At 46.8% G+C, this 71,639-nt stretch overlaps 2 protein-coding genes across 3 annotated transcripts; both read left to right on the top strand.

Moving 5' to 3' along the window:
* The first annotated feature begins 31,540 nt into the window (after nt 1–31,540).
* On the top strand, nt 31,541–38,983 carry LOC136528064 (NEDD8-conjugating enzyme Ubc12-like). Its single transcript, XM_066520960.1, has 6 exons — nt 31,541–31,846; nt 35,450–35,562; nt 37,371–37,479; nt 37,691–37,769; nt 37,875–37,991; nt 38,723–38,983. The coding sequence occupies exons 2-6, from the start codon at nt 35,454–35,456 to the stop codon at nt 38,858–38,860; spliced, it is 552 nt and encodes a 183-aa protein (XP_066377057.1). The 5' UTR covers nt 31,541–31,846; nt 35,450–35,453; the 3' UTR covers nt 38,861–38,983.
* Nucleotides 38,984–53,009: 14,026 nt separating this feature from the next.
* Nucleotides 53,010–60,670, top strand: LOC136527061 (NEDD8-conjugating enzyme Ubc12-like). 2 transcript variants are annotated; one of them, XM_066519682.1, is made up of 6 exons: nt 53,010–53,317; nt 56,918–57,030; nt 58,837–58,945; nt 59,157–59,235; nt 59,342–59,458; nt 60,169–60,670. In XM_066519682.1, the coding sequence occupies exons 2-6, from the start codon at nt 56,922–56,924 to the stop codon at nt 60,238–60,240; spliced, it is 486 nt and encodes a 161-aa protein (XP_066375779.1). In that variant the 5' UTR covers nt 53,010–53,317; nt 56,918–56,921; the 3' UTR covers nt 60,241–60,670. The 2 variants fall into 2 exon arrangements, with proteins under 2 accessions (XP_066375779.1, XP_066375778.1); XM_066519681.1 differs by having other exon boundaries at nt 53,015–53,317; nt 60,188–60,670.
* Nucleotides 60,671–71,639: the final 10,969 nt, after the last annotated feature.

Below are 71,639 nucleotides of genomic sequence, written 5' to 3'. Positions count from 1 at the left end.
CGTAGATAGTAACGAATGAAAGGTATATATCATGCAGCAGGCTGGGGATAATGTAAGTTAACAGTGGGGCGAAAAAGACAAACAAAGATTCTATTATTGTTGCATATCAAAACCTAAGATTCCAGCTTGGTAGGTTCCTGCTTCATTCTTCAACTAGGCTATGCATGATGCTTATTAATTTGAAGTATGGAAGAATTTGCGGCGCTATTCAAAAAGGCAAAGATGCATGGAGAGAGGCAACCGTGTGTGCTTCTAAAATCGCCTAAACGACTGGCAAGAGCACAGTGGAAATAAAATTTAGAACGAGGAATGAAATACATATGCATCTAAATTCGTCTAGACGATCAAGGACGTACTTTATTCACACCCTCACCTAATTAACTGATGATGCACGGTTAAGTTTGATTATGTTAGTAGAAACGGCGACCCCGTCTGTTGCGCCCGTCCCGCCTGTCATGCATGCCGCTAAGCCTGCCCTGCATGCAACTGCTATGCCTGGACATCCGCCCCATCATGCAACTGTTGCACCTGCACACCCACCCCTGCATGCTAGTGCGCCTCCGCATGCAGTTGTGCGTCTCGTGCCTACTGAGAATTTTTTTATTTTTAACACTTTTTGTAAACTAATTTTAAATCTAACACTGTTTTTTTCTTCTTCAAAACTAACACTTTTGGCCGCGCCAATTGCCATGGCGCGGCGAAACGTCTGTGTCGCGCCATGCATGGTGGCGCGGCAGGAGGATGACGTGGCGACGACCGAGGCTGCTAACCGGTGACGTGGCAGGGTCTGTCGCGCCACCGATCTTGGCGCGGCAGAACCAGATAAATATCGCGAGCGAGCCCGCCCGCCCGCCCGCATGCCCGCCAGCCTACCCGCCCGCACGCCGTGTAGTGCCCACCCGCCCGCCGCCACACAGCGCCCGGACGGCCTCCCGCCCGCGCCAGCCGCGTCCGCCCACTCCCGCCGCATAGCGCCCGCGCCGGCCACGGCACGAACGCTGACGCGTCACGGCCACCCGCTCATATCAAGGTACCTCCCTCTCGATTTCATGTTATTATGATTGTATTGATTTAGGATAGTTAGTAATTTAGGATAGTTAGGTTAGTGATTTAGGATAGTTAGGGTTTTATGATAGTTATTGATTTAGGATAGTTAGTGATTTAGTATAGTTAGTGATTTAGGATAGTTAGGTTAGTGAATTTGTTTGTGATTTAGGTAGGTAGTTTTTAGGTTTGAGGTTGTGTGTTGTAATATAGTTAAGGTTTGGTTAGGTAGTTAGGGTTTAGGTTACTGTTAGTTAGGATTTTGGGTTTAGGAATTGATTAGGTATTTATTATTTAGTTTATAGTTAGTTATTTAGTTAGGGATTTTGGGTATAGATACTAGTTTTCAAGTGTCGGTACTTAGTAGTGCGTGATACGTCGATTTGGATGACTTGATGAAGTTTCGTCAAATGCTTATTTTCCTAGTGACGTTGTTTAATATATTTGTTAATGTTACTTTGAATATATACATGTGCTTTCATATTGTGTTCGTATTGCATAACAAGTAGTTCAAATTTTGCAATGCTACATAATATTAATTTGAATATTGTTAATTTGAATACTATAACCCTTTGTTTATCAATTTGTAACAAGATGGCCCCTCCCACGCAGCACCCGTTGTATTCCATTCTTGAGGTGGAGTACGACGACTAGCACCGAGCACACATCTTAAGTGACACCGACGCAGAGGTGGCCTTGCCTCCTTTGAGGCCCCGCACACACACCAGGGCGCGCCAGTGGGACGACCGTTACGTGCCGTATATACGGCGTGCTAGCTTCCTCGAGCTTGTCCGTGTTGTCAACTACGGTCTTCCGCCCCTTGACCCAGCACTACTTACTAGTTACTGCAGCTATAGATAGGTGCGAGTGCCTTCTTTGTACGTAAATATTCTTATAACAAATTTGAGTCAACTAACAGTCGTTCTATTCTTATAATAGGTGGAGGCCTGAGACCCACATGTTCCACCTACCTTACGGCGAGATGACCTTGACCATGCAGGACGTGAAGGCTATCTTTGGCCTTCGGTTGGGAGGACTTCCAGTGACGGGTATAGTTGACAACGATCATAGGAGGGAGTTGGTGGCTCAGTTCACTGGCTTTCTTCCATCGGACGACGAGATTTCAAAGAAAAATAAGTGAGCAATTCAAGCCTATTTAATACTTGCATTACTTTCCTGCAGCCATCGGGTCCCATTTTCTTTGGTGAATTTCAGGAAAAGTTCCGGTGTTACGTCGTCCTGGATCACAGAGCGCTTTGATTACTTGGACCCACAAGCTGAGGAGCTCAGATCGACAGGTTCGCTAGAGTGTGGCTCTGGCACTTTCTTGGTGCTTTCCTCTTCCCAGACGCCTCGGGCAACACCATCAGCTAGATCTTCCTTGACATACTACGCCAGCCGTGGGAGAATATAGCGGCGTACAACTGGGGCAGCGCAGTCCTGGCATGGACGTATCGATAGCTATGCGTTGCCTGTCGTCGCACCTCAGGGTATGCAAACCTTGGGGGTTGCTCCTACCTACTCCAGGTTTGGTGTTGGGAACGATGGCCCATTGGGAGGCCTCTTAATACTGGTTTACCGGTAAGTACTTCGGTTCACTATATTCTTCGAGGCAATTACATATGATGAAATTATTAATGGCTAATTCATTATCGTGTTCAATGCAGCAATGGAACAGGCAGGATACACTCCCTATAGCTCTATATATCTAGACGGAAGCAGAGTTAGTTAGAGGGAATGCGAGGCACAAGTACAGGAAGTACACGGACGGTCTCGATGTCCTGACACAACACCAGGTTACGCTCTCTTTACTATCATACATGTGCCTTGTTCGATGTACACTATATCACAACCTAACTCAATTACAAAATGTTCAGGTGCACTGGTGTCCTTAGGATGCTCCGGAGCTCCAGTACTATCTCAGTCCTGTCACTAGGGATGAGTGAGATGAGTATCGCTGCAACGTCCCTCTTATTTTCTTCCACGTGGTCGAGATTCACTTGCCCATTAGGGTCTACAGGCAGTTTGGAAGAATGATAGGCTGCCCACCACCGCTTTACTCCACCAACCAAAAATTGCACGGGTGCGTTATCGATTAATAACAAAGCTACAATTCAGAGGTGTGTGTGGTACAACTAACATCGTTTTGTTGCAGGTATGACCACAGGAAAAGGTACAAGACCAAGGATTGGCGCGTGACACAATGCGTACATCCACTTGTGGCAAAACAGGGAACTATAGCCGATCCATGTGGGTCCCCCACACGACCAGCACACCTTCAACGAGTACCTGCGGTGACTTCATAGGTCTACGAGGACACATATCAAGCCTCCGTACACTGAGGAGGCGATTGATGAGGACTTAGAGGAAGATGTGATCAAAGATGTGTACGACGTTGCCACTAGGGAGGACACACAGCTACAAAAAGCCCCGCTTCAAAGATACGTGGTAAGATACTTGAATGGTACAATTTGTTATCCATTTGGTATTAAGTATGTGTACTAAAACTGTCCAACCGCGTTTCTGTACCCATGCGACACAATTGTCAAGGATGTCCAATGAAGTAGTGTTCCGGCTTCACGAGTCTAGAGGGCAGGGGCCAGGCATTCTCGAGGCTTTTGTGGAGGTAAATATAAACTTGTCCGTTCCAAAAATGTTTCTTTAGTGTATATGCGTTTGGGAAATGCACTAACTTTAATGTCTATTTATGCAGAAGGTGAAGAAGAGCTGCAGGAAGCTAGCTCAGAAGCTGAGCTGCTTGGACACTCCTTGGGTGAAACCACCACTCTAAAAGCTCTAGTTTGGTTTTGGTGAATTGATGAAACCCTAAGTGCTAACCTAGTTGATCAAGTGATCATGAGATAGGTAGCACACTCCAAGTGGTGAAGCAAATGAAGATCATAGCATGATGATAATGATGGCATGGTAAGGATCAAGTGCTTCGACTTGGAAAGAAGAAAGAGAAAAACAAAAAGCTCAAGGCAAAGGTATAATTTGTAGGAGCTATTTTGTTTTGGTGATCAAGACACTTAGAGAGTGTGATTACATTTAGGATTGATAGTCGTACTATTAAGAGGGGTGAAACTCGTATCGAAATGCGGTTATCAAAGTGCCACTAGATGCTCTAACTCATTGCATATGCATGTAGGATCTAGTGGAATGCTAACACCCTTGAAAATATTTGTGAAAATATGCTAACACATGTGCACAAGGTGATACACTTGGTGGTTGGCACATTTGAGCAAGGGTGAAAAAGTTAGAGGTGAAAAGGAGTTAGTCACGCTGGTCACAAAGTGACTGGACGCTGGTCTCAGAGGGACCAGCGCGTCCGGTCAAGTGTGGCAGCATAGACGCCAGCGTCGATCATCGACCGGACGCTGGGTCTTGGACTGACCGGACACTGAGGACCAGCGTCCGGTCGTGTTCACCAATAGTGCAGAATGAAGTCAACATGTGACCGGACGCTGGCTGTGTCCGGTCGAGCATGACTGGACATGTCCGGTCGTGAAATATCGTTTCTGGAACCTTACTAGAAACAACCAGACGCTGGAGGCTCAGTGTCCGGTCAGTTTGTGCGCAGCGTCCGATCAATAGATGACCGTTGAAATCTGACAAACAGTATTTGAAGCAGGGGACACATGGCGTGTATCACGTGACCGAACGCTGAGGGCCAGCGTCCGGTCGATCCGACCGGAGGGTCCGGTCACCCCGCGTTGTGCCCAGTGAAGGGGTACAACGGCTCTATTTCATGGGGGCTTCTATTTAAGCCCCATGGTCGGTTGAAACGCATACCCTTGGCCATTTGCATTGACATAGCAACCTTGTGAGCTTAGCCAAAGCCCTCCCACTCATCTCCATCATTGATTCATCATCTTTGTGAGATTGGGAGAGAATCCAAGTGCATTGCTTGAGTGTTTGCATCTAGAGGCACTTGGTGTTCGTGTTTCGCTGTGGGAATCGCTTGTTACTCTTGGTGGTTGCCGCCACCTAGACGGCTTGGAGAAGCAAGGATCGTTGAGCGGAGGGTGGTGATTGTCTCCGACTCCGATCGTGGTGATTGTGAGGGGTTCTTGACCTTTTCCCGGCGGAGAGCCAAAAGGTACTCTAGTAAATTACTCGTGGCTTGTGTGATCCTCATCTTGTGTTGGTTGTGCGGCACCCTATTGAGGGTTTGGCGTGTGATGCCAATTAGCACGTGAACCTCTAAGTGAGTGAATCGCCACAACGAGGACTAGCTTGTCGGCAAGCAAGTGAACCTCGGTAAAAAAATCATTGTGTTCATCATTAGATTCCGAGGTGATTGGTCTTCATTGTTATTCATATTTGTGATTGATTGGCTCATTCATCTACACGGCGGTATAACCTTCTTGCTTACTCTTTACATTACCGCAAACTAGTTGTCAAGCTCTTTAGTGTAGCTAGTTGTGAGAGCTTATTAGTTTGGTTAGTGTGGCTCTTTAGTTAGCTTTTGAGAGCACACCAACTTAGTGTAGTTGCATAGCAATTGTGTGGATAGACACTATCTAAACTAGAATTATGGTAGGTGGCTTGCACTTTTAGTAGGCTAGCGCAACATTCGCTTCGCCGTATAATTGTCTAACCCTTTTACTAAAGTGTTGTTGTAGAAAGTTTATTAGGCTATTCACCCCCCTCTAGCCATTAGGACCTTTCACACTTCCGACGTGGTCGGGTGGCACGTCTTCAGCCTCTTTGAGGACACCAACCGGCTCTTCTTAGCCGGTGACAGGTGCCAATTCCGTAGTGCGTACATCACCATATCATAGCGCTGGGAAGGACCCTGCAATCGAGGACGATGAGGACGACGATGACGACCCCCCGGGCTTCCGCAGACAACATGACCAGTGGGACGATTGGCCGCAGGACGAGATCATCATGTCTCAGCTAGGTGGTGCCCCACTTGGTACCCAAGGAGCCTCACAGGTACTAACAAAGGTAGTTTCTTTAAATACGTAGGCTCCATGAACTAACAATCATAAAGATTATAAGTAATCGTGCATATCATACACTTGCAGAGTACAAGCCGTACGCACCGGCAACATGACCACACCGACGTTGGCTACATTCCCAATGTGTTGCCAACAAATCCGAAGAGACAGAGACATCCGAGGGATCCTTACACAGTTACACTCCTGGGTCTTAGTTTGTTAGGTCGAACGAATATTGGCGTCCGAAACTTGCAGGCTTAGTTGGTTATGTTATGTCAAACTTATGTCAAATCAATGAAAATGTTATGTGGCAGCTTGTCAACTTGCGCACGGACTTCATTTATTTGCTTCATATTCGTTTCAATGCGTCGTGGCAGCACTGCCGACGAGATTAAGTAGCAACTAGTTCGAGAACCGGCAGTCCCGGCATATCTCGACGCCGGTGGCCGGCGTCTTGACCCCAATCCTCCCGAGCTTGGTCATCGCCGCCACGAAATCACCGAAGAAGGCACCCTGGTTAGACGCGCAGTAGTCGACCATGCCGCGCGACCTCATGTCGGACTAGAGCACCTGATCGGAGCCCATCGGCGAGGGGTCAAGGAAGCTGGGGTCCATGGTCGCGTCGCTGCCGATCCTCACCGACAACAGCCGATCTTCTATCTATGTCCAGGTACTGTCGCGCCATGCGTCGTGGCGCGTCAGTGTCGCGCCAAGATCGGTGGCGCGGCAGACCCTGCCACGTCACCGGTCAGCAGCCCCGGTCGTCGCCACGTCATCCTCCTGCCGCGCCATCATGCATGGCGCGGCATAGGCGTTTCGCCGCGCCATGGCAATAGGCGTGGCCAAAAGTGTTAGTTTTAAAAAAAACAGTGTTAGATTTAAAATTAGTTTACAAAAAGTATTAAAAATAAAAAAATCCCTACTAATGCCCGCCTCGTGCTTGCTAATGCGCATGCAAGTGGGGACCACACACGCTCGTTTCGTTTGCCATGCACGTGGGGGCCGCTACGCCCATGGGGACCGCCTCCGCATGCGCCCGCTTCCTGCTAATGTTGCAACATGAAGCACTTATGCAACATACGTCCAAAACAGGTGAACATTTGTAACATATGCTTGCAACATATGTATATAGCCACTGCAACATATACAACATCTAGATAAAAACTTGCAACATACGTCTGAAACAGATGAAATATTTGAAACATACACTTGCGACATACGTATATAGCCATTGTAACATATGCAACATCCAGATGAAACATATATCTAAACGTATGAAACATACGGAGCTCAATGCCATAGGGTATGTGGGCCCCGCGCTCCTCCTCTCTCTTGGTCCTTCTCTCTGGTCATAGCGCATGCACCACACACGAGCGAGGCCACATGCGCTCCCATGCACTGCCTCGAACTAGTCACCGTGCGAGCTCCCATGCCACTAGTAGAGAAACGATCTTTGATCCAGCTTGAAATTTGGCTTTAGTCCCGGTATATTTCGCGCCCGGGACTAGAGAGACCTTTAGTCCCGGTTTGTAGGTTCAACCGGAACTAAAGGTCATGCCCAACGGCTACTGCGGCAGACTTTTGCTGCAGGAGACCTTTAGTCCCGGTTGAAGCTACCAACCGGAACTAAATGTTAACTTTTACTCCCGGTTGATCTCTCCAACCGGGAGTAAAAGTCTACTCCCGGCTAGAGGCTACGACCGAGATTAGAAAGGAACCTTTAGTCCCGGTTGCTGTCTCCAACCGGGGACTAAAGCTTGTGTGCTTGGCCGAAGAGTGACGTACTTGTGTGCTTGGCCGGGACTAAAGCTTGTGTGCTTGGCCGGGAGTGACGTACAAGTAGCAATAAGAAATGAAGAGTGACGTACTTGTGTGCTTGGCCGGGAGTAAAGCTTCAGAGAGTCTTTTGAGCTTCAGAGAAACTTCAGAGATACCTACATATAAATATACATTATCTATGGATTTGAATGATTAGAAAGGCACCTTTAGTCCCCAACCGGGACTAAAGCTTGTGTAATAGGCAGTCTTTTGAGCGGACACTGATGCAACTGAACACGACCAAATCAATTAGTCACGGCTGGTATTACGAGCTAGGACTAAAGGTATACCTTTAGTCCCGGCTGATATTATCAGCCAGGACTAAAGGTCTTTTAGTCCCGGGCGTTTACAGGAGCCTCGATGGGCCGGCCCAGTACGCAATATGCTGGAATTGCTGGCCAGTCCCACCTATTAGCACCACCTCGCTTGCTCAGAAGAGTGAAAGCTAACTTAAAAGCTCAGCTCTCGAACCATGCAGCACGAACTTGAACAGGATTGTATCGCTGATCCTTGACTAAAGGTCCTTCGTACTATAGTTTATACAAAATGTTGAACATTATAAACGTACGTATATTCTAGCAGCGTAGAATGCGTATTCAAAAACCAAAACGAATCATCAATTAAAAATAGGAAAAAAAGGAAAATAGAAATAGAAACAAAAAAAAACCTGGTAGCAGCGTGAAAATAGAAAAAAGGAAAATAGAAATAGAAACAAAAAAACCTGGTAGCAGCGTGAAAAATAGAAAAAAAAGGAAAATAGAAATAGAAACAAAAAAAGAAAAAAAACTTTAGTCCCGGTTGGTATTATCAACCGGGACTAAAGGGCCGGTCTACGTGGTCAGGCCGGGAGGCCTCTTTAGCCCCGGTTGGTATTACCAACCGGGACTAAAAGTGGACTTTAGTCCCGGGCGCGAAACCGGGACTAAAGGAGAGGCCCTTTAGTCCCGGATTCGTGCTCCCGGTTCCAAAACCGGGACTGAAGGGGGTTGCGAACCGAGAGTATAGCTAGGTTCTGCAGTGGTGTGCGCTACCCCACGCCGCATGCACCCCATGCCGAATAAGTGGCCACACACGCTCCCATGCGCTACCCCGGAGAAAGACCGGTGCGGGCCCCTCCTGACTGCAACGCACTGCTTTTTTTTTCTTGGCTGTCGTGCGCACAGGGGTTGGGATGCCCTAAACTAAGCATTACCATTGTAGAAAATATTAGCAATTTTTGTATCTCCAAATAAGTTTATATTATGAAAGTATTACATCTAGTAATACTAATTTTTTTCTTATATATTCTCTTATATATATCTGGTCAAATGGTCTATTTTTTTCTCTCGCAAAATTTGTTGGAGTTTGTGTATAGGCTAGCTGTAAACTTATAGGCCCTTACCTTGGCATGATTACTTGTAGCCGGTTATTATACTTGCAGTCTCTTATTATACTTGTTCATTCTAACGTCGTCGTCACTGTCAGTTTCAACGTAGTAGAAGCAACTGATAATAATATACAGCTGCCAATGCAAATGGAAAACAAAGCGCATATAGCTAGTATTCAGAGCCGTTATTGCACCATCTTTGGTTTATACTTGTTCTAACGTCGTCGTCCCTGTCAGTTTCAACGTAGTAGAAGCAACTGAATACAGCTGCCAATGCAAATGGAAAACGAAGCGCATATTTGGTATATATAAATATATAAAAGATGTGAACGTACAGGTGGCGTGATGAGAAGAGAGCCCCGCCTGACATCATTTATATAAAAAAACTACTATCATTCATGTATATAAAATAATTAGCGTTAGATTAGTTATAGAATATATTTTTATAATAAATTTTGTTTGGAGACATAAATGCTAGTATTATTAACTATAAACTTGATCAAACTTAAGTTACTTTAACTTACACGGATCCATAATTACATTATTTCGCTGGACGGAGGAAGTAATACAATAACGTGTACGGACTACTGACTGCATGCTTCGTCTGGCGAGCGAGCTAGAGATTCATTCTCTGATCAACGTACTCTCTCGATCAGCAGTTCAAATGTTCAATTCCTTGTACGTTGATGATTAGCTCGATCATGACAGATTGGCGGTGGAGCTTGCTAGCTAGCTAGAGAGATTCCGTTCAGCGTCGTTTCAGCTTGTGTGTGTCTGCTCAAGTCAAGTCTCCTTTTGAAAATGAAGGCTCGATCGGATCCATATACACGATCGTCAGATCGAGGCTAGAAAGCAGAGGCAGCAGTGATGAGGAGGAGGAGGGGTCGATCAAGGGCGTCAGGCGGTGAATTGGGTAAAGCAGGTAAAGGAAAGCCAAAGATAAGACAAGGACTCAACGAGCTATAGCACTTTTTTTTTTTTTGACGGTGAGAGTATATGCCCCATTTGGTGGATCTTCCACCCGCTCCAACTCTTCCGACGTATTTACTGTTCATGCTTTGTCTCTCTTCCTCTTTCTGTAAGAGAAAGAGAGAAAAAAAGTTCCTATAAACAGTGCATGAACCATAAATGCATCAGAGAATCTAGAGCTCACGGAGCCCTACGCCATATCGTTAGCACCGCTGCTCACATCGGCCCTCAGCCTGTTCGTGATCGTATTTGGCTTATAAGCCATAGTTTATTAGGCAACAAACAATATTTTTTTCTCACACTAAATCAGTCAATAGTATTTTCAGCCATGACTTAAAAGCCAAACTAGCCCAAACGAACCGGGCGCCTGTTTCTCCATTCTCCAGGCCTGCGATCTGGTGTCCTTACCTCGAAAACAAGCACACCTCTTTAGAAAAAAAAAATCCTATGTGACACCATCGCACAGGACCTACGTGTTGACACCGCCTGTATACGTGACCTGCTTGTGGGGACGGACAGCCTGTTCGTTTGGATGTGGCTTGTTGTAAACGATCGTAAATTTCCAGCTGGAACAGTATTTTTTTCTCACATAAACCAGCCAGCAATACTTCTTCACGAACCAGCCAACGATACGAACCAGCCAACCGAACACTCTGGAGTCTAACTGCCCGGCTAGATCACCGACTAGTTATCTGCAGGTGGGACCTATGTCGAATTAGCAGAGAGGATGTCGCATGGAGGTTCTATGCGATAGTACTGTCCTATAGAATTTTTTCCCTGCCTCTCTAGTCTCTAGGAAGGAAAGACCCATACAAAGAGCAGAAGAAGCACCGCGCGTGTCTCATGGCCCAACAATGCCTGCTAGGCGCTGCTACAGGCCACCAGTGGATCCGCGGGCCCAGGTTTGTCACTCTCTTTTTTCTTCTTCCGTCGCTAATGATTACTGCTAGTCAATTTCCTCAGTGCCATCGAAAATTTTACTACTTCCTTCTTTGCCGTCGAAGTTTGCAAACTTCCCATACTGCCCATCAGAATAAATCCACACTTTACTCATTGCTATTTCTGTCATCATCTATTTCCCGCTAGTGGAGCTCATAGGTGTGACTCTCCGTCGATGGTTTCTCGGCCATAACCCACCCCTCTCATTGGGCATGGATTGGTGGGATATGAGCTCATCTTATCCCTATCCCACACCTAATTCTTATCCCATTCCATATACAAACGAGGGTTATGCTATCCACCTTCCATCATTTTCCATTCTCACGGTTCCTTTTCCACAATCTAAACGTCATCTAACATTTTCACTTAGCTAAAGCAAACAACTCATCACCATTTTTTCGGGTCTATTTGGGAGGGCTCCGGCTCCACCAAAAACAGCTTTGGCTTCTCTAAGGGCCTGTTTGGCATGGCTCCACTCATAACTCCAGCAACTCCATAAAAAATCCAGCCAAACACCCCAACTCTGAAACTCTATGGAGCTGCCGACTCCATGGAGCTGTAGTACAAATGGAGGTGGAGTTTTGGAGCACCTCTTTTGTAGCTCCAAAACCACTCAATATGAACCTCCTCGTGGAGTTGGTGGGAAATTACCCACCACTGCCACTGATTACACAGAAAAATAGGTTCAATTATATTTCTCCCGAGCCCCCCACGCACAGTGACTCCCTCCCTCCCGCGTCCGTCGTCTTCCTCCCCCGCCGCCATGGGTGGCCGCCGAGCTCCTCTGCGACCGAGCCCTCCCCCTCGCCTCGCCTTACAAAAGCACGCCTAGCTCCGCAGTAGCACGCCGCCGCCGCCTCTGCCCTCCCCGAGCCCTCTACCTCTCTCCAGCGCTCCAATCACCACCACGGTCGCCATGGCCGAGCGAAACGACCGAGCTCTCGATTCTCCTCACCAGAGCTCTCCCCCACCCCGATTTTTCTTCTCTGTGGGTTCTCAGAGACACCATGAGGTCTACTACTTCGAGCAGCTCCCGGAGGTGTCCTCCCGCACGACATCCACCGCCAGCGGCCGCGCCGGCGGCGCGGGTGATCGTCACCGAGGCCTGCGCCGTCGAGAAGGTGCGCGCCTTCGCCGCCGAGCGCGTCGTGCCCGTGGTCGCCGTCGATGCGAGTTCGAGGGCTGCCTCCGGCTTCGGGACCTCATGGACGCCGCCGATCCACTGACAGAGACGAAACGGAGAGGAAAAGAGTAGAGGAAAAAAAGAAAATAGATTAGGTCACTGCCAGTGGGACCCACATAAGCAGGGCAGAATGACAATCTACGCATCAAACTCCTCTCTTTTTTTTTGAGCTGGGATACCCTCCCAACCAAACACCTCCATCAGACAGTTCCAACTCTACAAGAGCTGGCTCTACCTGGAGTTCTGGAGTGGGCAGCTCCACCCAGAGTTTGAGCCATGCCAAACGGGGCCTAAAAAGTAGCTAAAAAAGTAGAGTCGTCGTGTTTTTGGTAAAACTTCTGATAAAAACAGCTTCTCTGGGAGTCCGGGTAGATAGAAGGCTGAAATATTTATAATACCTTTGTTTTTTTTCCTTTTCCTTTTCTTATTTCTTGTTTTACTTATTTTGCTCTTTCCCTTAGCCCGTCGCTGTGGGGAGACCGGGGATCCCGCGGCGCACCACGAACTCTTCTTTCTTCGCCGCCGCTCCACCGCTCCCGCTCGGACTACCACCACCGCCCCACACCTCCCGTCGCGCCACCGAGCGACGGCGCACATCCGCCTCCTCCGCTCCGCCCCTCCCGCGCCGTCTCGCCTCCGCCCCGCCTCCCTCCGTCTCCGTCGTCGGCTACGCGCGTGAGGAGGGAGGAGGAGCCGCAGCGCGTGGATCCAGGGGCAGCGGCGTCCATCCCGCGTGAGAAGGGAGAAGGAGCCGGTGAGATCTACTTTTTCCAGCTCCTCCATCTTTCGCAGCTCTCTCTCAGCGCTTTTTGCGGAGATTCGCCGGTAGCGACGGCGGGGCAGTCCCAGGCTCGGCGGCGGCGTCAGCGGGTCCCCCTCCCGCCTCTCGCCAATCGCCTCGCGCCCTCGCCAAGGCTTGAGCCAGCAGCCGCTGCTCCACCAAGGCGGTCGCCCCGCTTTGGGAGCACTTATGCCCCAAAGCGAAGCGTTACCTGTCCGCTTAGCGCTTTAGCGCGCTGAAGTGTGTGCTTAGTACCGCTTTTTGGAACCCTGGGAGGGAGGGTTAACTGTGAGTCTTTCTTAGCTACAGTACTGTTTTGGGATCTCTTGAATGTGTAGTAAATTCGCAGAGAGCAATAATTTAAATCTAGCATTACAAAGTACGAAAAGATTAAGCAATCACTGTCCACAAACGCAAAATCTGAAGGCACCTGAAGCAAAACTACATTAACTGAGATTGCCAGTGTATAACACAAATGTTTCCTGAATAAAATTAGTTGCAGTAAATTCTGCAAACTACAGACCACCTGTAAAATGCATTTTGTTTAGCTGAATTAGAAGAGCACAACGTTGCTCATCAGAAACCACAAACTATGACCACTCACCTACCAGAACTACATGACAAAACTCACAAATTTGTATAGAAAAGAAGTTGGTCTTGTTTTGCAAATATTAATTTATCTAAGGCCTAAAACAAACTTGAATCCAATAGATCTAAAAGCCAAGCATTCAGTCAATTTTGCGAACCCATCAGTGATTGACTTGCCTAGACACTTTATCATCCTTGCCTTTACTTAAAGATGCTAGCTTGCCTGTTTTGTATGTAACCATTTGTTCCTCTGTGTGTGTGTGTGCGCGGCTAGTGCTACATAATACTTTTAGAGTTATACTGCTATATTTGCTTTGAGGCTTTTGTTCCAGCTCAGATAATTGTCTTAGTGTTGCATTCACTTGCTAAACTAACCCAAATTGCTCACTACACTCAAAAGGGGGGAAAAGGAAATATGCATTGGAAAATGCCTAGATAACCAGGTGCCCAGGTCGCGCAGGTGTCATAGTTTGTCGGGCCACCTTGATAAGGGCGTACCTAGTGTAGAGAGCTCTTGCTCTGTGCGGGGTCTGGGGAAGGGTGTTAGTGGCAAGCCTTACCCTCGCCTGTGCAATGCGAGGAGACCGCGACTCGAACCCGGGACCTTCCGGTCACAGGCGGTAAGACTCTACCTGCACCAGGCCTGCCCTTGATAACTTTGGGTAAATTTAGGGCGTGTTCAGATCTGTTGCCGGCTGCTTGCCTTGCCCAGGTTTGGTAGTCACTCGCCTTGCCTGTTGCCTGTCAAGCTTGCCTGACCGCCTGGGCAAGCAAATCCTTGCCAATGTAGGCGAGCCAAATTTTCTCTCCTGCAGTGGGCAAGGTTTGCTCATGTGCTCTCATGGCCAGTCGAGCCGTCGCGGAAAGTGACCACTCCACTGCTGTTGCTAGATGGAGGTTTGCTGTCGCTGAATTGACCACCATCACTGGATCGAGGTTCGCCAGCACGGCAGCACCGAATCGATCTCTGCTGCCATCAGATTGAGGTTCCCAGGCACTGAATTGACCCACACCGCTGCTGAATTGAGCTCTGCCGTTGTTGGATCAAGCTACGGTTTGTGGCAAGGTGAGCGTTGGCAAGGGAAGAAAGAACACCTTTGGAAGATTGCCTGCTTTGCCTATCGAGGAGAGATGAGGCGAGCAGGCTAGGCTAAGCGAGCAGTAGCAAAGGATCCAAACACCTTTAGGGCCTGTTTGGAACGCAAGGAATAAAAAACACGGGAATAGGAAAAAACGCAGGAATGGGGTGAGTGTGTAGTGGTAAACAGAGGAAAGGAAAAACGCGGGGAAATAACTAGAAGGGGTGTTTGGAACCAGGAATCCATAACACAGGAAAAACGCGGGGAAATAACTAGGGAGTGTGCTGCGTGAGCGAGCAAGCGTCGTGGAAAATTTCCCTTAGCTCTGAGCACATTTTTTTCTTTCCTTCAAAAGTACAATCTCTATTGCCTTTCCTCTGGAAAGTTTTCCTCCGAATCCTTTGATCCAAACGTTGTCATCTCCATTCCTTTCCTATGGAACTAAATCCTCCATTTTTCTTACGTATTTCCTATGTTCCAAACAGGGCCTTAGTTGCTAGCTGAAATTCATCAACCTGTGAGTAAATACAGGGTTACTGTTTATATATGTAAATAATTAGCGGTGAATTTGTTCTGCTACTCAATGCTTCCTGTGATTCACTGTCATCCTTGTTTTTGTTCCCCATGATTCGTTCTTGGTTTACATGCTTCTAAGAGGCATTTCTAGGGGTGTTTGGATGGGACCACGGTTTGCCACGCTATACCTGCTGCAAGCCACACCACCATAGGCTGCCATTGTTTCATGCCAAACATTTGCATGCCAAAGAAAGTTTGTTAGCACCTGTATTCTTTACCAATCAATGATGAGCAATTCGTCGCCAAACCTCATGCGTGATGCACCATGTGCGAAAAGCCATAGCAATGCCCCGCGTTCACCGCTCACCGTTCTGAGTAAAAATGGGGTGTACTTATGGTGTGAAGGGAAGACAATTATTGTAGACACAAGCGCATCTGCAGGAACCAATGAATCACCATCGTTGACTTCACACTTGGTCTGCGGTGGACTGCGCTTCCACCTTCTGAAGCCACAACCTCTTCATGTCGCTCGAGTGAGCCACCACCTTGCCCTGGCCTCTGCAGCAAGCCAGCGCTCCCAAATTGGTTGCTTCATTCCCTCACCCATGTACCCATGTAGGATGCCATCTGGTAGAGATGGAAATAGTCTGGGCCTCCATGGGAGATAAGAATTGGAGTGGAGACTTGAAAATGGAGGCAGTGAGGCACTAGAAGTGACCAGCAATGACTAAACTGCATAAACCCGCGAAGGCAAGGAATTGAAGCAAGATGAGAAAAAATCGACGGTTGGAATTGTTAAAGTGGGAAAGTGAATGTTAAGATAAGGATGACTAAGCCTTATTGAGGATAATAATAGGAATTAAAATCAACAATTAAAGGAGCAGAAACGATTACAAATAAAGTACAAATTTATTATGCAATTGCCTCATCATAATATCAGTAATGGTTATTGAATGTGTATGAAAAATACAAGTTCCTGCTAACGTAAATAAGATGGATATGGTATGCTCACCAATTGATAAAGGGAGGTGGTTGTATTCAAGCTTGGCTTGAAACCAAACATTTGCCACGTGTTTTTGCTGAACTTTTGGCAAGTTTTGCGGCTTCAATTCAAACAATAGCCTTACTAAATTTGCCACAACTTAGGCTAGTCATGGCAACCAACCAAGCACCCTTAACTTGCCACACGCCTAAGCTTAACCTTAGTTGTTAAAACATCTGGCTGCCAGCCAAATAGGCACAGTTAGTCAATTAGCACAAAATAAACTACATAATAGAGATGCAAATGTGGAATCGCTTCGCCATCAGGGAATTTTTTTTCCATTCACTGAAAAATCTGGAAGTTCTGCATGCTGATCTTTGATATCTGATTGTGTTTTTTTTTTCCTTTTCGGTGCAGAAAGATGATAATCTTTTCAAACTGGGTAACATATGTCTTTGAAAAGCCAGTGAACTGACTCTTTATTCTATCGAGGTACTCGGTGACCGTGTCATACTCTGGGATTGAGTCCACAATTGCAGGCTCAATCGTGTTCTTTATCATAACTAAATATTTCTTGTTGGCAGTGACCCACTTCCTATGCTCAAGGTCATATGACATCTTTTGTGATTCAAAATCCTCTCTTTAGTTGTCCAAGCGGCATCAGCCTCGTTTGTCTCCCTCACCGGTGCCACAGGCTCAGTGGGACACGGTGAGATGACTACCCAGTCCACCTCAGCCAAGATGAAGGCCAGGTCAATCTTTTTCGGCGAAGGGGCCTGCGGCGGCGCCGCCATCTCCTTCGGCCGCCGCGGGCGGCTGCTACTCCGATACCATTGTTAGATACACAGTACCTCTGAAACATAGATTAGGGGGTAAACATCTTACTTAGATGGAGAAATTGGTTCCTCTACTTCGCCCTGGCGCAGTTGCGCCGCAGACGCGTGGACGTCGGTGGTCGTGGGGAGCTCGGCGCGGTGGAGTCCAGCGTAGTGGGTGCGATGCATAGGCGACGGTGACGCGAAGGTGCCGCGGTCCGGTGGTGACGGCAAAGTCAGTGGGTCTTCCCGTCGCTGGCAGCACTCTCGTTAGATCGGGTTAGGGTTTGTCGGTGGGGAGCGTGCGGCTCAGGGCGAACCTCGTACACAGAACCGCCGGTCCCCCACCTCTATTTATTGCGCAGTGGTAACATGGGTCCGCCAGCCATAGTGGGCTGGGCGCCCCCGATCAAGGACGCGGATCAAAGCCCAACTAGGCCGCTTGGGCCCAGTTTGGAATTAGAGTCAATCTAATAATTAGCACTTATCAAAATTAATCTTGCCATCATAAGTACTAAGCAATCACTATAACGTACTAATAATTCTTAATTATTTACTAATAACAAGATTAGAAAACGTGGATGAGCTCGTCAGGGCAATTTTTGGTGGCAGGGATATCCAGCATCTGGAGCGAATATTTACGTGTCAAGGGCATCCATATCTAACTTGCTCACGAACCAAACATTGTTTGTCCATAGACCACCATCTTCCTTGCGGGTATATCCATCAAACCAAACGCATAGTATGTTTACATTCTCCTCAAGCTTGCAATTCCGGGTCCCAGCCCTAAACTAGCGGTCCACTCAATGTTTGAATTGAAGTGGACGGCAACAAGTTTGGATCGTCCCTGATCTCGCCTACCTCCATTCTTGTGCTGGGACGGCAACAAGTTTGGGATCGTCCCTGATCTCGCCTACCTCAATTCTTGTGCTGGCAAGCTTTTCGCTGTAGGTGAGGCCAAATCAGCTCGCTCGGGCTAGCAAGCTAGCCTTTCCCTAGCTTACGTCGGCCAAGTAATGATGTGTCACTCGATCAAGTAGTGACATATCTATAGACCGACCACTTCACTTGTAAAGCAAAATTTTGAAAGATCAAAAGCCAGCCCGATAGGTTGTCCACTCAACATTACATAGGAATGCACACATGACGACGATAAGTCGGTCGGTGTAGCTTTTTTTCTTGGAACGAAAGATCGATAATGCTGCTAACCACTGCCACTTGTGAAAGCAGGTGACGTCGTTTCCTGATTTATTTCATGCGCGATTTCAGCACTTTTTGGACAAGATCAGATCAACTGATCATTGTACTACTAAAATAAACTTCGGACATGCATTGCCCCGTTTCGCTTGGCTGATAAGCCATGGCTGAAAGTACTATTTGCTAATTTGTTGCGAGAGAAAAATACTATTCGTTGGCTGAAAAAGTACGGATTATAAGCCAAGCGAACAGGGCGTAAGACAACGATGGTTGAGTGTTACAGAAATTTCCCTGTAGGAGAACAGGAGGTTGACAGGTTGTTATAAGAAAGGTGTCCTGCATATATTTTATGTGGGGATAATAACATTGTTAAAAGAAGGAAGAAAAGGACTGGACGGTGATTCCCTAGTTGTATATCGATCAAACACCACCACCGCACGCTAGCTTGTACGTTTGGCTTCCTATCCTATAGATAAATATATAAAAAAAAGCCATGCATATTTGGCATGAACACGAGGACACGGATTTTACACAAAATTTCTATGCGTTTCATATGGTTTCATACGTACAGGGCCACATCATGGATCATGGATATTGTAAACACGTAGATAGTAACGAATGAAAGGTATATATCATGCAGCAGGCTGGGATAATGTAAGTTAACAGTGGGGCGAAAAAGACAAAACAAAGATTCTATTATTGTTGCATATCAAAACCTAGATTCCAGCTTGGTAGGTTCCTGCTTCATTCTTCAACTAGGCTATGCATGATGCTTATTAATTTGAAGTATGGAAGAATTTGCGGCGCTATTCAAAAAGGCAAAGATGCATGGAGAGAGGCAACCGTGTGTGCTTCTAAAATCGCCTAAACGACTGGCAAGAGCACAGTGGAAATAAATTTAGAACGAGGAATGAAATACATATGCATCTAAATTCGTCTAGACGATCAAGGGACGTACTTTATTCACACCCTCACCATATTAACTGATGATGCACGGTTAAGTTTGATTATGTTAGTAGAAAACGGCGACCCCGTCTGTTGCGCCCGTCCCGCCTGTCATGCATGCCGCTAAGCCTGCCCTGCATGCAACTGCTATGCCTGGACATCCGCCCCATCATGCAACTGTTGCACCTGCACACCCACCCCTGCATGCTAGTGCGCCTCCGCATGCAGTTGTGCGTCTCGTGCCTACTGAGAATTTTTTTATTTTAACACTTTTTGTAAACTAATTTTAAATCTAACACTGTTTTTTTCTTCTTCAAAACTAACACTTTTGGCCGCGCCAATTGCCATGGCGCGGCGAAACGTCTGTGTCGCGCCATGCATGGTGGCGCGGCAGGAGGATGACGTGGCGACGACCGAGGCTGCTAACCGGTGACGTGGCAGGGTCTGTCGCGCCACCGATCTTGGCGCGGCAGAACCAGATAAATATCGCGAGCGAGCCCGCCCGCCCGCCCGCATGCCCGCCAGCCTACCCGCCCGCACGCCGTGTAGTGCCCACCCGCCCGCCGCCACACACAGCCCCGGACGGCCTCCCGCCCGCGCCAGCCGCGTCCGCCCACTCCCGCCGCATAGCGCCCGCGCCGGCCACGGCACGAACGCTGACGCGTCACGGCCACCCTCATATCAAGGTACCTCCCTCTCGATTTCATGTTATTATGATTGTATTGATTTAGGATAGTTAGTAATTTAGGATAGTTAGGTTAGTGATTTAGGATAGTTAGGGTTTTATGATGTTATTGATTTAGGATAGTTAGTGATTTAGTATAGTTAGTGATTTAGGATAGTTGGTTAGTGAATTTGTTTGTGTTTAGGTAGGTAGTTTTTAGGTTTGAGGTTGTGTGTTGTAATATAGTTAAGGTTTGGTTAGGTAGTTAGGGTTTAGGTTACTGTTAGTTAGGATTTTGGGTTTAGGAATTGATTAGGTATTTATTATTTAGTTTATAGTTAGTTATTTAGTTAGGGATTTTGGGTATAGATACTAGTTTTCAAGTGTCGGTACTTAGTAGGCGTGATACGTCGATTTGGCATGACTTGATGACGTTTCGTCAAATGCTATTTTCCTAGTGACGTTGTTTAATATATTTGTTAATGTTACTTTGAATATATACATGTGCTTTCATATGTGTTTCGTATTGCATAACAAGTAGTCAAATTTTGCAATGCTACATAATATTAATTTGAATATTGTTTAATTTGAATACTATAACCCTTTGTTATCAATTTGTAACAAGATGGCCCCTCCCACCAGCACGTCTACCCGTTGTTTCCCCCATTCTTGAGGTGGAGTACGACGACTAGCACAGAGCACACATCTTAAGTGACACCGACAGCAGAGGTGGCCTTGCCTCCTTTTGAGGCCCCGCACACACCCACAGGGCGCGCCAGTGGGACGACCGTACCGTGCAGTATATACGGCGTGCTAGCTTCCTCGAGCTTGTCCGTTGTTGTCAACTACGGTCTTCCGCCCCTTGACCCAGCACTACTTACTAGTTACTGCAGCTATAGATAGGTGCGAGTGCCTTCTTTGTACGTAAATATTCTTATAACAAATTTGAGTCAACTAACAGTCGTTCTATTCTTATAATAGGTGGAGGCCTGAGACCCACATGTTCCACCTACCTTACGGCGAGATGACCTTGACCATGCAGGACGTGAAGGCTATCTTTGGCCTTCGGTTGGGAGGACTTCCAGTGACGGGTATAGTTGACAACGATCATAGGAGGGAGTTGGTGGCTCAGTTCACTGGCTTTCTTCCATCGGACGACGAGATTTCAAAGAAAAATAAGTGAGCAATTCAAGCCTATTTAATACTTGCATTACTTTCCTGCAGCCATCGGGTCCCATTTTCTTTGGTGAATTTCAGGAAAAGTTCCGGTGTTACGTCGTCCTGGATCACAGAGCGCTTTGATTACTTGGACCCACAAGCTGAGGAGCTCAGATCGACAGGTTCGCTAGAGTGTGGCTCTGGCACTTTCTTGGTGCTTTCCTCTTCCCAGACGCCTCGGGCAACACCATCAGCTAGATCTTCCTTGACATACTACGCCAGCCGTGGGAGAATATAGCGGCGTACAACTGGGGCAGCGCAGTCCTGGCATGGACGTATCGATAGCTATGCGTTGCCTGTCGTCGCACCTCAGGGTATGCAAACCTTGGGGGTTGCTCCTACCTACTCCAGGTTTGGTGTTGGGAACGATGGCCCATTGGGAGGCCTCTTAATACTGGTTTACCGGTAAGTACTTCGGTTCACTATATTCTTCGAGGCAATTACATATGATGAAATTATTAATGGCTAATTCATTATCGTGTTCAATGCAGCAATGGAACAGGCAGGATACACTCCCTATAGCTCTATATATCTAGACGGAAGCAGAGTTAGTTAGAGGGAATGCGAGGCACAAGTACAGGAAGTACACGGACGGTCTCGATGTCCTGACACAACACCAGGTTACGCTCTCTTTACTATCATACATGTGCCTTGTTCGATGTACACTATATCACAACCTAACTCAATTACAAAATGTTCAGGTGCACTGGTGTCCTTAGGATGCTCCGGAGCTCCAGTACTATCTCAGTCCTGTCACTAGGGATGAGTGAGATGAGTATCGCTGCAACGTCCCTCTTATTTTCTTCCACGTGGTCGAGATTCACTTGCCCATTAGGGTCTACAGGCAGTTTGGAAGAATGATAGGCTGCCCACCACCGCTTTACTCCACCAACCAAAAATTGCACGGGTGCGTTATCGATTAATAACAAAGCTACAATTCAGAGGTGTGTGTGGTACAACTAACATCGTTTTGTTGCAGGTATGACCACAGGAAAAGGTACAAGACCAAGGATTGGCGCGTGACACAATGCGTACATCCACTTGTGGCAAAACAGGGAACTATAGCCGATCCATGTGGGTCCCCCACACGACCAGCACACCTTCAACGAGTACCTGCGGTGACTTCATAGGTCTACGAGGACACATATCAAGCCTCCGTACACTGAGGAGGCGATTGATGAGGACTTAGAGGAAGATGTGATCAAAGATGTGTACGACGTTGCCACTAGGGAGGACACACAGCTACAAAAAGCCCCGCTTCAAAGATACGTGGTAAGATACTTGAATGGTACAATTTGTTATCCATTTGGTATTAAGTATGTGTACTAAAACTGTCCAACCGCGTTTCTGTACCCATGCGACACAATTGTCAAGGATGTCCAATGAAGTAGTGTTCCGGCTTCACGAGTCTAGAGGGCAGGGGCCAGGCATTCTCGAGGCTTTTGTGGAGGTAAATATAAACTTGTCCGTTCCAAAAATGTTTCTTTAGTGTATATGCGTTTGGGAAATGCACTAACTTTAATGTCTATTTATGCAGAAGGTGAAGAAGAGCTGCAGGAAGCTAGCTCAGAAGCTGAGCTGCTTGGACACTCCTTGGGTGAAACCACCACTCTAAAAGCTCTAGTTTGGTTTTGGTGAATTGATGAAACCCTAAGTGCTAACCTAGTTGATCAAGTGATCATGAGATAGGTAGCACACTCCAAGTGGTGAAGCAAATGAAGATCATAGCATGATGATAATGATGGCATGGTAAGGATCAAGTGCTTCGACTTGGAAAGAAGAAAGAGAAAAACAAAAAGCTCAAGGCAAAGGTATAATTTGTAGGAGCTATTTTGTTTTGGTGATCAAGACACTTAGAGAGTGTGATTACATTTAGGATTGATAGTCGTACTATTAAGAGGGGTGAAACTCGTATCGAAATGCGGTTATCAAAGTGCCACTAGATGCTCTAACTCATTGCATATGCATGTAGGATCTAGTGGAATGCTAACACCCTTGAAAATATTTGTGAAAATATGCTAACACATGTGCACAAGGTGATACACTTGGTGGTTGGCACATTTGAGCAAGGGTGAAAAAGTTAGAGGTGAAAAGGAGTTAGTCACGCTGGTCACAAAGTGACTGGACGCTGGTCTCAGAGGGACCAGCGCGTCCGGTCAAGTGTGGCAGCATAGACGCCAGCGTCGATCATCGACCGGACGCTGGGTCTTGGACTGACCGGACACTGAGGACCAGCGTCCGGTCGTGTTCACCAATAGTGCAGAATGAAGTCAACATGTGACCGGACGCTGGCTGTGTCCGGTCGAGCATGACTGGACATGTCCGGTCGTGAAATATCGTTTCTGGAACCTTACTAGAAACAACCAGACGCTGGAGGCTCAGTGTCCGGTCAGTTTGTGCGCAGCGTCCGATCAATAGATGACCGTTGAAATCTGACAAACAGTATTTGAAGCAGGGGACACATGGCGTGTATCACGTGACCGAACGCTGAGGGCCAGCGTCCGGTCGATCCGACCGGAGGGTCCGGTCACCCCGCGTTGTGCCCAGTGAAGGGGTACAACGGCTCTATTTCATGGGGGCTTCTATTTAAGCCCCATGGTCGGTTGAAACGCATACCCTTGGCCATTTGCATTGACATAGCAACCTTGTGAGCTTAGCCAAAGCCCTCCCACTCATCTCCATCATTGATTCATCATCTTTGTGAGATTGGGAGAGAATCCAAGTGCATTGCTTGAGTGTTTGCATCTAGAGGCACTTGGTGTTCGTGTTTCGCTGTGGGAATCGCTTGTTACTCTTGGTGGTTGCCGCCACCTAGACGGCTTGGAGAAGCAAGGATCGTTGAGCGGAGGGTGGTGATTGTCTCCGACTCCGATCGTGGTGATTGTGAGGGGTTCTTGACCTTTTCCCGGCGGAGAGCCAAAAGGTACTCTAGTAAATTACTCGTGGCTTGTGTGATCCTCATCTTGTGTTGGTTGTGCGGCACCCTATTGAGGGTTTGGCGTGTGATGCCAATTAGCACGTGAACCTCTAAGTGAGTGAATCGCCACAACGAGGACTAGCTTGTCGGCAAGCAAGTGAACCTCGGTAAAAAAATCATTGTGTTCATCATTAGATTCCGAGGTGATTGGTCTTCATTGTTATTCATATTTGTGATTGATTGGCTCATTCATCTACACGGCGGTATAACCTTCTTGCTTACTCTTTACATTACCGCAAACTAGTTGTCAAGCTCTTTAGTGTAGCTAGTTGTGAGAGCTTATTAGTTTGGTTAGTGTGGCTCTTTAGTTAGCTTTTGAGAGCACACCAACTTAGTGTAGTTGCATAGCAATTGTGTGGATAGACACTATCTAAACTAGAATTATGGTAGGTGGCTTGCACTTTTAGTAGGCTAGCGCAACATTCGCTTCGCCGTATAATTGTCTAACCCTTTTACTAAAGTGTTGTTGTAGAAAGTTTATTAGGCTATTCACCCCCCTCTAGCCATTAGGACCTTTCACACTTCCGACGTGGTCGGGTGGCACGTCTTCAGCCTCTTTGAGGACACCAACCGGCTCTTCTTAGCCGGTGACAGGTGCCAATTCCGTAGTGCGTACATCACCATATCATAGCGCTGGGAAGGACCCTGCAATCGAGGACGATGAGGACGACGATGACGACCCCCCGGGCTTCCGCAGACAACATGACCAGTGGGACGATTGGCCGCAGGACGAGATCATCATGTCTCAGCTAGGTGGTGCCCCACTTGGTACCCAAGGAGCCTCACAGGTACTAACAAAGGTAGTTTCTTTAAATACGTAGGCTCCATGAACTAACAATCATAAAGATTATAAGTAATCGTGCATATCATACACTTGCAGAGTACAAGCCGTACGCACCGGCAACATGACCACACCGACGTTGGCTACATTCCCAATGTGTTGCCAACAAATCCGAAGAGACAGAGACATCCGAGGGATCCTTACACAGTTACACTCCTGGGTCTTAGTTTGTTAGGTCGAACGAATATTGGCGTCCGAAACTTGCAGGCTTAGTTGGTTATGTTATGTCAAACTTATGTCAAATCAATGAAAATGTTATGTGGCAGCTTGTCAACTTGCGCACGGACTTCATTTATTTGCTTCATATTCGTTTCAATGCGTCGTGGCAGCACTGCCGACGAGATTAAGTAGCAACTAGTTCGAGAACCGGCAGTCCCGGCATATCTCGACGCCGGTGGCCGGCGTCTTGACCCCAATCCTCCCGAGCTTGGTCATCGCCGCCACGAAATCACCGAAGAAGGCACCCTGGTTAGACGCGCAGTAGTCGACCATGCCGCGCGACCTCATGTCGGACTAGAGCACCTGATCGGAGCCCATCGGCGAGGGGTCAAGGAAGCTGGGGTCCATGGTCGCGTCGCTGCCGATCCTCACCGACAACAGCCGATCTTCTATCTATGTCCAGGTACTGTCGCGCCATGCGTCGTGGCGCGTCAGTGTCGCGCCAAGATCGGTGGCGCGGCAGACCCTGCCACGTCACCGGTCAGCAGCCCCGGTCGTCGCCACGTCATCCTCCTGCCGCGCCATCATGCATGGCGCGGCATAGGCGTTTCGCCGCGCCATGGCAATAGGCGTGGCCAAAAGTGTTAGTTTTAAAAAAAACAGTGTTAGATTTAAAATTAGTTTACAAAAAGTATTAAAAATAAAAAAATCCCTACTAATGCCCGCCTCGTGCTTGCTAATGCGCATGCAAGTGGGGACCACACACGCTCGTTTCGTTTGCCATGCACGTGGGGGCCGCTACGCCCATGGGGACCGCCTCCGCATGCGCCCGCTTCCTGCTAATGTTGCAACATGAAGCACTTATGCAACATACGTCCAAAACAGGTGAACATTTGTAACATATGCTTGCAACATATGTATATAGCCACTGCAACATATACAACATCTAGATAAAAACTTGCAACATACGTCTGAAACAGATGAAATATTTGAAACATACACTTGCGACATACGTATATAGCCATTGTAACATATGCAACATCCAGATGAAACATATATCTAAACGTATGAAACATACGGAGCTCAATGCCATAGGGTATGTGGGCCCCGCGCTCCTCCTCTCTCTTGGTCCTTCTCTCTGGTCATAGCGCATGCACCACACACGAGCGAGGCCACATGCGCTCCCATGCACTGCCTCGAACTAGTCACCGTGCGAGCTCCCATGCCACTAGTAGAGAAACGATCTTTGATCCAGCTTGAAATTTGGCTTTAGTCCCGGTATATTTCGCGCCCGGGACTAGAGAGACCTTTAGTCCCGGTTTGTAGGTTCAACCGGAACTAAAGGTCATGCCCAACGGCTACTGCGGCAGACTTTTGCTGCAGGAGACCTTTAGTCCCGGTTGAAGCTACCAACCGGAACTAAATGTTAACTTTTACTCCCGGTTGATCTCTCCAACCGGGAGTAAAAGTCTACTCCCGGCTAGAGGCTACGACCGAGATTAGAAAGGAACCTTTAGTCCCGGTTGCTGTCTCCAACCGGGACTAAAGCTTGTGTGCTTGGCCGAAGAGTGACGTACTTGTGTGCTTGGCCGGGACTAAAGCTTGTGTGCTTGGCCGGGAGTGACGTACAAGTAGCAATAAGAAATGAAGAGTGACGTACTTGTGTGCTTGGCCGGGAGTAAAGCTTCAGAGAGTCTTTTGAGCTTCAGAGAAACTTCAGAGATACCTACATATAAATATACATTATCTATGGATTTGAATGATTAGAAAGGCACCTTTAGTCCCCAACCGGGACTAAAGCTTGTGTAATAGGCAGTCTTTTGAGCGGACACTGATGCAACTGAACACGACCAAATCAATTAGTCACGGCTGGTATTACGAGCTAGGACTAAAGGTATACCTTTAGTCCCGGCTGATATTATCAGCCAGGACTAAAGGTCTTTTAGTCCCGGGCGTTTACAGGAGCCTCGATGGGCCGGCCCAGTACGCAATATGCTGGAATTGCTGGCCAGTCCCACCTATTAGCACCACCTCGCTTGCTCAGAAGAGTGAAAGCTAACTTAAAAGCTCAGCTCTCGAACCATGCAGCACGAACTTGAACAGGATTGTATCGCTGATCCTTGACTAAAGGTCCTTCGTACTATAGTTTATACAAAATGTTGAACATTATAAACGTACGTATATTCTAGCAGCGTAGAATGCGTATTCAAAAACCAAAACGAATCATCAATTAAAAATAGGAAAAAAAGGAAAATAGAAATAGAAACAAAAAAAACCTGGTAGCAGCGTGAAAATAGAAAAAAGGAAAATAGAAATAGAAACAAAAAAACCTGGTAGCAGCGTGAAAATAGAAAAAAAAGGAAAATAGAAATAGAAACAAAAAAAAGAAAAAAAACTTTAGTCCCGGTTGGTATTATCAACCGGGACTAAAGGGCCGGTCTACGTGGTCAGGCCGGGAGGCCTCTTTAGCCCCGGTTGGTATTACCAACCGGGACTAAAAGTGGACTTTAGTCCCGGGCGCGAAACCGGGACTAAAGGAGAGGCCCTTTAGTCCCGGATTCGTGCTCCCGGTTCCAAAACCGGGACTGAAGGGGGTTGCGAACCGAGAGTATAGCTAGGTTCTGCAGTGGTGTGCGCTACCCCACGCCGCATGCACCCCATGCCGAATAAGTGGCCACACACGCTCCCATGCGCTACCCCGGAGAAAAGACCGGTGCGGGCCCCTCCTGACTGCAACGCACTGCTTTTTTTTTCTTGGCTGTCGTGCGCACAGGGGTTGGGATGCCCTAAACTAAGCATTACCATTGTAGAAAATATTAGCAATTTTTGTATCTCCAAATAAGTTTATATTATGAAAGTATTACATCTAGTAATACTAATTTTTTTCTTATATATTCTCTTATATATATCTGGTCAAATGGTCTATTTTTTCTCTCGCAAAATTTGTTGGAGTTTGTGTATAGGCTAGCTGTAAACTTATAGGCCCTTACCTTGGCATGATTACTTGTAGCCGGTTATTATACTTGCAGTTTCTTATTATACTTGTTCATTCTAACGTCGTCGTCACTGTCAGTTTCAACGTAGTAGAAGCAACTGATAATAATATACAGCTGCCAATGCAAATGGAAAACAAAGCGCATATAGCTAGTATTCAGAGCCGTTATTGCACCATCTTTGGTTTATACTTGTTCTAACGTCGTCGTCCCTGTCAGTTTCAACGTAGTAGAAGCAACTGAATACAGCTGCCAATGCAAATGGAAAACGAAGCGCATATTTGGTATATATAAATATATAAAAGATGTGAACGTACAGGTGGCGTGATGAGAAGAGAGCCCCGCCTGACATCATTTATATAAAAAACTACTATCATTCATGATATAAAATAATTGCGTTAGATTAGTTATAGAATATATTTTTATAATAAATTTTGTTTGGAGACATAAATGCTAGTATTATTAACTATAAACTTGATCAAACTTAAGTTACTTTAACTTACACGGATCCCATAATTACATTATTTCGTGGACGGAGGAAGTAATACAATAACGTGTACGGACTACTGACTGCATGCTTCGTCTGGCGAGCGAGCTAGAGATTCATTCTCTGATCAACGTACTCTCTCGATCAGCAGTTCAAATGTTCAATTCCTTGTACGTTGATGATTAGCTCGATCATGACAGATTGGCGGTGGAGCTTGCTAGCTAGCTAGAGAGATTCCGTTCAGCGTCGTTTCAGCTTGTGTGTGTCTGCTCAAGTCAAGTCTCCTTTTGAAAATGAAGGCTCGATCGGATCCATATACACGATCGTCAGATCGAGGCTAGAAAGCAGAGGCAGCAGTGAGGAGGAGGAGGAGGGGTCGATCAAGGGCGTCAGGCGGTGAATTGGGTAAAGCAGGTAAAGGAAAGCCAAAGATAAGACAAGGACTCAACGAGCTATAGCACTTTTTTTTTTTTTTTTGACGGTGGGAGTATATGCCCCATTTGGTGGATCTTCCACCCGCTCCAACTCTTCCGACGTATTTACTGTTCATGCTTTGTCTCTCTTTCCCTCTTTCTGTAAGAGAAAGAGAGAAAAAAAGTTCCTATAAACAGTGCATGAACCATAAATGCATCAGAGAATCTAGAGCTCACGGAGCCCTACGCCATATCGTTAGCACCGCTGCTCACATCGGCCCTCAGCCTGTTCGTGATCGTATTTGGCTTATAAGCCATAGTTTATTAGGCAACAAACAATATTTTTTCTCACACTAAATCAGTCAATAGTATTTTCAGCCATGACTTAAAAGCCAAACTAGCCCAAACGAACCGGGCGCCTGTTTCTCCATTCTCCAGGCCTGCGATCTGGTGTCCTTACCTCGAAAACAAGCACACCTCTTTAGAAAAAAAAAATCCTATGTGACACCATCGCACAGGACCTACGTGTTGACACCGCCTGTATACGTGACCTGCTTGTGGGGACGGACAGCCTGTTCGTTTGGATGTGGCTTGTTGTAAACGATCGTAAATTTCCAGCTGGAACAGTATTTTTTTCTCACATAAACCAGCCAGCAATACTTCTTCACGAACCAGCAACGATACGAACCAGCCAACCGAACACTCTGGAGTCTAACTGCCCGGCTAGATCACCGACTAGTTATCTGCAGGTGGGACCTATGTCGAATTAGCAGAGAGGATGTCGCATGGAGGTTCTATGCGATAGTACTGTCCTATAGAATTTTTTCCCTGCCTCTCTAGTCTCTAGGAAGGAAAGACCCATACAAAGAGCAGAAGAAGCACCGCGCGTGTCTCATGGCCCAACAATGCCTGCTAGGCGCTGCTACAGGCCACCAGTGGATCCGCGGCCCAGGTTTGTCACTCTCTTTTTTCTTCTTCCGTCGCTAATGATTACTGCTAGTCAATTTCCTCAGTGCCATCGAAAATTTTACTACTTCCTTCTTTGCCGTCGAAGTTTGCAAACTTCCCATACTGCCATCAGAATAAATCCACACTTTACTCATTGCTATTTCTGTCATCATCTATTTCCCGCTAGTGGAGCTCATAGGTGTGACTCTCCGTCGATGGTTTCTCGGCCATAACCCACCCCTCTCATTGGGCATGGATTGGTGGGATATGAGCTCATCTTATCCCTATCCCACACCTAATTCTTATCCCATTCCATATACAAACGAGGGTTATGCTATCCACCTTCCATCATTTTCCATTCTCACGGTTCCTTTTCCACAATCTAAACGTCATCTAACATTTTCACTTAGCTAAAGCAAACAACTCATCACCATTTTTTCGGGTCCTATTTGGGAGGGCTCCGGCTCCACCAAAAACAGCTTTGGCTTCTCTAAGGGCCTGTTTGGCATGGCTCCACTCATAAACTCCAGCAACTCCATAAAAAATCCAGCCAAACACCCCAACTCTGAAACTCTATGGAGCTGCCGACTCCATGGAGCTGTAGTACAAATGGAGGTGGAGTTTTGGAGCACCTCTTTTGTAGCTCCAAAACCACTCAATATGAACCTCCTCGTGGAGTTGGTGGGAAATTACCCACCACTGCCACTGATTACACAGAAAAACGGTTCAATTATATTTCTCCCGAGCCCCCCCGCACAGTGACTCCCTCCCTCCCGCGTCGTCGTCTTCCTCCCCCGCCGCCATGGGTGGCCGCCGAGCTCCTCTATGACAGAGCCCTCCCCCTTGCCTCGCCTTACAAAAGCACGCCTGAGCTCCGCAGTAGCACGCCGCCGCCGCCTCTGCCCTCCCCGAGCCCTCTACCTCTCTCCAGCGCTCCAATCACCACCACAGTCGCCATGCCCGAGCGAACGACCGAGCTCTCGATCTCCTCACCAGAGCTCTCCCCCACCCCGATTTTTCTTCTCTGTGGGTTCTCAGAGACACCATGAGGTCTACTACTTCGAGCAGCTCCCGAAGGTGTCCTCCCGCACGAGATCCACCGCCAAGCGGCCGCGGCGGCGGCGCGGGTGATCGTCACCGAGGCCTGCGCCGTCGAGAAGGTGCGCGCCTTCGCCGCCGAGCGCGTCGTGCCCGTGGTCGCCGTCGATGGCGAGTTCGAGGGCTGCCTCCGGCTTCGGGACCTCATGGACGCCGCCGAGCCACTGACAGAGACGAAACGGAGAGGAAAAGAGTAGAGGAAAAAAAGAAAATAGATTAGTCACTGCCAGTGGGACCCACATAAGCAGGGCAAGAATGACAATCTACCATCAAACTCCTCTCTTTTTTTTGAGCTGGGGATACCCTCCCAACCAAACACCTCCATCAGACAGTTCCAACTCTACAAGAGCTGGCTCTACCTGGAGTTCTGGAGTGGAGCAGCTCCACCCAGAGTTTGAGCCATGCCAAACGGGGCCTAAAAAGTAGCTAAAAAAGTAGAGTCGTCGTTGTTTTTGGTAAAACTTCTGATAAAAACAGCTTCTCTGGGAGTCCGGGTAGATAAGAAGGCTGAAATATTTATAATACCTTTGTTTTTTTCCTTTTCCTTTTCTTATTTCTTGTTTTACTTATTTTGCTCTTTCCCTTAGCCCGTCGCTGTGGGGAGACCGGGGATCCCGCGGCGCACCACGAACTCTTCTTTCTTCGCCGCCGCTCCACCGCTCCCGCTCGGACTACCACCACCGCCCCACACCTCCCGTCGCGCCACCGAGCGACGGCGCACATCCGCCTCCTCCGCTCCGCCCCTCCCGCGCCGTCTCGCCTCCGCCCCGCCTCCCTCCGTCTCCGTCGTCGGCTACGCGCGTGAGGAGGGAGGAGGAGCCGCAGCGCGTGGATCCAGGGGCAGCGGCGTCCATCCCGCGTGAGAAGGGAGAAGGAGCCGGTGAGATCTACTTTTTCCAGCTCCTCCATCTTTCGCAGCTCTCTCTCAGCGCTTTTTGCGGAGATTCGCCGGTAGCGACGGCGGGGCAGTCCCAGGCTCGGCGGCGGCGTCAGCGGGTCCCCCTCCCGCCTCTCGCCAATCGCCTCGCGCCCTCGCCAAGGCTTGAGCCAGCAGCCGCTGCTCCACCAAGGCGGTCGCCCCGCTTTGGGAGCACTTATGCCCCAAAGCGAAGCGTTACCTGTCCGCTTAGCGCTTTAGCGCGCTGAAGTGTGTGCTTAGTACCGCTTTTTGGAACCCTGGGAGGGAGGGTTAACTGTGAGTCTTTCTTAGCTACAGTACTGTTTTGGGATCTCTTGAATGTGTAGTAAATTCGCTAGAGAGCAATAATTTAAATCTAGCATTACAAAGTACGAAAAGATTAAGCAATCACTGTCCACAAACGCAAAATCTGAAGGCACCTGAAGCAAAACTACATTAACTGAGATTGCCAGTGTATAACACAAATGTTTCCTGAATAAAATTAGTTGCAGTAAATTCTGCAAACTACAGACCACCTGTAAAATGCATTTTGTTTAGCTGAATTAGAAGAGCACAACGTTGCTCATCAGAAACCACAAACTATGACCACTCACCTACCAGAACTACATGACAAAACTCACAAATTTGTATAGAAAAGAAGTTGGTCTTGTTTTGCAAATATTAATTTATCTAAGGCCTAAAACAAACTTGAATCCAATAGATCTAAAAGCCAAGCATTCAGTCAATTTTGCGAACCCATCAGTGATTGACTTGCCTAGACACTTTATCATCCTTGCCTTTACTTAAAGATGCTAGCTTGCCTGTTTTGTATGTAACCATTTGTTCCTCTGTGTGTGTGTGCGCGCGCGCTAGTGCTACATAATACTTTTAGAGTTATACTGCTATATTTGCTTTGAGGCTTTTGTTCCAGCTCAGATAATTGTCTTAGTGTTGCATTCACTTGCTAAACCAACCAAATTGCTCACTACACTCAAAAGGGGGGAAAAGGAAATATGCATTGGAAAATGCCTAGATAACCAGGTGCCCAGGTCGCGCAGGTGTCATAGTTTGTCGGGCCACCTTGATAAGGGCGTACCCAGTGCAGAGAGCTCCTGCTCTGTGCGGGGTCTGGGGAAGGGTGTTAGTGGCAAGCCTTACCCTCGCCTGTGCAATGCGAGGAGACCGCGACTCGAACCCGGGACCTTCCGGTCACAGGCGGTAAGACTCTACCTGCACCAGGCCTGCCCTTGATAACTTTGGGTAAATTTAGGGTGTGTTCAGATCTGTTGCCGGCTGCTTGCCTTGCCCAGGTTTGGTAGTCACTCGCCTTGCCTGTTTGCCTGTCAAGCTTGCCTGACCGCCTGGGCAAGCAAATCCTTGCCAATGTAGGCGAGCCAAATTTTCTCTCCTGCATGGGCAAGGTTTGCTCATGTGCTCTCATGGCCAGTCGAGCCGTCGCGGAAGTGACCACTCCACTGCTGTTGCTAGATGGAGGTTTGCTGTTGCTGAATTGACCACCATCACTGGATCGAGGTTCGCCAGCACGGCAGCACCGAATCGATCTCTGCTGCCATCAGATTGAGGTTCCCAGGCACTGAATTGACCCACACCGCTGCTGAATTGAGCTCTGCCGTTGTTGGATCAAGCTACGGTTTGTGGCAAGGTGAGCGTTGGCAAGGGAAGAAAACACCTTTGGAAGATTGCCTGCTTTGCCTATCGAGGAGAGATGAGGCGAGCAGGCTAGGCTAAGCGAGCAGTAGCAAAGGATCCAAACACCTTTAGGGCCTGTTTGGAACGCAGGAATAAAAAACACGGGAATAGGAAAAAACGCAGGAATGGGGTGAGTGTGTAGTGGTAAAACAGAGGAAAGGAAAAACGCGGGAAATAACTAGAAGGGGTGTTTGGAACACAGGAATCCATAACACAGGAAAAACGCGGGAAATAACTAGGAGTGTGCTGCGTGAGCGAGCAAGCGTCGTAGGAAAATTTCCCTTAGCTCTGAGCACATTTTTTCTTTCCTTCAAAAGTACAATCTCTATTGCCTTTCCTCTGGAAAGTTTTCCTCCGAATCCTTTGATCCAAACGTGTCATCTCCATTCCTTTCCTATGGAACTAAATCCTCCATTTTTCTTACGTATTTCCTATGTTCCAAACAGGGCCTTAGTTGCTAGCTGAAATTCATCAACCTGTGAGTAAATACAGGGTACTGTTTATATATGTAAATAATTAGCGGTGAATTTGTTCTGCTACTCAATGCTTCCTGTGATTCACTGTCATCCTTGTTTTTGTTCCCCATGATTCGTTCTTGGTTTACATGCTTCAAGAGGCATTTCTAGGGGTGTTTGGATGGGAACCACGGTTTGCCACGCTATACCTGCTGCAAGCCACACCACCATAGGCTGCCATTGGTTTCATTGCCAAACATTTGCATGCCAAAGAAAGTTTGTTAGCACCTGTATTCTTTACCAAATCAATGATGAGCAATTCGTCCTGCCAAACCTCATGCGTGATGCCATGTGCGAAAAGCATAGCAATGCCCCGCTTTCACCGCTCACCGTTCTGAGTAAAAATGGGGTGTACTTATGGTGTGAAGGACGAATTATTGTAGACACAAGCGCATCTGCAGGAACCAATGAATCACCATCGTTGACTTCACACTTGGTCTGCGGTGGACTGCGCTTCCACCTTCTGAAGCCACAACCTCTTCATGTCGCTCGAGTGAGCCACCACCTTGCCCTGGCCTCTGCAGCAAGCCAGCGCTCCCAAATTGGTTGCTTCATTCCCTCACCCATGTACCCATGTAGGATGCCATCTGGTAGAGATGGAAATAGTCTGGGCCTCCATGGGAGATAAGAATTGGAGTGGAGACTTGAAAATGGAGGCAGTGAGGCACTAGAAGTGACCAGCAATGACTAAACTGCATAAACCCGCGAAGGCAAGGAATTGAAGCAAGATGAGAAAAAATCGACGGTTGGAATTGTTAAAGTGGGAAAGTGAATGTTAAGATAAGGATGACTAAGCCTTATTGAGGATAATAATAGGAATTAAAATCAACAATTAAAGGAGCAGAAACGATTACAAATAAAGTACAAATTTATTATGCAATTGCCTCATCATAATATCAGTAATGGTTATTGAATGTGTATGAAAAATACAAGTTCCTGCTAACGTAAATAAGATGGATATGGTATGCTCACCAATTGATAAAGGGAGGTGGTTGTATTCAAGCTTGGCTTGAAACCAAACATTTGCCACGTGTTTTTGCTGAACTTTTGGCAAGTTTTGCGGCTTCAATTCAAACAATAGCCTTACTAAATTTGCCACAACTTAGGCTAGTCATGGCAACCAACCAAGCACCCTTAACTTGCCACACGCCTAAGCTTAACCTTAGTTGTTAAAACATCTGGCTGCCAGCCAAATAGGCACAGTTAGTCAATTAGCACAAAATAAACTACATAATAGAGATGCAAATGTGGAATCGCTTCGCCATCAGGGAATTTTTTTTCCATTCACTGAAAAATCTGGAAGTTCTGCATGCTGATCTTTGATATCTGATTGTGTTTTTTTTTTCCTTTTTCGGTGCAGAAAGATGATTAATCTTTTCAAAATAAAGGGTCAAAAGAAAGAAGAGGCAGCAAGTGCTGCTGGAAAGGCCCTGGTTAAGAAACAGTCTGCTGGGGAGCTCCGTCTTCATAAAGGTTTGTTGAATTATAGGTGAATTCTTTCTTGTATCAATCTGCTCTTTGTTTTCCATACACAACATTTATTTATATAATCCAAAACAACTGAAAAGATGCTCTTATCTGTTTCATGAAATAGCGAACTGTTTGCCACTGCTTGTTCCAATATGTAAGGTCCCACATATACCAATAAACCAAGGTAGCGTTTAATGAGCTCAGTGCTTACTACTAGGGGTAGACATTTACGACTTCCTTTCCTCTTGCCCTAGTATGGGCTGATATATTACATAAGCCTTTTAGATGTTTAAAAAATTATCGGTTTATCCTACCCTCTCCTATTAACTTCTTCGATCTTCCCACCTCTCACACTCTCTTCTTTCCCATACTTACCTTGGTCCAAATCTCACTGCTCACGTTCTGTCCTCAATGAGTTACCCTAGGTGGCTGGAGCAGCAGCACCGCAAGATGGTTCATGAGTGGACCCCCTCAGTGAGTGCATAAGGAGCCACTGCCCATTACCGATGGCAGATACTTAGTTGGTTTCATATCCTTTTCATTTTTCAGACATTTTCTCGTGCAAGTTTTATTTATTTTTTTCACATATTCCTTTTCTCTCCTGTATTCCTTCCACTGTTTGGAAGGCCAATTTTGATTTTGCCCCTGATTTTTAAAAACCAAAGGCCGAGTTTGCCTCTATTCTGTTAGGGATCCCATTCTGTTAAGAGGACTTACGATGTTGATTCAGCTATAAACTGACTAGTTTGCCCATGCAGATTTTCCTGTGCTTTGAGTACTTTGTGTTTTCCCCTGTTTTGGGAGGAGCAGAGGCCATGTGCACCTGCAGCCTGGCCCACGTGCCACCCACGTTGCCATTGATTTCTGCCGTCTCTAGGATTTGTCTATCTAACAGTAGCTTCAATCCAAAAAGGTGGCTGCAAAATCAGAGTTGATAAAAGAGAAGCAAAAAAACACCATAAATAGGGGCCAAATCACCTGTTCACCTGACCCCTGTCCCTTTAATTTTTTTAATGTTTTCAAGTATCATGTTTGAAGGACTTACATCTAAAGCACAGCCTTTCAGTGCTTTCTTTATTTGTCCACGTGTGTTTCCATGTTTGAAGGTATTGCTTCTTTTTCACTTGGTTGCACTTGATTTCCTATGGATTGCATTCGGTAAGTTGCATCTTCTAGGATCCCAATGATTGCATTGTTATGTGGGTTGGATTTATTTTCATGGGTTGATTCGCATGCAAATGGGAGAGCTGTGTTGCATTTCAGCTAGCTCCACTAACGGAAATATGGTTGCATTGTCAGTGGTGGTGTTTCATTTTCTTTTTCATTTGAGGGTGTTATTTTTTCCATGATGTAACTTGCTTACTGTGCAGATTGTATTGTGGTCTCCAACCTTCCTGGTGATGCCATTTAGTGAGCAAAGTTACCCACTAAAACCTCTGTTAACTCTTCTGTGAAATGGGTTCCACCCATGTTAACATAATAATATGTTCTGGATACAATTGTTTGATGAACTGGACATGCATTTGAATTTACCAGAAGTAATCATTGTGGGCACTGATTTGTATCTGTATTCTGTATACAAATGGTAACTGTTTCTTTATGTGCACCAGACCAGTTCCTTATCTAATATTTCTGAATTCTAATAGAATAAGCTGAGATCCTAATTTAAGCTATTGGGGCATATGATGCAATAATCCATAAACAAGATGCTGGCTTCCAACTTATTGATATATCTGTGATATTTGGGTTCTCTGATGGTCTTGAATGTGTGATGAATTATTTATGTGGTTAATTCTTTCTAAACCTTGCAGATATTAGTGAGCTCAACCTGCCGAAGACCACATCAATTTCTTTTCCCAATGGCAAGGATGATCTCATGAATTTTGAGATCATCATCCGACCTGATGAAGGATATTACATGTAAGTGCCACTCTTGAGGGTAGTTGCTATGCTGCATAAAGCATAATTAAGGGAGCCTTTTCCACCTGCAATAGTATGTATGTTGTGGCTCTAGTGGAGAGGTTATCAATTTAGTGTACCCAAAAATAGTTTAGAAGTCATTGCTATCATCAGATGTCAGCTTTGTGAATTTTCTGAGCCTTCCCCAATTTAATATACTGTCTTTTTCTAGGGGAGGCACTTTTGTTTTCTCCTTTCAAGTGTCCCCATCTTATCCTCATGATCCTCCGAAGGTCAAATGCAAGACCAAGGTATAAGACATTATCCTTTACATCTATGGTTCTCTCTCATTATACACTAAATTACATTTCCTTTAAAGCGATTAAATACTTTGATGTTTATAAACATGCATTCAGGTGTACCATCCAAATATTGATTTGGAAGGCAATGTCTGTCTGAACATTCTGCGCGAAGATTGGAAGCCTGTTCTCAACATCAACACTGTTATTTATGGCCTGAATCTTCTTTTTACGGTATTTCAGCTATCTTGATTCCCCAATTATTGAAATAATACATTTAGAAATTGGGAAGACAAAAGAGTAGTGTTTGCCATTGTGCGTGCATTGTTGTCTTCCTATTACTACATTTCATGGACTATGCTGTTCGAGAGTTGCTGTTTAAAAAAGTAATCACTATTGTGCTCACAATGATGTTATCTCCGAAACAGACATGCCAATCTGAGCAAGACCTTAGTAGTTCATTGGTTCTGTTACAAGTAAAACTGAATTTAATCCTTAAATATTATCAGGAAAGATGAGTTGAAGGGTGCTTCTAACTATGTTAATGAATATTTTTGCTATTTAGGTCTTGATTGGATAACGTAGTACTGTATTAAGAAACCATGAAATTGGTAAACTGAAGTTTTAGAACCCATAGACGTGCAAAACCTTGGTTTAGACAAAAAAGGGTCTAGAGTGGAGTTTTCAAACTCCAAATAGGCTACAGATTTAGCTATACTATGGCTTTTCAAAACTGCAAAGTTTGTTGCATCCCATGTTTTATTATCATTGACCAGTCTACTGTTTTGTCCACGTGTATAAGCAAAACTATTTGGAGCTTGTATTCGTGACAGTTAAAATTGTAAGTTTGGTTCTGAACCTAGTTTTCGAGGACAGCATATTTAATACTATGGTTTGGTTGGAAAAGCATCTCAAGACAATCAACCTTATCTAATGTTTATCGTAGTTTACATTGTTACTTGCAGCAACCAAACGACGAGGATCCTTTGAACCACGAAGCTGCAGTTGTCCTTCGTGACAACCCAAAGATGTTTGAGGCAAATGTGAAAAGAGCCATGGCTGGAGGCTACGTAGGCCAACACTATTTCCAAAGATGTGCTTGACTTGATGTGATGGCTTCAAAACGATTTCAGTGGCGCCTTAAGCCATCGGGCCCCTTGTATCAGCACCAGCGCTCCCAGCTTTGCTGGATTTGTGTGGTTTTAGTGGGCGGAAAGTGCTTCTGGAAGCAAAGTCCAAATCGCTCATGGTGTGATACTGTGATGTATCTGTTTGCCCGTCTTTATGATGTGTTTAAAACCGGTAAATTTAACTTGGTGATATGGCTGGAGGCACATATGACAAGCAAATGCTTCTCAACTGTATCATTCGATAAATCCTAAACGAAGAATGGGAAGTGGATTATATAAAGAAGATTGCTTCTTTTCCAGACGAACAAAACGATTGATGAGGCGGTATCTTCGATTTTGTACTCTGCGGTCTTCATTGTCCGATCTTCCAGGTCGAGATTGACGTGTCTGTCTAATTCTCTAGCTTTTCGGATGTCATTGTTCAATTTTTCGCTACCGTTAACTGACCATATGTCTCTTGCAACTGATCTGCTCCAGCAAGCAAGTTTTTCAGGTGAGCCAAATCAGCTCGCTCGGGCTAGCTAGCAATAAGCTTTTCCTTGCTCCTGCCAGCAAATTAAGCAACGAGATACTTGCCAGGCTAGGAGAGCCTAATTTGGCTTACCTCAATCTGCAAGAGAAAATGTTGCCCCGCACGGCAAAGTTTACACAGCCAAACACCTTACCAACTTAAATTTCTAGCCTTGACTAGGTTATACAATGCTAGGCAAAGAATCCAAGAATACCCTAAAGGCCAGGCAAACCTGTCCAGGGAAGCAAGCATCCAGATGAGCGATCTATCAACGGCCAAGGTTTTTTTCTTCTTTCTTTTTTTTTTTGGAAGGGAACCAAGTTCTGATATGTCACTCGATCAGCACTTCAGCAGTGACATATCTTATAGACGACCACTTGTAAAGCAAATTTGCAAGATCAAAAGCGGCTCGAGAAGTTGTCCACTCAAACATTACATAGGAATGCACACACGACAATTGATAAGCCGGTCGGTGTAGCTTTTTTTCTTGGAACGAAAGATCAATAATGCTGCTAACCACTGCCACTTGTGCAAGCAGGTGACCGTCGTTTCCGCTTTATTCCATGCGCGATTTCAACACTTTTTGGACACAAGATGTCAAGATCAGATCTACTGATTGTACTAAATAACTTTGGCATGTACTAGTTGAGAAAGGTGTGTATATATATATATATATATATATATATATATATATATATATATATATATATATATATATATATATAATATATATATATATATATATATATATACTATCCTATAGCTGGCTACAAAATAACTTATTCTGTAGCCACTTTGAGTTACGATAATTACTATGTTAATTTACAAGATTATAGTAACTCTTAGTTTACTATAAACGTTATGGTAAATATCCCCATATGTTATAGGAACCCAACTATGGTAAATATGTATTGACATTATGGTAAATGAAGGTGGCTACAGAAAACTTATTTTGTAGCCGGCTACTGAATAGCCTCTCCCTATATATATATATATATATAATATATATATATATATATATATATATATATATATATATATATATATAATATCATTGTTAAAAGAAGGAAACAATTTAAAGGACTAGACGGTGATTCCGTTTATTTATTTGGTATGAACACGAGGACGGTTTTTCCACACAATTGTATATATACATTCCATATGGTTTTATACAGCAGGACACATCATACTCATCGCGTGGATTACTATAAACGTGTAGATTTAGTAAAAGGTATACCATGCAGCAGCAGGCTGTGGATAACAAAACTAGGGTGTTTGGTTTACCTCGTCGTTGTCCATCGAATGTTTGACCCATGTATGGAGTATTTATATAGACTGTTTATAAACTAAATGCATAGATTGAGATTAATTTGCGAGATAAATTTATTAAGCCTAATTAGTCTATGATTTGACAACATTGTGCTACAGTAACATGTGCTAATGACAGATTAATTAGGCTTAATAAATTCGTCTAGTAGATTACCGAGGACTTCTGTAATTTATTTTTTATTAGTATTCGAACACCACATGCGATACCCCATACAACATCCAAACATCTGATATGACATCTCTTAAACTTTAGTATCAGCATCCAAACACCTTCTAAGTTAACACCCCTAAATTAACAGTGGGGCAAAAGAGACAAACCCAAGATTCTACTTTAACTCTAGACTACTATCTCCAACAGCAGGGAATCTAGAATAGAGACTCATTCTATGGTTTAGGTCACGCACAGTAAAAGGGTCACATACCTAAAACTTTTCTCTCCAACAGCGCCGCATGCCCGCCAGCCTACCCGCCCGCACGCCGTGTAGTGCCCACCCGCCCGCCGCCACCAGCGCCCGGACGGCCTCCCGCCCGCGCCAGCCGCGTCCGCCCACTCCCGCCGCATAGCGCCCGCCGCGCCGCCACGGCACGAACGCTGACGCGTCACGGCCACCCGCTCATATCAAGGTACCTCCCTCTCGATTTCATGTTATTATGATTGTATTGATTTAGGATAGTTAGTAATTTAGGATAGTTAGGTTAGTGATTTAGGATAGTTAGGGTTTTATGATAGTTATTGATTTAGGATAGTTAGTGATTTAGTATAGTTGTGATTTCGGATAGTTGGTTAGTGTTTGTTTGTGATGTGGTCGTTTTTTTAGGTTTGCGGTTGTGTGTCCGTGTTCGGTTTGGTTAGGTCGTTAGGGTTTGGTTCTGTTCGTTCGGCTTTTGGGTTTCGGCCTTGCTTCGGTATTCTTCTTTCGTTTCTCGTTCGTTATTTCGTTCGGGACTTTTGGGTCTCGCTACTCGTTTTCAAGTGTCGGTACTTAGTAGTGCGTGCTACGTCGATTTGGATGACTTGATGAAGTTTCGTCCTGCTTTTTTCCTAGTGACGTTGTTTTTTTCTTTGTTAATGTTACTTTGATATATACATGTGCTTTCCTCTTGTGTTCGTATTGCCTAACAAGTAGTTCAAATTTTGCAATGCTACATAATATTAATTTGAATATTGTTAATTTGAATACTATAACCCTTTGTATCAATTTGTAACAAGATGGCCCCTCCCACGCAGCACCCGTGTATTCCATTCTTGAGGTGGAGTACGACGACAGCACCGAGCACACATCTTAAGTGACACCGACGCAGAGGTGGGCCTTGCCTCCTTTGAGGCCCCGCACACACCAGGGCGCGCCAGTGGGACGACCGTTACGTGCCGTATATACGGCGTGCTAGCTTCCTCGAGCTTGTCCGTGTTGTCAACTACGGTCTTCCGCCCCTTGACCCAGCACTACTTACTAGTTACTGCAGCTATAGATAGGTGCGAGTGCCTTCTTTGTACGTAAATATTCTATAACAAATTTGAGTCAACTAACAGTCGTTCTATTCTTATAATAGGTGGAGGCCTGAGACCCACATGTTCCACCTACCTTACGGCGAGATGACCTTGACCATGCAGGACGTGAAGGCTATCTTTGGCCTTCGGTTGGGAGGACTTCCAGTGACGGGTATAGTTGACAACGATCATAGGAGGGAGTTGGTGGCTCAGTTCACTGGCTTTCTTCCATCGGACGACGAGATTTCAAAGAAAATAAGTGAGCAATTCAAGCCTATTTAATACTTGCATTACTTTCCTGCAGCCATCGGGTCCCATTTTCTTTGGTGAATTTCAGGAAAAGTTCCGGTGTTACGTCGTCCTGGATCACAGAGCGCTTTGATTACTTGGACCCACAAGCTGAGGAGCTCAGATCGACAGGTTCGCTAGAGTGTGGCTCTGGCACTTTCTTGGTGCTTTCCTCTTCCCAGACGCCTCGGGCAACACCATCAGCTAGATCTTCCTTGACATACTACGCCAGCCGTGGGAGAATATAGCGGCGTACAACTGGGGCAGCGCAGTCCTGGCATGGACGTATCGATAGCTATGCGTTGCCTGTCGTCGCACCTCAGGGTATGCAAACCTTGGGGGTTGCTCCTACCTACTCCAGGTTTGGTGTTGGGAACGATGGCCCATTGGGAGGCCTCTTAATACTGGTTTACCGGTAAGTACTTCGGTTCACTATATTCTTCGAGGCAATTACATATGATGAAATTATTAATGGCTAATTCATTATCGTGTTCAATGCAGCAATGGAACAGGCAGGATACACTCCCTATAGCTCTATATATCTAGACGGAAGCAGAGTTAGTTAGAGGGAATGCGAGGCACAAGTACAGGAAGTACACGGACGGTCTCGATGTCCTGACACAACACCCAGGTTACGCTCTCTTTACTATCATACATGTGCCTTGTTCGATGTACACTATATCACAACCTAACTCAATTACAAAATGTTCAGGTGCACTGGTGTCCTTAGGATGCTCCGGAGCTCCAGTACTATCTCAGTCCTGTCACTAGGGATGAGTGAGATGAGTATCGCTGCAACGTCCCTCTTATTTTCTTCCACGTGGTCGAGATTCACTTGCCCATTAGGGTCTACAGGCAGTTTGGAAGAATGATAGGCTGCCCACCACCGCTTTACTCCACCAACCAAAAATTGCACGGGTGCGTTATCGATTAATAACAAAGCTACAATTCAGAGGTGTGTGTGGTACAACTAACATCGTTTTGTTGCAGGTATGACCACAGGAAAAGGTACAAGACCAAGGATTGGCGCGTGACACAATGCGTACATCCACTTGTGGCAAAACAGGGAACTATAGCCGATCCATGTGGGTCCCCACACACGACCAGCACACCTTCAACGAGTACCTGCGGTGACTTCATAGGTCTACGAGGACACCATATCAAGCCTCCGTACACTGAGGAGGCGATTGATGAGGACTCTAGAGGAAGATGTGATCAAAGATGTGTACGACGTTGCCACTAGGGAGGACCACACAGCTACAAAAAGCCCCGCTTCAAAGATACGTGGTAAGATACTTGAATGGTACAATTTGTTATCCATTTGGTATTAAGTATGTGTACTAAAACTGTCCAACCGCGTTTCTGTACCCATGCGACACAATTGTCAAGGATGTCCAATGAAGTAGTGTTCCGGCTTCACGAGTCTAGAGGGCAGGGGCCAGGCATTCTCGAGGCTTTTGTGGAGGTAAATATAAACTTGTCCGTTCCAAAAATGTTTCTTTAGTGTATATGCGTTTGGGAAATGCACTAACTTTAATGTCTATTTATGCAGAAGGTGAAGAAGAGCTGCAGGAAGCTAGCTCAGAAGCTGAGCTGCTTGGACACTCCTTGGGTGAAACCACCACTCTAAAAGCTCTAGTTTGGTTTTGGTGAATTGATGAAACCCTAAGTGCTAACCTAGTTGATCAAGTGATCATGAGATAGGTAGCACACTCCAAGTGGTGAAGCAAATGAAGATCATAGCATGATGATAATGATGGCATGGTAAGGATCAAGTGCTTCGACTTGGAAAGAAGAAAGAGAAAAACAAAAAGCTCAAGGCAAAGGTATAATTTGTAGGAGCTATTTTGTTTTGGTGATCAAGACACTTAGAGAGTGTGATTACATTTAGGATTGATAGTCGTACTATTAAGAGGGGTGAAACTCGTATCGAAATGCGGTTATCAAAGTGCCACTAGATGCTCTAACTCATTGCATATGCATGTAGGATCTAGTGGAATGCTAACACCCTTGAAAATATTTGTGAAAATATGCTAACACATGTGCACAAGGTGATACACTTGGTGGTTGGCACATTTGAGCAAGGGTGAAAAAGTTAGAGGTGAAAAGGAGTTAGTCACGCTGGTCACAAAGTGACTGGACGCTGGTCTCAGAGGGACCAGCGCGTCCGGTCAAGTGTGGCAGCATAGACGCCAGCGTCGATCATCGACCGGACGCTGGGTCTTGGACTGACCGGACACTGAGGACCAGCGTCCGGTCGTGTTCACCAATAGTGCAGAATGAAGTCAACATGTGACCGGACGCTGGCTGTGTCCGGTCGAGCATGACTGGACATGTCCGGTCGTGAAATATCGTTTCTGGAACCTTACTAGAAACAACCAGACGCTGGAGGCTCAGTGTCCGGTCAGTTTGTGCGCAGCGTCCGATCAATAGATGACCGTTGAAATCTGACAAACAGTATTTGAAGCAGGGGACACATGGCGTGTATCACGTGACCGAACGCTGAGGGCCAGCGTCCGGTCGATCCGACCGGAGGGTCCGGTCACCCCGCGTTGTGCCCAGTGAAGGGGTACAACGGCTCTATTTCATGGGGGCTTCTATTTAAGCCCCATGGTCGGTTGAAACGCATACCCTTGGCCATTTGCATTGACATAGCAACCTTGTGAGCTTAGCCAAAGCCCTCCCACTCATCTCCATCATTGATTCATCATTCTTTGTGAGATTGGGAGAGAATCCAAGTGCATTGCTGAGTGTTTGCATCTAGAGGCACTTGGTGTTCGGTTTCGCTGTGGAATCGCTTGTTACTCTTGGTGGTTGCCGCCACCTAGACGGCTTGGAGAAGCAAGGATCGTTGAGCGGAGGGTGGTGATTGTCTCCGACTCCGATCGTGGTGATTGTGAGGGGTTCTTGACCTTTTCCCGGCGGAGAGCCAAAGGTACTCTAGTAAATTACTCGTGGCTTGTGTGATCCTCATCTTGTGTTGGTTGTGCGGCACCCTATTGAGGGTTTGGCGTATTGTGATGCCAATTAGCACGTGAACCTCTAAGTGAGTGAATCGCCACAACGAGGACTAGCTTGTCGGCCAAGCAAGTGAACCTCGGTAAAAAAATATTGTGTTCATCATTAGATTCCGAGGTGATTGGTCTTCATTGTTATTCATATTTGTGATTGATTGGCTCATTCATCTACACGGCGGTATAACCTTCTTGCTTACTCTTTACATTACCGCAAACTAGTTGTCAAGCTCTTTAGTGTAGCTAGTTGTGAGAGCTTATTAGTTTGGTTAGTGTGGCTCTTTAGTTAGCTTTTGAGAGCACACCAACTTAGTGTAGTTGCATAGCAATTGTGTGGATAGACACTATCTAAACTAGAATTATGGTAGGTGGCTTGCACTTTTAGTAGGCTAGCGCAACATTCGCTTCGCCGCTATAATTGTCTAACCCTTTTACTAAAGTGTTGTTGTAGAAAGTTTATTAGGCTATTCACCCCCCTCTAGCCATTAGGACCTTTTCACACTTCCGACGTGGTCGGGTTGGCACGTCTTCAGCCTCTTTGAGGACACCAACCGGCTCTTCTTAGCCGGTGACAGGTGCCAATTCCGTAGTGCGTACATCACCATATCATAGCGCTGGGAAGGACCCTGCAATCGAGGACGATGAGGACGACGATGACGACCCCCCCGGGCTTCCGCAGACAACATGACCAGTGGGACGATTGGCCGCAGGACGAGATCATCATGTCTCAGCTAGGTGGTGCCCCCACTTGGTACCCAAGGAGCCTCACAGGTACTAACAAAGGTAGTTTCTTTAAATACGTTAGGCTCCATGAACTAACAATCATAAAGATTATAAGTAATCGTGCATATCATACACTTGCAGAGTACAAGCCGTACGCACCGGCAACATGAACCACACCGACGTTGGCTACATTCCCAATGTGTTGCCAACAAATCCGAAGAGACAGAGACATCCGAGGGATCCTTACACAGTTACACTCCTGGGTCTTAGTTTGTTAGGTCGAACGAATATTGGCGTCCGAAACTTGCAGGCTTAGTTGGTTATGTTATGTCAAACTTATGTCAATCAATGAAAATGTTATGTGGCAGCTTGTCAACTTGCGCACGGACTTCATTTATTTGCTTCATATTCGTTCAATGCGTCGTGGCAGCACTGCCGACGAGATTAAGTAGCAACTAGTTCGAGAACCGGCAGTCCCGGCTATATCTCGACGCCGGTGGCCGGCGTCTTGACCCCAATCCTCCCGAGCTTGGTCATCGCCCGCCACGAAATCACCGAAGAAGGCACCCTGGTTAGACGCGCAGTAGTCGACCATGCCGCGCGACCTCATGTCGGACTAGAGCACCTGATCGGAGCCCATCGGCGAGGGGTCAAGGAAGCTGGGGTCCATGGTCGCGTCGCTGCCGATCCTCACCGACAACAGCCGATCTTCTATCTATGTCCAGGTACTGTCGCGCCATGCGTCGTGGCGCGTCAGTGTCGCGCAAGATCGGTGGCGCGGCAGACCCTGCCACGTCACCGGTCAGCAGCCCCGGTCGTCGCCACGTCATCCTCCTGCCGCGCCATCATGCATGGCGCGGCATAGGCGTTTCGCCGCGCCATGGCAATAGGCGTGGCCAAAAGTGTTAGTTTTAAAAAAAACAGTGTTAGATTTAAAATTAGTTTACAAAAAGTATTAAAAATAAAAAAATCCCTACTAATGCCCGCCTCGTGCTTGCTAATGCGCATGCAAGTGGGGACCACACACGCTCGTTTCGTTTGCCATGCACGTGGGGGCCGCTACGCCCATGGGGACCCGCCTCCGCATGCGCCCGCTTCCTGCTAATGTTGCAACATGAAGCACTTATGCAACATACGTCCAAAACAGGTGAACATTTGTAACATATGCTTGCAACATATGTATATAGCCACTGCAACATATACAACATCTAGATAAAAACTTGCAACATACGTCTGAAACAGATGAAATATTTGAAACATACACTTGCGACATACGTATATAGCCATTGTAACATATGCAACATCCAGATGAAACATATATCTAAACGTATGAAACATACGGAGCTCAATGCCATAGGGTATGTGGGCCCCGCGCTCCTCCTCTCTCTTGGTCCTTCTCTCTGGTCATAGCGCATGCACCACACACGAGCGAGGCCACATGCGCTCCCATGCACTGCCTCGAACTAGTCACCGTGCGAGCTCCCATGCCACTAGTAGAGAAACGATCTTTGATCCAGCTTGAAATTTGGCTTTAGTCCCGGTATATTTCGCGCCCGGGACTAGAGAGACCTTTAGTCCCGGTTTGTAGGTTCAACCGGAACTAAAGGTCATGCCCAACGGCTACTGCGGCAGACTTTTGCTGCAGGAGACCTTTAGTCCCGGTTGAAGCTACCAACCGGAACTAAATGTTAACTTTTACTCCCGGTTGATCTCTCCAACCGGGAGTAAAAGTCTACTCCCGGCTAGAGGCTACGACCGAGATTAGAAAGGAACCTTTAGTCCCGGTTGCTGTCTCCAACCGGGACTAAAGCTTGTGTGCTTGGCCGAAGAGTGACGTACTTGTGTGCTTGGCCGGGACTAAAGCTTGTGTGCTTGGCCGGGAGTGACGTACAAGTAGCAATAAGAAATGAAGAGTGACGTACTTGTGTGCTTGGCCGGGAGTAAAGCTTCAGAGAGTCTTTTGAGCTTCAGAGAAACTTCAGAGATACCTACATATAAATATACATTATCTATGGATTTGAATGATTAGAAAGGCACCTTTAGTCCCCAACCGGGACTAAAGCTTGTGTAATAGGCAGTCTTTTGAGCGGACACTGATGCAACTGAACACGACCAAATCAATTAGTCACGGCTGGTATTACGAGCTAGGACTAAAGGTATACCTTTAGTCCCGGCTGATATTATCAGCCAGGACTAAAGGTCTTTTAGTCCCGGGCGTTTACAGGAGCCTCGATGGGCCGGCCCAGTACGCAATATGCTGGAATTGCTGGCCAGTCCCACCTATTAGCACCACCTCGCTTGCTCAGAAGAGTGAAAGCTAACTTAAAAGCTCAGCTCTCGAACCATGCAGCACGAACTTGAACAGGATTGTATCGCTGATCCTTGACTAAAGGTCCTTCGTACTATAGTTTATACAAAATGTTGAACATTATAAACGTACGTATATTCTAGCAGCGTAGAATGCGTATTCAAAAACCAAAACGAATCATCAATTAAAAATAGGAAAAAAAGGAAAATAGAAATAGAAACAAAAAAACCTGGTAGCAGCGTGAAAATAGAAAAAAAGGAAAATAGAAATAGAAACAAAAAAACCTGGTAGCAGCGTGAAAATAGAAAAAAAAGGAAAATAGAAATAGAAACAAAAAAAAGAAAAAAAACTTTAGTCCCGGTTGGTATTATCAACCGGGACTAAAGGGCCGGTCTACGTGGTCAGGCCGGGAGGCCTCTTTAGCCCCGGTTGGTATTACCAACCGGGACTAAAAGTGGACTTTAGTCCCGGGCGCGAAACCGGGACTAAAGGAGAGGCCCTTTAGTCCCGGATTCGTGCTCCCGGTTCCAAAACCGGGACTGAAGGGGGTTGCGAACCGAGAGTATAGCTAGGTTCTGCAGTGGTGTGCGCTACCCCACGCCGCATGCACCCCATGCCGAATAAGTGGCCACACACGCTCCCATGCGCTACCCCGGAGAAAAGACCGGTGCGGGCCCCTCCTGACTGCAACGCACTGCTTTTTTTTTCTTGGCTGTCGTGCGCACAGGGGTTGGGATGCCCTAAACTAAGCATTACCATTGTAGAAAATATTAGCAATTTTTGTATCTCCAAATAAGTTTATATTATGAAAGTATTACATCTAGTAATACTAATTTTTTTCTTATATATTCTCTTATATATATCTGGTCAAATGGTCTATTTTTTCTCTCGCAAAATTTGTTGGAGTTTGTGTATAGGCTAGCTGTAAACTTATAGGCCCTTACCTTGGCATGATTACTTGTAGCCGGTTATTATACTTGCAGTTTCTTATTATACTTGTTCATTCTAACGTCGTCGTCACTGTCAGTTTCAACGTAGTAGAAGCAACTGATAATAATATACAGCTGCCAATGCAAATGGAAAACAAAGCGCATATAGCTAGTATTCAGAGCCGTTATTGCACCATCTTTGGTTTATACTTGTTCTAACGTCGTCGTCCCTGTCAGTTTCAACGTAGTAGAAGCAACTGAATACAGCTGCCAATGCAAATGGAAAACGAAGCGCATATTTGGTATATATAAATATATAAAAGATGTGAACGTACAGGTGGCGTGATGAGAAGAGAGCCCCGCCTGACATCATTTATATAAAAAACTACTATCATTCATGATATAAAATAATTGCGTTAGATTAGTTATAGAATATATTTTATAATAAATTTTGTTTGGAGACATAAATGCTAGTATTATTAACTATAAACTTGATCAAACTTAAGTTACTTTAACTTACACGGATCCCATAATTACATTATTTCGTGGACGGAGGAAGTAATACAATAACGTGTACGGACTACTGACTGCATGCTTCGTCTGGCGAGCGAGCTAGAGATTCATTCTCTGATCAACGTACTCTCTCGATCAGCAGTTCAAATGTTCAATTCCTTGTACGTTGATGATTAGCTCGATCATGACAGATTGGCGGTGGAGCTTGCTAGCTAGCTAGAGAGATTCCGTTCAGCGTCGTTTCAGCTTGTGTGTGTCTGCTCAAGTCAAGTCTCCTTTTGAAAATGAAGGCTCGATCGGATCCATATACACGATCGTCAGATCGAGGCTAGAAAGCAGAGGCAGCAGTGAGGAGGAGGAGGAGGGGTCGATCAAGGGCGTCAGGCGGTGAATTGGGTAAAGCAGGTAAAGGAAAGCCAAAGATAAGACAAGGACTCAACGAGCTATAGCACTTTTTTTTTTTTTTTTGACGGTGGGAGTATATGCCCCATTTGGTGGATCTTCCACCCGCTCCAACTCTTCCGACGTATTTACTGTTCATGCTTTGTCTCTCTTTCCCTCTTTCTGTAAGAGAAAGAGAGAAAAAAAGTTCCTATAAACAGTGCATGAACCATAAATGCATCAGAGAATCTAGAGCTCACGGAGCCCTACGCCATATCGTTAGCACCGCTGCTCACATCGGCCCTCAGCCTGTTCGTGATCGTATTTGGCTTATAAGCCATAGTTTATTAGGCAACAAACAATATTTTTTCTCACACTAAATCAGTCAATAGTATTTTCAGCCATGACTTAAAGCCAAACTAGCCCAAACGAACCGGGCGCCTGTTTCTCCATTCTCCAGGCCTGCGATCTGGTGTCCTTACCTCGAAAACAAGCACACCTCTTTAGAAAAAAAAAATCCTATGTGACACCATCGCACAGGACCTACGTGTTGACACCGCCTGTATACGTGACCTGCTTGTGGGGACGGACAGCCTGTTCGTTTGGATGTGGCTTGTTGTAAACGATCGTAAATTTCCAGCTGGAACAGTATTTTTTTCTCACATAAACCAGCCAGCAATACTTCTTCACGAACCAGCAACGATACGAACCAGCCAACCGAACACTCTGGAGTCTAACTGCCCGGCTAGATCACCGACTAGTTATCTGCAGGTGGGACCTATGTCGAATTAGCAGAGAGGATGTCGCATGGAGGTTCTATGCGATAGTACTGTCCTATAGAATTTTTTCCCTGCCTCTCTAGTCTCTAGGAAGGAAAGACCCATACAAAGAGCAGAAGAAGCACCGCGCGTGTCTCATGGCCCAACAATGCCTGCTAGGCGCTGCTACAGGCCACCAGTGGATCCGCGGCCCAGGTTTGTCACTCTCTTTTTTCTTCTTCCGTCGCTAATGATTACTGCTAGTCAATTTCCTCAGTGCCATCGAAAATTTTACTACTTCCTTCTTTGCCGTCGAAGTTTGCAAACTTCCCATACTGCCATCAGAATAAATCCACACTTTACTCATTGCTATTTCTGTCATCATCTATTTCCCGCTAGTGGAGCTCATAGGTGTGACTCTCCGTCGATGGTTTCTCGGCCATAACCCACCCCTCTCATTGGGCATGGATTGGTGGGATATGAGCTCATCTTATCCCTATCCCACACCTAATTCTTATCCCATTCCATATACAAACGAGGGTTATGCTATCCACCTTCCATCATTTTCCATTCTCACGGTTCCTTTTCCACAATCTAAACGTCATCTAACATTTTCACTTAGCTAAAGCAAACAACTCATCACCATTTTTTCGGGTCTATTTGGGAGGGCTCCGGCTCCACCAAAACAGCTTTGGCTTCTCTAAGGGCCTGTTTGGCATGGCTCCACTCATAAACTCCAGCAACTCCATAAAAAATCCAGCCAAACACCCCAACTCTGAAACTCTATGGAGCTGCCGACTCCATGGAGCTGTAGTACAAATGGAGGTGGAGTTTTGGAGCACCTCTTTTGTAGCTCCAAAACCACTCAATATGAACCTCCTCGTGGAGTTGGTGGGAAATTACCCACCACTGCCACTGATTACACAGAAAAACGGTTCAATTATATTTCTCCCGAGCCCCCCGCACAGTGACTCCCTCCCTCCCGCGTCGTCGTCTTCCTCCCCCGCCGCCATGGGTGGCCGCCGAGCTCCTCTATGACAGAGCCCTCCCCCTTGCCTCGCCTTACAAAAGCACGCCTGAGCTCCGCAGTAGCACGCCGCCGCCGCCTCTGCCCTCCCCGAGCCCTCTACCTCTCTCCAGCGCTCCAATCACCACCACAGTCGCCATGCCCGAGCGAACGACCGAGCTCTCGATCTCCTCACCAGAGCTCTCCCCCACCCCGATTTTTCTTCTCTGTGGGTTCTCAGAGACACCATGAGGTCTACTACTTCGAGCAGCTCCCGAAGGTGTCCTCCCGCACGAGATCCACCGCCAAGCGGCCGCGGCGGCGGCGCGGGTGATCGTCACCGAGGCCTGCGCCGTCGAGAAGGTGCGCGCCTTCGCCGCCGAGCGCGTCGTGCCCGTGGTCGCCGTCGATGGCGAGTTCGAGGGCTGCCTCCGGCTTCGGGACCTCATGGACGCCGCCGAGCCACTGACAGAGACGAAACGGAGAGGAAAAGAGTAGAGGAAAAAAAGAAAATAGATTAGTCACTGCCAGTGGGACCCACATAAGCAGGGCAAGAATGACAATCTACCATCAAACTCCTCTCTTTTTTTTGAGCTGGGGATACCCTCCCAACCAAACACCTCCATCAGACAGTTCCAACTCTACAAGAGCTGGCTCTACCTGGAGTTCTGGAGTGGAGCAGCTCCACCCAGAGTTTGAGCCATGCCAAACGGGGCCTAAAAAGTAGCTAAAAAAGTAGAGTCGTCGTTGTTTTTGGTAAAACTTCTGATAAAAACAGCTTCTCTGGGAGTCCGGGTAGATAAGAAGGCTGAAATATTTATAATACCTTTGTTTTTTTCCTTTTCCTTTTCTTATTTCTTGTTTTACTTATTTTGCTCTTTCCCTTAGCCCGTCGCTGTGGGGAGACCGGGGATCCCGCGGCGCACCACGAACTCTTCTTTCTTCGCCGCCGCTCCACCGCTCCCGCTCGGACTACCACCACCGCCCCACACCTCCCGTCGCGCCACCGAGCGACGGCGCACATCCGCCTCCTCCGCTCCGCCCCTCCCGCGCCGTCTCGCCTCCGCCCCGCCTCCCTCCGTCTCCGTCGTCGGCTACGCGCGTGAGGAGGGAGGAGGAGCCGCAGCGCGTGGATCCAGGGGCAGCGGCGTCCATCCCGCGTGAGAAGGGAGAAGGAGCCGGTGAGATCTACTTTTTCCAGCTCCTCCATCTTTCGCAGCTCTCTCTCAGCGCTTTTTGCGGAGATTCGCCGGTAGCGACGGCGGGGCAGTCCCAGGCTCGGCGGCGGCGTCAGCGGGTCCCCCTCCCGCCTCTCGCCAATCGCCTCGCGCCCTCGCCAAGGCTTGAGCCAGCAGCCGCTGCTCCACCAAGGCGGTCGCCCCGCTTTGGGAGCACTTATGCCCCAAAGCGAAGCGTTACCTGTCCGCTTAGCGCTTTAGCGCGCTGAAGTGTGTGCTTAGTACCGCTTTTTGGAACCCTGGGAGGGAGGGTTAACTGTGAGTCTTTCTTAGCTACAGTACTGTTTTGGGATCTCTTGAATGTGTAGTAAATTCGCAGAGAGCAATAATTTAAATCTAGCATTACAAAGTACGAAAAGATTAAGCAATCACTGTCCACAAACGCAAAATCTGAAGGCACCTGAAGCAAAACTACATTAACTGAGATTGCCAGTGTATAACACAAATGTTTCCTGAATAAAATTAGTTGCAGTAAATTCTGCAAACTACAGACCACCTGTAAAATGCATTTTGTTTAGCTGAATTAGAAGAGCACAACGTTGCTCATCAGAAACCACAAACTATGACCACTCACCTACCAGAACTACATGACAAAACTCACAAATTTGTATAGAAAAGAAGTTGGTCTTGTTTTGCAAATATTAATTTATCTAAGGCCTAAAACAAACTTGAATCCAATAGATCTAAAAGCCAAGCATTCAGTCAATTTTGCGAACCCATCAGTGATTGACTTGCCTAGACACTTTATCATCCTTGCCTTTACTTAAAGATGCTAGCTTGCCTGTTTTGTATGTAACCATTTGTTCCTCTGTGTGTGTGTGCGCGCGCGCTAGTGCTACATAATACTTTTAGAGTTATACTGCTATATTTGCTTTGAGGCTTTTGTTCCAGCTCAGATAATTGTCTTAGTGTTGCATTCACTTGCTAAACCAACCAAATTGCTCACTACACTCAAAAGGGGGGAAAAGGAAATATGCATTGGAAAATGCCTAGATAACCAGGTGCCCAGGTCGCGCAGGTGTCATAGTTTGTCGGGCCACCTTGATAAGGGCGTACCCAGTGCAGAGAGCTCCTGCTCTGTGCGGGGTCTGGGGAAGGGTGTTAGTGGCAAGCCTTACCCTCGCCTGTGCAATGCGAGGAGACCGCGACTCGAACCCGGGACCTTCCGGTCACAGGCGGTAAGACTCTACCTGCACCAGGCCTGCCCTTGATAACTTTGGGTAAATTTAGGGTGTGTTCAGATCTGTTGCCGGCTGCTTGCCTTGCCCAGGTTTGGTAGTCACTCGCCTTGCCTGTTTGCCTGTCAAGCTTGCCTGACCGCCTGGGCAAGCAAATCCTTGCCAATGTAGGCGAGCCAAATTTTCTCTCCTGCATGGGCAAGGTTTGCTCATGTGCTCTCATGGCCAGTCGAGCCGTCGCGGAAGTGACCACTCCACTGCTGTTGCTAGATGGAGGTTTGCTGTTGCTGAATTGACCACCATCACTGGATCGAGGTTCGCCAGCACGGCAGCACCGAATCGATCTCTGCTGCCATCAGATTGAGGTTCCCAGGCACTGAATTGACCCACACCGCTGCTGAATTGAGCTCTGCCGTTGTTGGATCAAGCTACGGTTTGTGGCAAGGTGAGCGTTGGCAAGGGAAGAAAACACCTTTGGAAGATTGCCTGCTTTGCCTATCGAGGAGAGATGAGGCGAGCAGGCTAGGCTAAGCGAGCAGTAGCAAAGGATCCAAACACCTTTAGGGCCTGTTTGGAACGCAGGAATAAAAAACACGGGAATAGGAAAAAACGCAGGAATGGGGTGAGTGTGTAGTGGTAAAACAGAGGAAAGGAAAAACGCGGGAAATAACTAGAAGGGGTGTTTGGAACACAGGAATCCATAACACAGGAAAAACGCGGGAAATAACTAGGAGTGTGCTGCGTGAGCGAGCAAGCGTCGTAGGAAAATTTCCCTTAGCTCTGAGCACATTTTTTCTTTCCTTCAAAAGTACAATCTCTATTGCCTTTCCTCTGGAAAGTTTTCCTCCGAATCCTTTGATCCAAACGTGTCATCTCCATTCCTTTCCTATGGAACTAAATCCTCCATTTTTCTTACGTATTTCCTATGTTCCAAACAGGGCCTTAGTTGCTAGCTGAAATTCATCAACCTGTGAGTAAATACAGGGTACTGTTTATATATGTAAATAATTAGCGGTGAATTTGTTCTGCTACTCAATGCTTCCTGTGATTCACTGTCATCCTTGTTTTTGTTCCCCATGATTCGTTCTTGGTTTACATGCTTCAAGAGGCATTTCTAGGGGTGTTTGGATGGGAACCACGGTTTGCCACGCTATACCTGCTGCAAGCCACACCACCATAGGCTGCCATTTGTTTCATTGCCAAACATTTGCATGCCAAAGAAAGTTTGTTAGCACCTGTATTCTTTACCAAATCAATGATGAGCAATTCGTCCGCCAAACCTCATGCGTGATGCCATGTGCGAAAAGCATAGCAATGCCCCGCTTTCACCGCTCACCGTTCTGAGTAAAAATGGGGTGTACTTATGGTGTGAAGGACGAATTATTGTAGACACAAGCGCATCTGCAGGAACCAATGAATCACCATCGTTGACTTCACACTTGGTCTGCGGTGGACTGCGCTTCCACCTTCTGAAGCCACAACCTCTTCATGTCGCTCGAGTGAGCCACCACCTTGCCCTGGCCTCTGCAGCAAGCCAGCGCTCCCAAATTGGTTGCTTCATTCCCTCACCCATGTACCCATGTAGGATGCCATCTGGTAGAGATGGAAATAGTCTGGGCCTCCATGGGAGATAAGAATTGGAGTGGAGACTTGAAAATGGAGGCAGTGAGGCACTAGAAGTGACCAGCAATGACTAAACTGCATAAACCCGCGAAGGCAAGGAATTGAAGCAAGATGAGAAAAAATCGACGGTTGGAATTGTTAAAGTGGGAAAGTGAATGTTAAGATAAGGATGACTAAGCCTTATTGAGGATAATAATAGGAATTAAAATCAACAATTAAAGGAGCAGAAACGATTACAAATAAAGTACAAATTTATTATGCAATTGCCTCATCATAATATCAGTAATGGTTATTGAATGTGTATGAAAAATACAAGTTCCTGCTAACGTAAATAAGATGGATATGGTATGCTCACCAATTGATAAAGGGAGGTGGTTGTATTCAAGCTTGGCTTGAAACCAAACATTTGCCACGTGTTTTTGCTGAACTTTTGGCAAGTTTTGCGGCTTCAATTCAAACAATAGCCTTACTAAATTTGCCACAACTTAGGCTAGTCATGGCAACCAACCAAGCACCCTTAACTTGCCACACGCCTAAGCTTAACCTTAGTTGTTAAAACATCTGGCTGCCAGCCAAATAGGCACAGTTAGTCAATTAGCACAAAATAAACTACATAATAGAGATGCAAATGTGGAATCGCTTCGCCATCAGGGAATTTTTTTTCCATTCACTGAAAAATCTGGAAGTTCTGCATGCTGATCTTTGATATCTGATTGTGTTTTTTTTTCCTTTTTCGGTGCAGAAAGATGATTAATCTTTTCAAAATAAAGGGTCAAAAGAAAGAAGAGGCAGCAAGTGCTGCTGGAAAGGCCCTGGTTAAGAAACAGTCTGCTGGGGAGCTCCGTCTTCATAAAGGTTTGTTGAATTATAGGTGAATTCTTTCTTGTATCAATCTGCTCTTTGTTTTCCATACACAACATTTATTTATATAATCCAAAACAACTGAAAAGATGCTCTTATCTGTTTCATGAAATAGCGAACTGTTTGCCACTGCTTGTTCCAATATGTAAGGTCCCACATATACCAATAAACCAAGGTAGCGTTTAATGAGCTCAGTGCTTACTACTAGGGGTAGACATTTACGACTTCCTTTCCTCTTGCCCTAGTATGGGCTGATATATTACATAAGCCTTTTAGATGTTTAAAAAATTATCGGTTTATCCTACCCTCTCCTATTAACTTCTTCGATCTTCCCACCTCTCACACTCTCTTCTTTCCCATACTTACCTTGGTCCAAATCTCACTGCTCACGTTCTGTCCTCAATGAGTTACCCTAGGTGGCTGGAGCAGCAGCACCGCAAGATGGTTCATGAGTGGACCCCCTCAGTGAGTGCATAAGGAGCCACTGCCCATTACCGATGGCAGATACTTAGTTGGTTTCATATCCTTTTCATTTTTCAGACATTTTCTCGTGCAAGTTTTATTTATTTTTTTCACATATTCCTTTTCTCTCCTGTATTCCTTCCACTGTTTGGAAGGCCAATTTTGATTTTGCCCCTGATTTTTAAAAACCAAAGGCCGAGTTTGCCTCTATTCTGTTAGGGATCCCATTCTGTTAAGAGGACTTACGATGTTGATTCAGCTATAAACTGACTAGTTTGCCCATGCAGATTTTCCTGTGCTTTGAGTACTTTGTGTTTTCCCCTGTTTTGGGAGGAGCAGAGGCCATGTGCACCTGCAGCCTGGCCCACGTGCCACCCACGTTGCCATTGATTTCTGCCGTCTCTAGGATTTGTCTATCTAACAGTAGCTTCAATCCAAAAAGGTGGCTGCAAAATCAGAGTTGATAAAAGAGAAGCAAAAAAACACCATAAATAGGGGCCAAATCACCTGTTCACCTGACCCCTGTCCCTTTAATTTTTTTAATGTTTTCAAGTATCATGTTTGAAGGACTTACATCTAAAGCACAGCCTTTCAGTGCTTTCTTTATTTGTCCACGTTGTGTTTCCATGTTTGAAGGTATTGCTTCTTTTTCACTTGGTTGCACTTGATTTCCATGGATTGCATTCGGTAAGTTGCATCTTCTAGGATCCCAATGATTGCATTGTTATGTGGGTTGGATTTATTTTCATGGGTTGATTCGCATGCAAATGGGAGAGCTGTGTTGCATTTCAGCTAGCTCCACTAACGGAAATATGGTTGCATTGTCAGTGGTGGTGTTTCATTTTCTTTTTCATTTGAGGGTGTTATTTTTTCCATGATGTAACTTGCTTACTGTGCAGATTGTATTGTGGTCTCCAACCTTCCTGGTGATGCCATTTAGTGAGCAAAGTTACCCACTAAAACCTCTGTTAACTCTTCTGTGAAATGGGTTCCACCCATGTTAACATAATAATATGTTCTGGATACAATTGTTTGATGAACTGGACATGCATTTGAATTTACCAGAAGTAATCATTGTGGGCACTGATTTGTATCTGTATTCTGTATACAAATGGTAACTGTTTCTTTATGTGCACCAGACCAGTTCCTTATCTAATATTTCTGAATTCTAATAGAATAAGCTGAGATCCTAATTTAAGCTATTGGGGCATATGATGCAATAATCCATAAACAATGCCGGCTTCCAACTTATTGATATATCTGTGATATTTGGGTTCTCTGATGGTCTTGAATGTGTGATGAATTATTTATGTGGTTAATTCTTTCTAAACCTTGCAGATATTAGTGAGCTCAACCTGCCGAAGACCACATCAATTTCTTTTCCCAATGGCAAGGATGATCTCATGAATTTTGAGATCATCATCCGACCTGATGAAGGATATTACATGTAAGTGCCACTCTTGAGGGTAGTTGCTATGCTGCATAAAGCATAATTAAGGGAGCCTTTTCCACCTGCAATAGTATGTATGTTGTGGCTCTAGTGGAGAGGTTATCAATTTAGTGTACCCAAAAATAGTTTAGAAGTCATTGCTATCATCAGATGTCAGCTTTGTGAATTTTCTGAGCCTTCCCCAATTTAATATACTGTCTTTTTCTAGGGGAGGCACTTTTGTTTTCTCCTTTCAAGTGTCCCCATCTTATCCTCATGATCCTCCGAAGGTCAAATGCAAGACCAAGGTATAAGACATTATCCTTTACATCTATGGTTCTCTCTCATTATACACTAAATTACATTTCCTTTAAAGCGATTAAATACTTTGATGTTATATAAACATGCATTCAGGTGTACCATCCAAATATTGATTTGGAAGGCAATGTCTGTCTGAACATTCTGCGCGAAGATTGGAAGCCTGTTCTCAACATCAACACTGTTATTTATGGCCTGAATCTTCTTTTTACGGTATTTCAGCTATCTTGATTCCCCAATTATTGAAATAATACATTTAGAAATTGGGAAGACAAAAGAGTAGTGTTTGCCATTGTGCGTGCATTGTTGTCTTCCTATTACTACATTTCATGGACTATGCTGTTCGAGAGTTGCTGTTTAAAAAAGTAATCACTATTGTGCTCACAATGATGTTATCTCCGAAACAGACATGCCAATCTGAGCAAGACCTTAGTAGTTCATTGGTTCTGTTACAAGTAAAACTGAATTTAATCCTTAAATATTATCAGGAAAGATGAGTTGAAGGGTGCTTCTAACTATGTTAATGAATATTTTTGCTATTTAGGTCTTGATTGGATAACGTAGTACTGTATTAAGAAACCATGAAATTGGTAAACTGAAGTTTTAGAACCCATAGACGTGCAAAACCTTGGTTTAGAAAAAAAAGGGTCTAGAGTGGAGTTTCAAACTCCAAATAGGCTACAGATTTAGCTATACTATGGCTTTCAAAACTGCAAAGTTTGTTGCATCCCATGTTTTATTATCATTGACCAGTCTACTGTTTTGTCCACGTGTATAAGCAAAACTATTTGGAGCTTGTATTCGTGACAGTTAAAATTGTAAGTTTGGTTCTGAACCTAGTTTTCGAGGACAGCATATTTAATACTATGGTTTGGTTGGAAAAGCATCTCAAGACAATCAACCTTATCTAATGTTTATCGTAGTTTACATTGTTACTTGCAGCAACCAAACGACGAGGATCCTTTGAACCACGAAGCTGCAGTTGTCCTTCGTGACAACCCAAAGATGTTTGAGGCAAATGTGAAAAGAGCCATGGCTGGAGGCTACGTAGGCCAACACTATTTCCAAAGATGTGCTTGACTTGATGTGATGGCTTCAAAACGATTTCAGTGGCGCCTTAAGCCATTGGGCCCTTGTATCAGCACCAGCGCTCCCAGCTTTGCTGGATTTGTGTGGTTTTAGTGGGAGGAAAGTGCTTCTGGAAGCAAAGTCCAAATCGCTCATGGTGTGATACTGTGATGTATCTGTTTGCCCGTCTTTATGATGTGTTTAAAACCGGTAAATTTAACTTGGTGATATGGTGGAGGCACATATGACAAGCAAATGCTTCTCAACTGTATCATTCGATAAATCCTAAACGAAGAATGGGAAGTGGATTATATAAAGAAGATTGCTTCTTTTCCAGACGAACAAAACGATTGATGAGGCGGTATCTTCGATTTTGTACTCTGCGGTCTTCATTGTCCGATCTTCCAGGTCGAGATTGACGTGTCTGTCTAATTCTCTAGCTTTTCGGATGTCATTGTTCAATTTTTCGCTACCGTTAACTGACCATATGTCTCTTGCAACTGATCTGCTCCAGCAGCAAGTTTTTCAGGTGAGCCAAATCAGCTCGCTCGGGCTAGCTAGCAATAAGCTTTTCCTTGCTCATGCCAGCAAATTAAGCAACGAGATCCTTGCCAGGCTAGGAGAGCTAATTTGGCTTACCTCAATCTGCAAGAGAAAATGTTGCCCGCACGGAAAGTTTACACAGCCAAACACCTTACCAACTTAAATTTCTAGCTTGACTAGGTTATACAGTGCTAGGCAAAGAATCCAAGAATACCCTAAAGGCCAGGCAAACCTGTCCTGGGAAGCAAGCATCCAGTTGAGCGATCTATCAACGGCCAAGGTTTTTTTCTTCCTTTCTTTTTTTTTGGAAGGGAACCAAGTTCTGATATGTCACTCGATCAGCACTTCAGCAGTGACATATCTTATAGACGACCACTTGTAAAGCAAATTTGCAAGATCAAAAGCGGCTCGAGAAGTTGTCCACTCAAACATTACATAGGAATGCACACACGACAATTGATAAGCCGGTCGGTGTAGCTTTTTTTCTTGGAACGAAAGATCAATAATGCTGCTAACCACTGCCACTTGTGCAAGCAGGTGACGTCGTTTCCGCTTTATTCCATGCGCGATTTCAACACTTTTTGGACACAAGATGTCAAGATCAGATCTACTGATTGTACTAAATAAACTTTGGCATGTACTAGTTGAGAAAGGTGTGTATATATATATATATATATATATATATATATATATATATATATATATATATATATATATATATATATATATATATATATATATATATATATACTATCCTATAGCTGGCTACAAAATAACTTATTCTGTAGCCACTTTGAGTTACGATAATTACTATGTTAATTTACAAGATTATAGTAACTCTTAGTTTACTATAAACGTTATGGTAAATATCCCCATATGTTATAGTAACCCAACTATGGTAAATATGTATTGACATTATGGTAAATGAAGGTGGCTACAGAATAACTTATTTTGTAGCCGGCTACTGAATAGCCTCTCCCTATATATATATATATATATATATATATATATATATATATATATATATATATATATATATATATATATAATATCATTGTTAAAAGAAGGAACAAATTTAAAGGACTAGACGGTGATTCCGTTTATTTATTTGGTATGAACACGAGGACGGTTTTTCCACACAATTGTATATATACATTCCATATGGTTTTATACAGCAGGACACATCATACTCATCGCGTGGATACTATAAACGTGTAGATTTAGTAAAAGGTATACCATGCAGCAGCAGGCTGTGGATAACAAAACTAGGGTGTTTGGTTTACCTCGTCGTTGTCCATCGAATGTTTGACACATGTATGGAGTATTTAATATAGACTGTTTATAAAACTAAATGCATAGATTGAGATTAATTTGCGAGATAAATTTATTAAGCCTAATTAGTCTATGATTTGACAACATTGTGCTACAGTAACATGTGCTAATGACAGATTAATTAGGCTTAATAAATTCGTCTAGTAGATTACCGAGGACTTCTGTAATTTATTTTTTATTAGTATTCGAACACCACATGCGATACCCCATACAACATCCAAACATCTGATATGACATCTCTTAAACTTTAGTATCAGCATCCAAACACCTTCTAAGTTAACACCCCTAAATTAACAGTGGGGCAAAAGAGACAAACCCAAGATTCTACTTTAACTCTAGACTATCTCCAACAGCAGGAATCTAGAATAGAGACTCATTCTATGGTTTAGGTCACGCACAGTAAAAGGGTCACATACCTAAAACTTTTCTTCTCCAACAGCGACCGCAAAAGCAGAGCACCCAAAACTACCGCACCGCTCTAGCCGCTCGCCACGGGCACGTTGCGCTGCTCCAGCCGCTCCTCGTCGCGGGACCCGCCTAGCCCCGCTGGCCGCGCCCCACTCCCGCCGCGGACCCGCCCTAGCCCCCGGTCGGAGTTCCTTTTTCCCTTGGGCGGGCGTGCGGGAACTCCGCCGCTGCCGCCTCGGTCGAGCGCGCGGGAGCCCCGACGACCCCGCCCCGCGGCTGCTTGCGGGCCTTCCCCGACGGCCAGTGCTGGCTGCACGCTTTGATGTGGCTCTAGAGAAGAATCCCCTAAAGAAACACGGCGAGCACGACTCGGATCCCGGCCGACGAGCTCCCTCCCCTGCGCGGTCTCAAGAAATGCGAGCGCCTCCCTCCCTCATTGCGAGATCCGGTGAGCGCTGGGTGAGCACCAGCGAGCACCTCCACCCCCATGCGGCGCTGCTCATCACCGACGGCGGGGGAGCGGGTCCAGATCTGACGAGGCTGCCAAGGCCGACGGCTCGGAGGTGCCCCCTTGGCGAGCTCGCCTCGCCGAGCCGGCCACGCCCCGCCGCGGTCCCGCCTGGCAGCGCCGGCCACTCCACTCCGATGCCTCCTACTGGCTCACCACTACGGGCGCCAGAGATCTTGCATCGTGGAGAGAAGCGACGCCAATAAGCATCCAGGTTCACCTCGTACCCAAAATGGGTGCTTTGTTTGTGTCTTCTGTTGGAGCTTGTTTTTTTCAGCTAAAACACTGTGAACGACCTATTTTGTGTTTGCGTCGCGTTTTGCATGCGACGTTGGAGACAGTCTAAGCTGCGTATATCAAAACTAACTAAAGATTCTAGCTTGGTAGCTAGCTAGGTTCCTTCAACTAGAGCATGATGCTTATTTTAACAGATGGAGTTATATATATTAAAAAGTTTGGTATCATATAATATAGTTTTGGACTTTTGGATTTTCAAATTAAATTTGATTGCGTGCAGCCAACCATGCAAAAAGGCAAAGGTGGAGAAGCATGCAAAGACCACAGGAAACTAATTAAGAAAATGCTGAAGAAGGGTTATTAGCTGCAATTGAATTTGACTAGTTGTACTTAATTAGTAGTTGTGTCGGTGTTTCGAACAAATACCGGCTAGTAAATTTATAATTATTGCACGTTAGGCTCGGATGGTGTACTAAAGGACACAATGTTTATACTGGTTCGGACAGAATGTCCCTACGTCCAGTCTGCTGCTGCTCGTGTTATTAGTACCGAAAAAGGTTCGTAGTAGGGGGTACAAACGGTCATGAGAGGGACGGGTCCCAAGTCTCTGATAAAAGGTCGAAAGGACGCCAAAAGCTCGGTTGCTGTTTGGTTGTGTCTTATGTGTCAAAAACGATCCATCTCTTTAGTGGGATGCCCTGCCCTCCCTTTTATAGACCAAGGGGGAGTAGGGGTTACAGATGGGAGAAAGAGAAAAAAACCAAAGGTAGAAAAGGTCCTTCGAGGGAGCCGAGTCTTCCTTTTCCCCTGTGTCTGCCCTGCTAACATGGCAGACCGTGTCAGAGATGGCATGTTCGCTGATCCTTATAGGGCCGTGCTCTGGCCTCCTTCAGCAAGTGGGTGCGTCCCATCCTAGACCGACGGACAGTGCGGCATGTCAGAGAGCCAAGCTGTGATCCTTCAGGGAGTAGACGGGGAAGTAACCATGCGTCCGTCACTGTGGATGATGTGAGTGCTATCTTAGATCGTAGTGGTTGTCGTATGCTTGTGTTAGTATCTACGTCCGAGGGCTGATGGTGGCGCCTACAACATAGTTCAGGCTCTGTCAGGTAGGAAAGGGCCTAAAGCGCCTGCCCGTCGTATCCTGACAGTACCTTCCTGCAGGCATGCTGGACATGGCCCTCGGTACTATGGTTGACTCGAATGTCCTATCATACCCTGTGCTTGTCTTTTTGAAGGAGCAGGGTGCAGTCGTCGGGTGAGGCGGAGCCTGCCATTAGACATTAGGTGAGGCGGAGCCAGTCCTTAGTCATCGAGCGAGGTGGAGCCTACCCTCAGATGTTGGGCGAGGCGAGGCCAGCCCTTAGCTGTTGGGCAAGGCAGAGCCTGCCCTCGGACGTCGGGTGAGGCGGAGCTAGCCCTCAGCCATCAGGCAAGGCAAAGCCTGCCCTCAGATGTTGGGGGAGGTGGAGCCTGCCCTTGGACGTTAGGCGAGGCGGAGCTAGCCCTCAGCTGTCTGGCGAGGCGGAGTCTTAGCCCTTGGGGGTCAGGCGAGGCGGAACCAATCTTCTGTTGTTCGGGCAAGAAGTGTAGTAGCGTTCTTGTCTGACCGAAAGCGTCAATACTCGATGGTTATTAATTCCATCTCATTGGGTATCCCGATATTAGGTCCCCAACAGTAACCCCGAGCCATCGGGTGATTCAGATAGAATCGCCCGGGGGGTATTTTGACTTGCTAGAGGGTGCGCGTGAGCGAACCCGACCGGTGTAGCCCATGAGCCCCTGGGTGATTCGGGTAGAATCACCCAGGGGGTATTTTGATTTGCTAGAGGGTGCGCACGAGCGCACCCGTCGGGTGTAGCCCCCGAGCCCCCGGGTGATTCGGGTAGAATCGCCCGGGGGGTAATTTCGGACCCTTCGTGGATATGGCTGTGAGATTTGGTTTTCATCAACTGGACAGTTAAAAGGAAACCCTGGTATCCCGTTCATAGGGATTCATCCAGGGTTAGCCTGGTTGGGACTTGATCGTGCATCGAGGTTTTCTTGAGGCTTGTGTGCCTGAGTTCTGGCCGCTCGTGGGCCCATCCCTCGTTGGGACGGCCGTCGAGACTGTTGGGCTAGCCCTTAAACTCCTGGGCCTAGGCAGGCTGGAGAAAAAGCCTTTTGACCCATATTTCCTCTAGGGGAAAAGAGTCCTGGTATGCTTAGGGGAAAGCGAACCGTCCGGCGTGATTTTGGTGGGAAAGGATAGGGATCGCGAGTGCATATCCCTCGACGTGACATGGCGGTGTATCGTGGTAGGCTCGGAGACCTAGGCAGGTGGTTGCCCCTCTCGCATCTGTCGCCCTATAAAATCAAGGGGTTCACCCCCAGGGTTCTGTACTTTGCCTTCCTCGCCTTTGCATTGACAACCTTCCGCCGCCAATCGCCTGAGCCTCCCGCACTCGCATCAGCATGCCACCGTCAAGCTCGCATCCGCATCACATGGTCGCCAGTTAAACTTGCATCCGTATTCGCAGCCACCGTTAAACTCGCATCCACCCCTCTCCCAATCATGTTCAATGGAGCCATGGTGTAGATCTAACATCACCCCTCAGCGCCTGGAGGGCCTTGTTCATCGTGGCCTCCTTTGCCCACTGACTTGCCGCCAAGGAGTGGAGGCTACTCAGTCAATGAGGACGAGCCATCGCTGCCCTGAAGGGTATGTCGTGTCCTTGCCTCACTTCTATGAGCGAGGATTCACCATACCTGCTCACAAGTTCCTTCAGGGGTTGTTGGATTACTATTAGGTGGAGTTGCAGCACCTTACTCCCAATAGGGGTCCAGCACACTGCGGCGTTCAGTCACCCTATGTGAGGGGTTCCTAGGGATTAGTCCCCACTTCGACCTATGGCGGTATCTCTTTGCTGTCAACCTATCGAAGAAGCGGATTGGGAAGCAAGAGCTGAGCGTGCCGATGGGATGTGCCAGCATTCATCTCCACAACAACTGGGTGAATGAATACTCGTCGATGCGTCTATCGACGTCCAACAAGGGGTGGCATTCGCTTTAGTTTTACATCAAGGACAACGTTGCTGCCCCCTTGCCAGTGTTCTCCGAGCGCATCATCGAAGAGGTCCTGGGGTCATGGAAGTGGGGTCTCTCGAACAAAGACAAGAAGAGAATCAAGGACCATCTCGCCGCCCTCTAAATTCTGAAGGAGAAGGGCATGAAGGGATCAGGGATCATCGGCGCCTATCATACGTGGAGGGTGGTGCCACTGATGAGCCGTGTGCTTCCCCTACACCTGATGGCGCCTGGGGCGTTGCTCAAAGGGACGACGCTTGTCAATGTAGCGCTCCCCCTACCGAAGTGGCGTAGCGCATCAAGGAGGTGATGGAGCTTTCGAAGGACAACGCTAGCGTTGTCCTTGATTTCGTGTATTCGGTGCCTAGGGCATCCCCCAATGCGGCCGGAATCTGGGTTCATTGACTTCGTAAGTTCTCTTTTCCCTTGCCTCCTTTTCTCTTGAATTCCTGACCCCTTGATGCTGACCTTGGGATAGCAGGACTTGCCGAAGAGACTCATCTTCGGGGATAGCCTAGCTCCACTACCGAAGGACAAGATCCTAGCGACAGCGAACCACACTATGGCCGAGTGGGATAGGAAGACGAGGGAGCTCAAGAGGAAGAAGATGCTATGGAAGTAGCAAGCACGGGAGCAAGGGGAGGAGACAGGTAGTGACGACAACGATGATGACGACGACAAGGAGTTTGATGAGGTAGTTGCTGATGTGGATTGGGAGGTCCTAGAGGGTGAGGATTCGCTGACAGACACCCGTTTGCCCACATAGGGACCCTTCCCATTCCATGCGGGTAGAAGTGAGTCCGTGAGGTCGGCGGAGACAGGCCAAACCATCATCCCATCCTATAGACCGGTGGGAGCGGGTGGATCAGCTGCCATACCCGAGGTGCCGGTGGAGGACCAGTGGATGGGGGGAGGTGGATCTGCCACCGTGCCCCATGAGCTGATAGGGGCGGGCGGATCTGCCGCCGCACCCGAGGTGCCGACAGAGGGGGGTGGCTCCACCGTTGCGCCCTCAGAGACAAGGGAGATGAGACCCCCTGCCCAGGAGCAGGGGGCAGGCTCGAAGCGGTCCAACCCAGACGAGTTGGACCAGGAAACTGGGGGTTCGTCCCCAAAACGTTCCTATCGCCCAACAGTGCCAGAGTAAGTCACCAATTCCTTTGTTTTTTGTGTTTTCTATTTTTCTGTTTGGCCTTATGCCTTTTTCCTCTTGCAGACTCTTGCAACGGGGCCGTTCTTTGGTGTTGGCGCCCAAGAAGAGCGTTGCTCTTCAGGCGGGAGGGACGCCGTCGCCCGATGTCGCTCTTGTTTCGGGCAGGAGCGGCGCTGATGTTGTAGTCTCATCGACCGGTCAGGTGCCACCAGCGGTGGTGCCCATGCCCTCGATGGGTCAAGCAGGCACTGAGGCTGAAGAAGCACCCTCGAGGGTCACCGAGCAGACGACGACGGAGGTGACTCCGCCGCCTATGTTGGAGCGAACGGAGCTGCCACCCACGCTTGTGGTGCCTCCTATGTGGGTGTGGCACCACAAGTCAAGGCCTTGGCATCACAAGTAGAGGTGGTCGCGACCACGCCAAGCCAGGAGCAGTTGGACGTGGCCATGGTGGTGTCTGAGGGGGCGGCACAATCCGCGCCTCCGACGGCCCAGGCGACGGAGCCCGAGGCGGGTCGGATGGAGGGGGACATGGCCGGAGGGTCCCCAGATGTCATGGCGGTAGTGGAGAGGACTAGCAGGAGGTCGCCCTTGGCCCTGGTGTCGGGGGGTAGCCGCTCGCTCGGGCGGGATGAGTCGCTGCTCTAGTGGATGGATCCCCAAGACCCAACGTCGACTCTCTTCTCGCTCGATGATGCTACCGAGAGCATAGAGCGGGGGAGTCTCGACGAAGGGATCTCGATGATGATGGATGTCTTGGATCAGGCCAGGGTCATCCAGCATGACGTCATCATTCCCAATGGCCAGGTATCCGCTTGATCTTTCCTTTCACACTCTTCTTTCTTCATGTATTTTCGTATTTTTGACACTGGTCTTCTTTTCAGTCCCTCATTACTCGTAGTCAGGAGAAATCTCGATTCCTCCATGAGCAGAAGGTGGAATGGGACCACCTCACTGAGAAAGCCTGGCTACACAGAGATGTGGGTGCCTAGCTTGCTGCCGCCCAACAGCAGGAAGCCGAGGCACGTCGGGACATAGAGGATATCCATGGGATGTTCTAGGATCTGTCGGTGAGGGTGCAGCAAGACGAGGAGGCGGCCACCAGGGTTCGAAAGGAGTAGGATGAGCTGCTCCAAAAGGATGCCAAGGCTAGCCAGCGGACCATTGAACTCCTGGATGAGCTGGAGATGGAGCAGAATCTCAAGCTGAAAGCCAAGGATAGGTCCGCGGCACTGTAGCAGAGGACGGATCAAGATGCCGAGGTGATTGCCCGACTGCGTAGGGAACGAGATGAGCTACACCAGACTACAGAAAGACTCTACTCGGAGCATGGCACGGTCTGCGAGGAGCATGACCGGGCCGTTCGAAAGCGCAATGAGGAGCGTTAGGTGGTCAGCTCCCTCCGGGCAGATCTTGGAGCCACGGTGACCCAAAGGCTGGAGGCCGAGAACATCTCTGCCGGGCTAGGCACAGAGCTTGCTAAGGTATGGTGGATTCTTTAGGCCGAGAGTGACGAGCATGATCTTCTGTGTGCCACCATTGGGGTGGTCTTCGATGACCTAGGGGTGGCGTGGCTAGAGGAAACCGGCTCACTTATGGCCCGTGCCATGGATATTACGGCGCGGGTGGGCCTGCTTGAGGAGAACGCCTTCCACACCGAGATCACCCAAGCCATTGCTGTTGCCTGCTCTCATTATGATCGGGAAGTTAACCTAGAGGTAATGAGCCTCGGCTTCGCGCCTGGCTACGAAAACTCCAAGCTGGATGAAATTGAGAAGGCGATCACTCCCATTACGTGCGAAACCTGGCTGAACAGGCTAAAAGGCATAGTTCTCCCTCTGAGGAAGTAGTTAGTTGAATAAGTTTGATAAACATTTATTTATAATATGTGGACAAGTGTCGGTACTTTTGTGTCCGAAAAAAGTTCAGTTTCGTAATTTTGTTTTGTTCGTTTTGATCTTACTTTCTTCCCTTTTGCATTCGAGAAAAAGGTTTATGTGATCTGATCTTTCTAGTTCGTTAAGACTATAAGGGCCCGAGGTGTATAAGGGGGAATTTCGATTGTGCTAGGTGAGTCAAAGTTACCAGTAGCCGTCGAAGGCAGTGGGCTTTTTACAGTCTTATCAGGCGTGCTCGTTTATCTGTTCCCACAAACCTTGCCGCTAGTCTCGATGCGAGGAAAAGGTCTGATGCAATGAATGTTTTGAAAAAGGAGGTATTCATACCTTTATCAGACCTCGAGTGAGATCTGACCCCTTGCAGTCGCTGGGGCCAGATATTACTGGAGACCGGAGCGAGGGTGGTGAACTTATTGTTGTATTCGCACGTACCCCCTACTTAGGATTTTGGCGATCGTTCCGTGACCGTGCGTTTGGTCCCATTGCTCGCCCCGCCTTCCCTGAGCCCCCGCACATGGCGGGGATTTGGTCAAGGGTCAGCTTGTTTTGTGACTATCGCCCCGTCCACAGTTTTTCGCAACTGAAGGGGTTGAGGTGGTGTCACTTGCCTCGACGGCTCGAGTGACGTGTCTAATGCGCTCGCTAACAGGGATGTTCGGATGAAATCTGATCTTGTTGCTTTGCGACAAGGTCGGCAAAGCCCTTGGGTGGCGTTCCATTGCTCCTTGACCTGCCTTCCAATAGATTCCCCCTCAATGGGGATTCTATGGGCTTGGCAAGAGGCTGGATTGAACTTAGAAGGTTGAGATGACCCTATCCGTCTCAATGCGGGTTGGGCAAAGGCCACTGAGGCTCATATGTGTTTTCTCCCCTGGCTTTTGTTTGACGCGAGGTGGCCTTGGACCCTTCGTGGGTCAGCCTTCGAACCTTGGTCTCTCGATCTTAGATCGAGCGGCTCAAGCTCCCGAGCCCCTTAGGGTCTAATAGGGGTCGGCCGTGTTTCGCGCGTCACCCCGTCCTCGATTTCTACAATCGGAGGGGCTGAGTTGACGACACTTGCCTCGATGGCTCGAGTGTCATACTCAATGAGCTCGCTAATGGGTATGTTCGTGTAGAATCTGGGTCCATCATTCGTTGATGGGGTCGGCAAAGCCCTCATGTGGCATTCCACTACTTCTTAACCCGCCTTCCGACAGAAGCCTAAGCCGTTCGGTAGGCTCAGGTGGCCCATTGGCCTCTCCTCGATGAAGAATCTATGGGTTTGGCTCGAGGTTACAATCGAACGAGAAAGGTCGAGATGTCCCTGTCCGCTTCTAAGCGGGGTCAGGCGAGGCCGCTGGGGCTCATCACGGTTTTTCTCCCCTGGCTCTGTTCGACGTGAGGCGACCTCGAGCCCTTCACGGGTCGGCCTTCGAACCTCGGCCATTTGCCGCTCATATCGAATGAGGCGACTACCGCTTCATGACGCGACACGAAGCATTGGGATGTAGCGATTGCATATGCAATGTTTGGATGATGGGATTAATGTATGATTTAATTGAAATGAAAGCAGGGGTTGGTGACGTTACCTTGGTAGCATGAGCGATGAGAAGTTCTCATCGGATATGTCCGTGCGGGGTTTGGGTCCGATGTTTGCGACGGGGCCGGCGTGACCTGCATGAGCATCGTGATTTTTTGTTTCTATCGCTCGGCGGCGATCCGAGCCGTTCGATTGATTTAGGTGACCTGACAGCTTCTCCCTGAAGGAGATTCTACAGACGGACCCCTCCAAACTCTTCTTGAGAAGATGGATGCTAAAGATCAGGGCACAAGGAACTATGAATTCGATTATGCTGGTGAACAAAAACACCGTAGCCACCGGGGCGTAGGGTCTAGCAGTTCGTCTTGTTTTACTCAAAGTTTTACACCTACACCCCGTGTCTCTAGTTTTTAAATGTAAGGAAGGGTCAGGCGATGAGGATGTCTAAACAAGTAGACACTTTCGGTAGCCCCCAAGCGATGTTCGCGCCCCTGCAGTTGCTGCGGTCAGAAGCTCGGTAGTGAAATTAACACGCAAAGTAAGTAAACAGAGGTGCTTAACTTTCAGCGGTCGTTCGTTCATCATTTTACCTAGGTCATCCGATCGACCCAGGAGGCCCGTTAGGCCCCCCCTGGATGGGGGTTCTATCATTCGGTCATGCC

The sequence above is a fragment of the Miscanthus floridulus genome, chromosome 19 (genome assembly GCF_019320115.1).
Source record: "Miscanthus floridulus cultivar M001 chromosome 19, ASM1932011v1, whole genome shotgun sequence".
NCBI classification, from domain to species: Eukaryota; Viridiplantae; Streptophyta; class Magnoliopsida; order Poales; family Poaceae; genus Miscanthus; species Miscanthus floridulus.
Note: the sequence above shows the minus strand (reverse complement) of the source record. Positions and strands in the feature narration are given on the sequence as shown.

What these genes read in the sequence shown, in the direction of transcription:
- LOC136528064 (XM_066520960.1), top strand. Translation starts at nt 35,454, where the DNA reads ATGATTAATCTTTTCAAAATAAAGGGTCAAAAGAAAGAAGAGGCAGCA. An exon ending in GGAGCTCCGTCTTCATAAAG is followed by an intron (nt 35,563 to 37,370) that starts GTTTGTTGAATT and finishes TAAACCTTGCAG; the next exon opens with ATATTAGTGAGCTCAACCTG. An exon ending in CCTGATGAAGGATATTACAT is followed by an intron (nt 37,480 to 37,690) that starts GTAAGTGCCACT and finishes GTCTTTTTCTAG; the next exon opens with GGGAGGCACTTTTGTTTTCT.
- LOC136527061 (XM_066519681.1), top strand. Translation starts at nt 56,922, where the DNA reads ATGATTAATCTTTTCAAAATAAAGGGTCAAAAGAAAGAAGAGGCAGCA. An exon ending in GGAGCTCCGTCTTCATAAAG is followed by an intron (nt 57,031 to 58,836) that starts GTTTGTTGAATT and finishes TAAACCTTGCAG; the next exon opens with ATATTAGTGAGCTCAACCTG. An exon ending in AGGTCAAATGCAAGACCAAG is followed by an intron (nt 59,236 to 59,341) that starts GTATAAGACATT and finishes ACATGCATTCAG; the next exon opens with GTGTACCATCCAAATATTGA.